This window comes from Epinephelus lanceolatus, unplaced genomic scaffold (genome assembly GCF_041903045.1).
Source record: "Epinephelus lanceolatus isolate andai-2023 unplaced genomic scaffold, ASM4190304v1 scaffold41, whole genome shotgun sequence".
Taxonomy (NCBI): Eukaryota; Metazoa; Chordata; class Actinopteri; order Perciformes; family Serranidae; genus Epinephelus; species Epinephelus lanceolatus.
This window is the reverse complement of record NW_027556823.1, coordinates 37972-110060: the sequence shown is the minus strand read 5'-3', so window position 1 is coordinate 110060 and position 72089 is coordinate 37972. Positions and strand designations below refer to the sequence as shown.

General features: G+C 43.7%; 2 protein-coding genes and 1 long non-coding RNA gene across 3 annotated transcripts in view; 1 reads left to right on the top strand and 2 right to left on the bottom strand.

Moving 5' to 3' along the window:
* LOC117263099 (uncharacterized) overlaps positions 1-5690 on the top strand; it is an 8938-nt gene extending 3248 nt beyond the window's left edge. Inside the window, exons 5-8 of the mRNA XM_078166048.1 lie at positions 993-1109; positions 2235-2384; positions 2545-2793; positions 5114-5690. The gene's annotated coding sequence lies outside the window, so the exon portion shown is untranslated. The remainder of the gene's footprint in view (positions 1-992; positions 1110-2234; positions 2385-2544; positions 2794-5113) is intronic.
* Positions 5691-33532: 27842 nt separating this feature from the next.
* LOC144462275 (uncharacterized) lies at positions 33533-36011 on the bottom strand. The gene is made up of 7 exons (XM_078166047.1): positions 35882-36011; positions 35288-35457; positions 34934-35188; positions 34738-34825; positions 34365-34648; positions 34123-34269; positions 33533-33583 (listed from the first exon to the last, which is right to left on the bottom strand). The coding sequence occupies exons 1-7, from the start codon at positions 36009-36011 to the stop codon at positions 33533-33535; spliced, it is 1125 nt and encodes a 374-aa protein (XP_078022173.1).
* A 213-nt stretch (positions 36012-36224) lies between these two features.
* LOC144462276 (uncharacterized) lies at positions 36225-36763 on the bottom strand. Its single transcript, XR_013490610.1, has 3 exons — positions 36629-36763; positions 36477-36531; positions 36225-36357 (listed from the first exon to the last, which is right to left on the bottom strand). It is a non-coding gene; the product is annotated as an uncharacterized LOC144462276 (long non-coding RNA).
* Positions 36764-72089: the final 35326 nt, after the last annotated feature.

Below are 72089 nucleotides of genomic sequence, written 5' to 3'. Positions count from 1 at the left end.
TCTAGCCAACTTTGCATTTTTAATAACTAAAGGGTCTCAAAGGTACAAGTTGGGTGTTTTAGCCTTTAGATGCTGAGAAAGTGGTCTTCAATAATCTCATGAATGCTGGAGTCATAGTGAAGTTACTCCCTGTTGTGTGAGACAAAGGTGTCATGACTGTATCTGAATACACCCATATTTGGCCAAACAGGTCTCAGTCAGTCTCTAGCCAACTTTGCATTTTTAATAACTAAAGGGTCTCAAAGGTACAAGTTGGGTGTTTTAGCCTTTAGATACTGAGAAAGTGGTCTTCAATAATCTCATGAATGCTGGAGTCATGACTGTATCACCATACACCCATATTTGGCCAAACAGGTCTCAGTCATTCTCTAGCCAACTTTGCATTTTTAATAAAGGGTGTCAGAGGTACAAGTTGGGTGTTTTAGCCTTTAGATACTGAGAAGTGGTCTTCAATAATCTCACGAATGCTGGAGTCATGCTTAAGTTACTAAGTGTCTCAAAGTTGGGTGTTTTTGCAATAAAATATGGGGATGTTGTGTGGTCGTGGTGGAAGTAGCTTTAGAAATAACTAAGGGTCTAGAATCTGGTTTGGACATGTAATATAAGTGCTTCCTGGCAAGTTCAGCTCATTTGGAGCTATATTGGCCTGAAACTGTTGGAAAAATTCAAATGTATTGCAGATGAAAAGACTAAGAGGCTTCAAAACACCACAGGACTGGAGTGCAGAATCACTGACAAAACTTTCAGCCTTCTAGCTTGAGAGGAAAAAAACTCCCCTCTGGCGGGGGAGTACATTTGGAGAAGTAATTATCTCACAATAGTGTTTTCTGTGTATATACATTTCATTATAATCACTATATACTGTCCTTACCATAGCCCTCCAAGGCAAACTGTGATTTGTGAATTTGGTCTATACAAGTTTGATTTGATTTGTGCTATGTATATCATTGCTTTGGAAATTAAAGTCCTTTCTTTATTGAAATACCTCACAGGAAGTGGATGGTGCTTTGTTTCAAGCAAAGCAGGCCCACTACATGCAAAGGCTGAGAGAGTTGAGGGCAACAAACCCAAGGCCACCAATGGTGTCCAGGCTGGACCTTGACCTTAAGGTCAGTGACAATTTATAATGTACACAGTGTGCCAAGTGCACTTGATTCTGTTCATGTGCTATAAGAGTACAGGTGTAAGTACTACTGCACCTAGGTGAGGCACCCTTTCTCTGTGGCCCCTCCTGAGGTTTCTTCCATTTCTGTTCCTTGTTAAGGGTTTTTATTTTGGGGGGGAAGGTAGAGGTCACCCTCTATGTACAGATTGTACATGCCTCCGAGGCAATCTTTCAGTTTGAGCTATCCAAATAAAGTTTGATTGGAGGTCGACACCAGTGACTTGACTTACTTGTTGCAGTGGCCCAGGTTGGTGTATGACTTATATGTTGTTAAAATGGTTCTCTTCGTTCTCTAGTTGGCCAACTGCATTGAAGAAGGCTGGGTATAAACCAACATCAGTCAAGAATATGCTCACCAACGCAAAGACCTTCCTCTCCCACGTAGAGCTCTTTCACTGAAAAGAAAACCGCCTGACAGCCACCCAGATTGGCCAAAGACTGCATCAAGAGACTGCAGTTGGACTTTCTGGGGGAGGTGGTGGTTCATAGGCAGTGGGTCAAGAGGAATAAGAGCCGTAAGTGAAGTAATAAGTAGTTGAAGTTTTAAGGTAAATGCCTAATGGTTTGGGAAAAAAGCCTAGTAAATTTGGAAGCTGAAATTGGATGGGTGATGGTTTTTGAAGGAACACTGCTAAATCTGGAAGCTGAAATTGGAAGTCTTACAAGTCTTTTCATTAAACAATTCCCCAGTTTGCGATCAATAAAGTAAATCTATCTATCTTTCAAGGCAGCTTATTTCATTTACAAAAAACAAAACAAACTGAAAAATCTTCCTATGAATGTCTGCTCAATGTTTGTCATGTGTAGTGCCTTTCTCGTCCTTGCGACCATTCAAAGCGCTGTCCAACTCTAGTCAGCATTAACCCCATTCACACACATTCATGCATGTACCAATGGCTATGCCACCAGGAGCAATTGGGGATTCAGTATCTTGCTCAAGGATGCTTCGACGCGTGGACTGCATGCCCGGGAATCAAGCCACCATCTTTCCAGTTGGTGGATGACCACTCTGCCTCCTGAGCCACAGCTGCCCCTAATGAAAGACTAATCATTTTTTTCTTTTCCACAGTAAATGCAGGAAAAGGTACAATGGGTCACCGTAGAGCTCCTGCAGGGTTACCTTGCCATCGTCACTGGACACTGGCCAGTGGTGTACTGCAGCCTGACAAAGAAAGAGGTCTAGGAGGGAGAAGAAAAGGAGGGCTTTTACATGGTGTGGGTGAGTTAAACATGATGGCCTGTGGCAAGGAAATTGAGTTGACCACAACTAGACTTGGTTATGTCTTTGAAGATGTTTCACCTCTCATACAAGTTTTATCATCATCATATATGATCACCATCACCAAGTCAAGTTGCATTATTTTTTATGTGTATTTTAGATCGAGAGTCACAAGACCCAGGCCACATATGGGCACGCCCAGATGGTACTTGATTCTTCTGAGCATCGGTGGCTATGAGGATTCATCAGAGTCCTCGATTGAGTCTACCCAAAAGTGCCTCTTGTTTTCCATAATATGGAGGGAAAAGAGCACCGGAAGATGGGCCTTCTGCTGAATGCAGCGTGGAGCAACGCAGGCCTCACCAGTAGTGTGACATTCAACCAGATCCACTCCAGCGTGAGCAGTCAGGTGAGCAGCACCTTTCACCCTAACCCACCACCCTCCACCATCAATCAGGGTTAAGTGTTAGCATAACCTTACTCATGTCTAAGGAACATTACTAAATCCAGGAGCTGAAAGTGGAAGTGTAATGTTTTTTGAGGGAACCAGAAGTCTTTGAAAGACTTATAACCAAGTCCATTTGCGTTCGATTGAATTTCCCTAAATCTTTGAAAGAATTCTTAACAAGAACAGTTGCATTCGATTGAATTTCCCTGAGGTTCCTTTGTGTCGGTCCATGCTGCCTTCAACACCAGGCCCAGCCTCCGGTGCACTTTTCCCTCATTGTTGGGAAATATCACAGGTATTTTTGAATATGCACGCTAAAGGAGTCTGATGAATCTCCGGAGCCATCCATGCTCAGTAGAATTGAGCACCATCTGGGTGTGCTTCGTCTTAGTCTTATGACTCTCGATCTAAAAAATAGCTTAACAATAGCATAGCATAATTTGAGTGGTGTTGATGACGATCATAATAATAATAATAATAATAACTTGTATTTATATAGCGCCTTTCAAAATACCCAAGGCGCTTTACATGAGAATTAGCAGGGGTTTGGGGTGGGGTTAAAGGAACACATTAAGGGAGAGAGGGAAGGAAACACTAAACAGACAAAGGAAAGGCTGAGCGACAGACTGAGCTAAGACTGATGGGGAAAGGCCATGGCGAAGAGGTGGGTTTTGAGGAATGATTTAAAGGTGTCCAGGGTTGGGGCATTGTGGATATTGGGAGGGAGAGAGTTCCAGAGGGTTGGTGCAGCCACACTGAAGGCTCTGTCCCCAAAGCTTTTAAGTCTGGTGCGAGGGATGGACAACAGGCCCATGTCCGAGGACCGCAGGTTTCGGGATGGAGTGTGTTGGTGGAGAAGGTCGGACATGTAGTTTGGGGTGAGTGCATGGAGGCATTTGTAAGTGAGGAGGAGAAGTTTATAAGAAATACGGTATTTGACCGGGAGCCAGTGGAGATGGATGAGGTTAGGGGTGATGTGCTGCCAGGTCTTGATGTAAGTGAGAACCCTGGCTGCTGAGTTTTGCACAAACTGAAGCCTGTCCAGGGTTTTACTGGGAACCCCGACAGGACTCTATGACAGTAGTCCAGACGGGAAAAGATGAAAGTGTGAATCAGGGTTTCAGCAACAGAGTCAGAGAGTGAGGGCCAGAGACGGGAGATGTTCCTGAGGTGGTAGAAGGCAGACCTGGTGATGGATTTGACATGAGACTGGTAGGAGAGGGTGGAGTCCATGATGATGCCCAGGTTGCGTATTTCGTGGGATGGAGTAATTGAGCAGCCGTCAATGTGGAGAAGGAGATCCCCAATCTTCCAGAGCACTGGATATGGGGCCACGACCATGAGCTCTGTTTTGGGGACAAACTGAGATCGGTTGGCTAGATAGGACTGAAACCATGTAAGGGCTGTACCGGTGATGCCAAGGTAATGGGATAGGCATTTGAGGAGGACTGTGTGGGAAACAGTGTCAAAAGCTGCAGAGAGGTTGAGGAGAATGAGGATACTGATTTTGCCAGAGTCTGCAGCGATGAGAAGGTCACTAGCTATTTTGATGAGGGCGATCTCTGTGCTGTGGTGTGCTCTGTAGGCTCATTGCAGGGGTTCGTAGAGCTCATGGTCAGACAGATATTGGTGAAGCTGGGCAGCCACTGCTTTTTCCAGAACCTTGCTGAGGAAAGGCAGGTTGGAGATCGGCTGGAAGTTGCTGAGATCATCAGGGTCCAGACCAGGCTTCTTTAAGATGGGAGTGATGGAAGCAGTTTTGAAACTGGGGGGAACAACACCAGATGCTAGGGAGGAGTTGATTATGTCAGTGATGAAAGGGCAGAGGGCAGGGAGGCTGGCCTTCACCAATGGAGTTGGCATGGGGTCCAGCAAACATGTGGAAGCCTTGGCCTTTGATATCAGACCCGAAACTTGTCATCATATATGATGATGACGATGAAACTTGTATGAGAATCAAAGACTTATAACCAAGTCCAGTTGCGTTCAACTGATTTCCTTGAGATAACTATGAACTGGATGACGGAGAATATTCATAGGCTTGCTTTTGGAAGGAACATTACTAAATCTTTAAGCTGTAGCCTAATTGAAAGCGTAATGGTTCTGGAAGGAACACTACTAAATCTGAAAGATGAAATTGGAAGTGTCATGTCAGATCCACCCTAGGTGGCTTTTTAATGCTAAAAAATGAAACAAACATAAAATTTTGACGACTAATGTTCACCCTCTGTTTGTCATCTGTATGTGACAGTGAATTTATAATCCATTTCCTCCATCCAAGGCACGGAGACAGCTGTCCAAGGATGAGTTTGGTTGGGTTGTGGCCGCCATGTGCCATGACGTGGCGACGGCAGAAAAATATGACTGTGCTCTTCCGTTCATTAAGGAGGCCGTGGAGGTTTGCAGCCTGAGGATGAAAGCCCTCATGGAGGAAACGGAGGACCCGCATCCTGCCTCCACCTCAGACTCTGGGGGTGAGGAACCAATGTATGCTGACAGCACGGACTCTGTGTCTGAGCTCTCTGAAGGAGAGAAGGAGTTAATGAAGACGAAAAGGCGGCTTTTCGGAGCAGCAGGGAGGGAAGAAAAGCAAAGGAAAGAAGGACAAGGGTCAGAAGGATGAGGAGACGTGCCCAAGCCTTTGAATCAGACACCGACCCTGAGCGCCTGATGATCATGACGGATGCAGCGGAAAAGCAGGAATCAGAAATGGAACAATTTGACTCAAATGAAGAGGAGGGGCAGCGTGCACACGGACCAAGGGAGGCGAAATTGTCCAGGTTCCCAGGCATTAGACAACTGAGGGTTAGCCTTAAGAAAATTGAGGATTTGTAGTTCATGTAGTTAAGCATTGCTGAGTGGAGTTATATATTTTACATCTGTAGATATTGTACTTATGTATATTTTATATCTGTAGATATTTTATATCTGAATACATTATCTATTATTTTATATCTGTATATATTTATTTATTTTATATATTTTGTTGTGCCTGTGCTGCAGGGGCTGTAAGATATGTGGAACTGGGACATTAACACATGCTGCCTCACCTCCTGGAGGTGAAAGGTCAAACTATATAGAAACTTAGTAATGATGTCATCAGAACTTCTCATCTTCTCTGCACGTTAGAGGTTGTCAGTTGGGAGCAAAACACCCACAGAAAATAGTAACAATATGATGCCTGGAAATGTGGACTACAGTCAGACAACTGAAATTACAGTTAAATGAAACAGCTGCAAAGAGTTTTTGTTTTTTTAAAGAAAAGTTTTAATTTCCATCACATTGTAGGAGCAGTGACAGTACAAAAGGTCTCGCATTGTATAAATAGAAAAATAGATTAAGATTATGATCAAATTAAAAAAAAATCAAATAAAACGCTTGTCGCTCATAGTATTTTAGCAAACAACTGTGTTCAAACATGTCCTTGTTCACACAGGTCACAAACATTATGACGGATAAATTAGGGGTCCACCATGTTGCTGTTAAGTGATGAGCTGGAGTCAGCTTTGTTATGACAAACTAAGGCACTAATGCCAGACCCATCACTCACTGTAACTGTCAGCCTGTGTTTGACGTTTTGAAATTGATTCAGTCTCTCGGCTTCTGTGTAGTTCTGGATGGTTTGGTGATGTCATCGGTCTTTCTTGTAGATGGGAATACACATGAGTTTTGCCTTCTCCTGGATGATGATGGTCACTTAGAGCAGTATCATCACTTGACTTCACACAGCAGAGGGTTGACGCTGCGGTGAGAAAAAGAGAGAAAGTTTACAACACAGAAGAAGAAGACGACTGATTTTGCCTAATCTGAGGCTGGACTGTCACACACAGAGGAGTCATTAACCACAACAAAACATGTGTAACACATCTATCGTTTGTGCTGGGATGTAAGAGCACCACTTCTTTCCCTCTTTCACTATGATGCACATTACATGGAACACAGAGGGGAGATCTCAGTGTTAGCCTGAAATAAAATTAGTTATAAAAATCCTGTCTTGAGGCTACTGTCCATGTGATCACTGTCGGACAAAACTCATAACTCTGTATTTATAGATAATTTTCATCTTTTAGTACAAAGGGTAAAACAAAGGACAAATACAAAACACTGAACAATTACACATATTCAAGGTCCGGTATTCAAGGTCAAGGTGATCAGTATCCAAAAGACAAAATATTATACACAACACGTGGATGTCTTGAACATTTGGCTGTCAAACACAGAACATTCAATTTCGAGTTCTTGTCCATACTTGGGAGTTCTACACGTTACTTTGGACTGTGGAGGAAAGTATTGTCACTTACACAGGAGGTGTTTCTCCCGTTGGCCATACTGAAGAGCCCTCCACCTGTCATAGAAGACTGTGTCAGTAGGAAAGCCAGCATCCGCCCTCTGCTTCTTGGTTGGTGGCTGGCCAGTCAGATTAAGTGGAAAGGCCTGTAGGAAAGCTGCAAGGTCCTGTTCAGCTCCAGTCTCCCCATCGTCTGCATCTTCTCTTCCTCGCTTCGGCGCCCGGTCGCTCCTCTCCTCACCTGAATCCTCAGAAGAGGAGCTGTAAGATTGAACACGTCAAAGGTTAAACACTGACAAACACCTGCACCAACAGACAGAGTGGTTGACTGACGTGCGTTTCAGATGATGGCACATACTGTCTGAGGTTCCTGAGCAGGGTGCAGGTGTCCACGACGTTATCTATGGTCTTCATGCAATAGTGCACATTGGCCATGGGTGTGGTATGGGCCATGTAATAAGCCACGCCAGCTTTCTGCTCCTCCGTGAACTGGGAAGCCACCTGAGTTTCCACAACCCTCCTGATTTCCTGGCTGGTCACATTCGGGAGTTTGTAGCTGCAATGCAGAAGACATCTCAGTTGACTCTCACTTACAAATCTGAATTCTGAACTGTTCACTCAATGTGCAAATCAGGATGTCAATTTTGTCCCATTCTCTCTCTCTCCACAGTGCATATAGCAAGGTCATTGCTGGCACTCTTAACGGGCCTACCACTTGAGGCCAGAAAAAAATATCCCATCATCATCAACATTGACGTTGATGTAATCAGGGCAGATCGGCGGAGCCTCTTGCGCCTTCATCACATGAATTGTGAGGGCAACTGGTTGGTAGTCATTGAAGTCCGATGGAGTTGACTTTTTCGGGACAGGAACAAGGCAGGACGTCTTCCACAGCACCGGGACTCTCTCCAGACTCAGGCTCAGGTTTTAGAGATGTTGGAGAACAGGAGACAGCTGGCTAGCACAGGTCTTCAGGATCCTGGGGCTGATACCATCAGGTCCTGCGGCCTTCCGTTGGTGGAGTCTCTCCAGCTGTCTCCTGACCTGGCCTGTAGTCACAGTCATGCTGGGGTGGGTGCTGGTGTCAATAGTGGAGGAGACGGGGGGGGGGGGTTATAAACAGTGTGGGTGAGTAGGGGGCTGGAAGGCTGTGAGCTAAACCTGTTAGAGAAGCCATTCAGCTCGTTGGCTCTCTCCAGACCGCCTGATGGTTGGTTGCCCTTTACTTTACCTCCAGTGATCTGTTTCATCCCAGTCCACACATCCCTCACATTGTTCTGCTGGAGTTTGGCCTCCAGCTTCCAACTCCCTGAGTTCATGCTGCACTCTCCTCAGCTCCTCTCTGTCACCAGACCTGAAGGCCCTCTTCTTCTTGTTGAGGAGTGCTTTCAGGTCACTGGTAATCAATGGCTTGTTGTTGGAGAAGCAGTGAACAGTCCGGGTTGGTGTGGTGGTGTGTTCACAGAACCTGATGTATTCTGTGATGCAGTCCGTCATGTCGTCGATGTCCTCCCCGTGTGGCTCACAGAGTACATCCCAGTCTATTGTCTCAAAGCAGTCCTGCAGTGCCCCAGCAGCCTCCTGAGTCCACATCCTTACTGTCCTTGTGTGAATATACATAAATAACATAAATAAAAAATTTTCAAGCAGCCTCCCATGAATGCCCAGCATGTCTTTCTTTGCCACACACAGGACTTTCTGGCAGTCATCAAGACTCCTCTGATCCCGAATGAAGCGGTCATACCTAGAATAAAATACAAGACAACAGTGAGCAGGAGAGTTACACATGTGTCTGTATCACATAATCTTGAAATAGCAGCAGTTAAACAGAATCCATGAAAAAGGAAAGAAATAGCAGGCAGATTAACAACTGATCGGACTTTACAGGTAACCCTGCTGAGAGACATTGCCACGGGTTTCCTGAAGGCCGCGAGGAGGTCAGTCCGCCTGACACCTCAGGCCTGTGTTAGTGACACTTTATAACACCTGGCTGACCAGATAATGGACATGGAGCAGAAACATCCAGACTCCCTGCTTATTGTTCTGGTGGATTTCAACAGAGCAAACCTCAGCCATGACCTGCCTAAATATAGACAGCATGTTAAGTGTCCCACCAGGGACACAAACACTCTAGACCACTGCTATTCAACATTAAAGAATGCCTATCGTGGGGCGGTGTTTAGCTCAGTTGGTAGAGCGCCCGCCCCATGTGCAGAGGCTATAGTCCTCTCTGCAGGCGACCCCGGTTCGAGTCCCGCGCCGGGCAGTCATTTCCTGTGTGTCGCTCCCCCCTCTCTGCTTCCTGTTTCCTGTCTCTCTCTCAGCTGTCCTATACATTAAAGGCTAAAAAGCCCCCAAAAAAAATTAAAAAAAAAAAAAAAAAAGAACGCCTATCGCTCTGTCCCCCATGCAGCCTTGGGGCACTCTGATCACTGCATGGTTCATCTTCTACCAACTTACAGGCAGAAGTTAAAATCTGCTACACCTGTAGTAAAGACTGTCAGGAGATGGACCACCGATGCAAAGCTGGAACTACAGGCCTGCTTTGACTGCACAGATTGGAATGTTTTTGAGGCTGCAGCTTCCGACCTGGATGAACTCACTGACACTGTGACATCGTACACTATCTTTTGTGAGGACACATGTGTGCAGACTAAAGCCTTCTGCACATACAAAAACAATAAACCCTGGTTCACTTCAAAACTCAAGCAGCTTCGCCAGGTCAAGGAGGAGGCCTACAGAAGTGGGGACAGAGTCCTGTACAACCAGGCCAGAAACACACTGACAAAGGAGGTCAGAGGAGCAAAGAGGCATTACAAACAGGTTTTCAGCCAACAACCCTGCATCAGTGTGGAGAGGTCTGCAGGGTGTCACCAACTACAGGAGACCCCCCCTCCCCCCCCACACTGCAGAGAGTCCTCAACTGGCCAACGACGAGCTGAATGAGTTCTACTGCAGGTTTGAGAAATCATTCACACCCATCACCACATCGCCCCTGAGTGGCAGCAGTTGCAGCAGCTCCTGCTCAATTTGAGTTTCTTTCACTTTTTTTAGCAGTTTTTAGCGACTAATCTTAATTTCTTTTTGAGTGTTTGTTTTCTGTTACAACGGTGCACCTATGGATACCAAAGCTGCTGTGTTTGCTCCGGTCTTTTTTTTGTTTTTTACACTTTCTGTGACCGGAGGGCCCCATGCCCAGCCACGGCCCTATTGTTTACAGTTGGGATCAGCTGTTAGCTGTGAGTTGAAGAAGAGGAGATGGGGGACCCGTGCCAGAATTCAACGCCGTAGGAAGAGTCGCTTCTGACCCATCCTTCCGTCCGTCGTTATGGGGAATGTGAGATCTCTTCCCAACAAGATGGACAGGTTAACGGAGCTGACCCGGCACCTGAGGGAATATCGGGAGTGCAGCATCATGGTGTTTACGGAGACATGGCTGAACTCACTAACACCGGACACGATCGTTTCTCTGGAGGGATTTAATTTGCGGCGCACAGACAGGACACGGGAGAGCGGTAAGAAGAAAGGAGGGGGGCTGGCTGTGATTGTCAACGATAGATGGTGTAACCCCAGGCACATCACTGTCAAAGAGCCACTGTGCTGTAAGGACATTGAGCTGTTACTTGAGTTAGCATGAGACCGTACTATCTGCCCAGGGAATTTTCACATGTTCTGGTGGTAGCAGTGTACATTCCCCCCTCTGCTAATGGTGACGCAGCCTGTGATGTCCTGCACTCAGCTGTGAGCAGGCTGCAGACACAGCACCCACAGGCCCTCCTCCTCATCTCTGGGGACTTCAACCATGCCTCTCCTTCCTCCACTCTGCCCAAATTTACCCAGTATGTCACCTGCCACACCAGAGACAATAAAACACTGGACTTATTTTATGCCAACACCAAGGAGGCATATTCATCATCACCTCTCCCTCCCCTGGGGAGATCAGACCACAGCATGGTTCATCTCCTGCCTGTGTATAAACCCTTAGTGCACAGGCAACCAGCTGTGACCCGCACAGTCAGAAGATGGTCTGAGGAGACTGAAGAGGCTAAAGACTAAAGACTGTTTCGAGACGACTGTGTGGGAGGAACTCTGTGATCCTCATGGGGAGGACATCGACAGCCTCACACACTGCATCACGGACTACATTAACTTATGTGTGGAGAACACTGTACCCACCAGGACTGTACGGTGCTTCTCCAACAACAAACCCTGTATTAACCCCAACATAAAGACTCTACTTAAGGAGAAGAAGAGGGTCTTTAAGTCGGGCAACAAAGAGGAGCTGAAGACTGTACAGAGGGAGCTGAGGAGGAAGATCGGAGAGGGGAAGAACCACTTCAGGAAGAAGATGGAGGACCAGCTGCAGCAGAACAACATCAGCAGAGTCTGGAGAGGCCTCAAAACAATCTCCGTGCACAAAGAACCAGACTCCCAGCTATCCACCCATCCCCCAGCCCAGCCATTCCTGCTGCAGCTCCCCTCGTCGACACCTCCAGGACTTCACCCCTCCCCTTCCCCCTCCTTGCCTCCTCCAACACTCAGCTCACAGCCACCCCCCACTGTTTCTGCATCTCCTGCCCCATCCACACCTCTACCTTCTCCCACACCTCCTCCTCTCACACCTCCAAATATACAGCCCCCTGGCTCCAGTCTGTCCCTCTCCACAGACCAGGTAAGAAAAGAGCTCAGGAAGATAAAGGCGAGAAAGGCTGCGGGTCCAGACAGCATCAGTTCCAGGCTCCTCAAGTCCTGTGCAGACCAGCTGTGCAGGATCGTGGAGCACGTCTTCAACCTGAGCCTGAAGCTGAGGAGAGTTCCACAACTGTGGAAAACATCCTGTGTGGTACCGGTGCTAAAGGCGCTGCACCCAAAGGACCTCAACAGCTACAGGCCAGTAGCGCTGAAATCGCATCTGATGAAGACACTGGAGCGGCTGGTCCTCGTCCATCTCCGCCCCCTGGTGGAACCATTGATGGACCCACTACAGTTTGCCTACCAGCCTGGCTTCGGGGTGGTTGACGCCGTCATCTTCCTCCAACATAGAGCTCTTTCTCACCTGGAGAAGCCTGGAAGCACTGTGAGGATCATGTTCTTTGATTTCTCCAGTGCTTTCAACACCATCCAGCCTGTGCTTCTGAGGGACAAGCTGGAGCTCACAGGAGTTGATCATCACCTGTAGTGTAATGTACTGATTTACTGAAGACATATACTGTACCTTTTAGTTGACTTTTAAAAGATACGTGTTGAAGAAGTGTACTCTGTGCATTGACAAATTACACACTGGTTTATTATTTCATGTATTCCTATGACACACACGCTCACTGAGCATTTAAGCATTGTGGTGGAGAAGTACCTAGGCATCATTTCTAAAAATAGCATGAGGATGGGCTCAGAAACACTGGTGGAAAATTAGGGGAATTACTTGTCCTGAGAATGACCCTAGTAAGAGGAGGCGGTCTTAGATTGTCTAGGAAAAACATTACTCAGCAGAAATATGACACCATTATGGTGGTAGGATGAAAGGAGAAAAAGTGACTCAGCAGAGGTGGGATATCGTTACGATCAGAGCCAAGTGGGAAGGATTAAGAAAGAGATGACTCAGCAGAAAATCTTTACAATAAAAACAAGTGCGCAAACAAAGAAATTTCAGTCTTGCTCCGGAGCTGACTCATTGGGTTGTGATGTGTTTGTTGCCTGCGAGCACATTAAACTCAGTTGCATCTGATTCTACGTGTCTCCAGTGATTTTTTTTGACCTCTGAGTATTTGAGTTTTTGATATCTAATGGAAGACAAAGAAAGTCCGTTTGAGAGGAAAAGAGCGAGGTCGCGAGCTAACTGGCCCAGCTCCCGACCATTTGAATTATTTTGCTTCTACACACCTCACATCCTGGATTACAGACTACCTCACCAACCATCCACAGTATGTGAGGTCAAAGGACTGTGTCTCAGACATGGTGGTCTGCAGCACAGGGGCTCCACAGGGAACAGTTTTGGCTCCTTTCCTGTTTACCCTGTACACTGCAGACTTCAGACACAGTTCAGCCACCTGCCATCTCCAGAAGTTTTCTGACAACTCTGCCATTGTCGGCCTCATCTCAGAGGACAATGACAGGGAGTACAGAGAACTGACCAAGGACTTTGTGGACTGGTGCCAGCGGAACCACCTCCAAATCAACGCGAGAAAAACCAAGGAGCTGGTGGTGGATTTCCGCAGGCGCAGCCCCTCCCTCCATCCAGGGAATGGACATTGAGAGAGTGGACTCTTATAAGTACCTGGGTGTTCACCCAAACAATAAACTGGACTGGACTGTAAACACTGATGCTCTCTACAAAAAAGGCCAGAGCAGACTCTATGCTTAGAAGACTGAGGTCCTTTGGAGTGCAGGGAGCTCTCCTCAAGACCTTCTTCGATACTGTGGTGGCATCAGCCATCTTTTTCGGAGTGGTTTGCTGGAGCAGCAGCATTTCCATCGCTGACAGGAAGAGACTGGACAAGCTGATAAAGAGGGCCAGCTCTGTCCTGAGTTGCCCCCTTGACTCAGTGCAGGTGGTGGGAGAGAGGAGGATGATAGCAAAGCTATCATCAATGATGGAGAACGACTCCCACCCCATGCAGGACACTGTTACCACACTGAGCAGCTCCATCAGCGACAGACTCCTTCACCCCAAGTGTGTGAAGGAGAGGTACCGCAGGTCCTTCCTTCCTGCTGCTGTCAGACTGTTCAACCAGCACTGCTCTCAGTAGGCCACTCATACACTCAGACTCAATAATAAACTGTTATGTCCAATAGATACCCAATTTAACATGCAGATTTTTAAATTATCCATTGTGTACTGTTGCCATTGTCTTGCCGTTGTTTTTTTTTCTCACTGTATGTTGATCTATGTCACTGTTGTTGGTTTTTTTTCCTGTTCATATTGTATATACTGTAATATTTATTTATTACTATTGTATCCTCTTGCTGCTGCAATAAGCGGAATTTCCCCACTGTGGGACGAATAAAGGATATTCTATTCTATGCTATTCACCTGCTCTGACCCTGACACCAGACAACCATCACCACCCCCTGCTCCACCCTCACCCCTCCCCACTCACCCCCCACCATCAATGAGGATCTGTGAAGGGTATGTGTACCAGCTCTTCAGGAGACAGAAGACCAGGAAGGCCCCAGGTCCAGACGGCGTCTCACCCTCCTGTCTGAAAGTCTGCGCTGACCAGCTGTCCCCCATCTTCACACGGATCACTGGAGATGTGTGAAGTCCCCTCCTGCTTCAGACACTTAACAATAATCCCGGTCCCAAAGAAACCCTCCATCTCAGGACTGAATGACTACAGACCCGTCGCCCTGACGTCTGTAGTCATGAAAACATCTGAGAGACTGGTGTTGACTCACCTGAAGGACATCACAGGACCCCTGTTGGACCCCCCGCAGTTTGCAGACTGCAAACAGGTCAGTGGAGCATGCAGTCAACATGGGACTGCACTACATCCTCCAACACCTCGACTCCCCAGGGACCTATGCAAGGATCCTGTTGGTGGACTTCAGCTCAGCGTTCAACACCATCATTCCAAAAGTCCTCCACACCAAACTGACCCAGCTCACAGTTCCAGCCTCCACCTGTGAGTGGATCACAAACTTCCTGACAGACAGGAGGCAGCAGGTGAGGCTGGGGAAAATCACATCACAACTTTCAGACTTCTAGCTTGAGAGGAAAAAAGTTTTTCTGGTTGGACCAAGAAAGATCCAGGCCCTTAGACCTATACACCTTTAGACCATCTGTAGGTATTGGTGCTGGATTGGCCTGTGAAGTGAATCCTTGGGGCTACATCCACCAAAGTTTATACATATTATCTAGGCCCCCCAAGGACCATGTCCTGTGAATTGCAGTTGCAGATTTTTTTTTTAATGTATACAGTGAAAGGATGGTCTCCAGTGACCTTTGACACTGACTGAGGCCTTCCCAGAGCAGTTGCTCTTTTGACATGATTTGGTCACCAAAGCAGGTGGAGGCCTGAAACTTGAACTAGGAGAAATAACTTAGAAATAAATTAGGGCCTTGAACTTCTAGAACCTGGTTTAGAAATGTTTAGTCAGTGATTCTGCACTATTGGTCAGATCCAACATTACAGTATAGACCCAACATTTCTTTATTAGACCCTATTTCTTTGCTGATCTGTTCTGTACACGTGCCACTCATTGCACGTCTGTCCATCCTGGGAGAGGGATCCCTCCTCTGCGGCTCTTCCTGAGGTTTCTTCCAGCTTTTTCCCCTGCTAAAAGGGTTTTTTGGGGGCAAGTTTTTCCTCACTCGAACTGAGGGTCTAAGGACAGAGGGTGTCGTCTCTGTGCCGATTGTAAAGCCCTCCAAGGCAAACTGTGATTTGTGAATGTGGGCTACACAAATAAAATTTGATTTGATTTGATTTGGTATTTCCAACAGGTTTTTTCCACAAAAGGGTCTAATATGGAGATGTTGGGTTTATACTGCAGATGTTGGTTGTTTGACCCAACATCCCCACATTTTATTGCAGTCATGACACCTCTGTTTCACACAACAGGAAGTAACTTAAGCATGACTCCAGCATTCGTGAGATTACTGAAGACCACTTTCTCAGTACCTAAAGGCTAAAACACCCAACTTTTACCTTTGAGACCCTTTATTTATTAAATATACAAAGTTGGCTAGAGAATGACTGAGACCTACTTGGCCAAATATGGGTGTATGGAGATACAGTCATGACCTCTTTGTCTCACACAACAGGGAATAACTTAAGTATGACTCCAGCATTCATGAGATTATTGAAGACCACTTTCTCAGTATCTAAAGGCTAAAACACCCAACTTTTACATTTGAGACCCTTTATTAAAAATGCAAAGTTGGCTAGAGAATGACTGAGACCTATATGTCCAAATATGGGTGTATGGAGATACAGTCATGACCCCTCTATTTCACACAACAGGAAGTGACTTAAAGATGACTCCAGCATTCATGAGATTGTTGGAGACCACTTTCTCAGTATCTGAAGGCTAAAAAACCCAGCTTTTACCTTTGAGACCCTTTATTAAAAATACAAAGTTTGGGGGGTCACGTGATGGCGGTGAGCTGAGCAGACTCTTGTGCCAGAGCTCTGTGCCACTCTGTGCCAATTTTCTCATTATCCTGACAACAACCGGCAATTTTTCTTATGAACATAACAGGCTATGTCCTTGGTATACCTTTGGCCACAGTCTTTTGACAATATGGGAAGAACCAGAGGAAACAAAGACAAAAAAGACGTCCCGACTGAGCCCGGCGGCGACACACAAGATGGCGACCAGGCTGAACTTGAAACCGCAGATGGGCTTGACCCTGCCCTTGCTTAAGCTCTGAGCATAATGACCCGCAACATTATTCAAGTTATTGATGATAAACTCAGCCCTCTGACCGAGACCATCTACAAGAATGCCATGGAGATCCAGGCTGCTAGCAAGCATCTAGATGAAGCAGAGGCTAGGCTATTAACAGTTGAAAACTCTGCCGCGACACAAGAGCCGAGGATTGTGGAGCTGGAAAAGCAGGTCAGCGCCCTCACGGAGAGTCTGGACATGGCCGAGAACTATAGCCAGCGCCTAAACATTCGTCGTCGGCCTGCTGGAGGATATGGAGACTGGGCAGCCGGTGGAATTTTTCGAATCATGGCTACCTCGCATCCTAAAGATGACCACAAAAGCCGGCCGCATAAAGCTGGAGAGAGCCCACCGCACCCTCGCACCAAAGCCGGATCCAAACAGGAGCCCCAGGTCACTGCTGCTATGATTTCACGCATTCAGAGACATTCAGGGTTATGGAAGCAGCGCGCCGGGTGAGCCAGGATGGTGGCTTAATCTACAGTGGAGCCAGGGTCTCTTTTTACAGCGATTTCTCCTCGACGGTGATAAAGAAACGCAAAGCATACAATGCGGTGAAACAGTGGCTGCAAGAGCGAGGGATGCCATATGCTATGCTGTTCCCAGCTACTCTACAGGTGACACACGGGAGCTCCAAAAAGAGGTTTTCCACGCCGGAGGAGGTACGCGCTTTCATTGAATCCTTGCCCAGATGACAACTTTGCGGAGCACGGAGCTTCGTTTGTCTGGTTTGGGACACTTCTGTAACAGCCATGGTTTTTCTACTTATGCTGGTAGGTCATGAACACCCTGAACATTCTGAACATTTTCTAACCGAGTAGCACGGCTGCTCATAACGTGAGTATTACGTTTCCACCTTATTTCGATCACTCCCACAGGGAGGACTCTTTTAGTTTTCTTGGCACGCTATTCATCAGCTGTCAGTTCACTCTTGATGAGTTTGAAAGGTGCTTGTATGGTGAACAGTCCCTGTTTATTTGGGGAAAGACCCTCAGTTTGTTTTTCTCTGTCGTACATTTGTTATGTTTGTTCAGTGTAGTTCATGTGTTCAGCTCAGGACATGACATGTCAATAAGTTATATGTGGGCTATCAGTGTGGCGTTTTCTGTCCCTGCTAAGTGTAACTGTCCTGTGTATTTGATAATAGTATCTTACGGCCATGTCTAATTTATATAATATCAAGTTCTGCTCTTGGAACATCCGTGGCCTCCAAAAACCCACCAAGAGGATGTGTTAGGGCAGTTCAATATTAGGACCCAAAAGCAGACACCACCAGAAGACTGAACAGTCTAGACAGTTTATTTTTGGACAAAAAAGGAAAGTTGGTTGAAGGCTTGGCTGGAGTGGACAGGCTGAGGAGGTTGGGTTCGGCGGAGCAGGGCAGGCGGTGGAGTTGAAGGAGGAGAAACCAAATTGGCTGCTGAAGACAGAAGTGAGGCAGGTCGAGTCTTGTATAGTGGTGGAGCTGGCGTGGAGTTTCTGAGGCACAGAAAAAACAGGTAAACTGGTTGTCCAGGAAAAAAACACCAGAAATACAAATGATCCAAATAGTCTTAGGAAAGGAGACCTAGACGTCTGTACCGCAACGGAAACTGAACGATCTGGCGGAGTCTGAAGGTCTGAACCAAGGTTATATACACTGCAGGGCTTGATTGGAGATTAGGTGCAGGTGAGGAGAACCAGCAGCTGCAGGAGATCAGATGGGCAGGAAGGAGGAGGGAACCCAGAGTCCACGCCCAGCAACACAGACAGACTGAGACAAACATGACACAATAGGGAGGGGAAAAACAGGAAAACACAAGGAAAGGGAGAGGCTACGCCCAAACTCTAACAGGATGGCGGTATTATCATTTTTGAAAAAGAAAGATGTATCTATCGCCTTCCTCCAGGAGACTCACCTTTAGAATATGGATAATGCTAAGTTGCAAAGGAGTTGGGTGGGGCAGGTCTTTGCTACTTCATATTCTTCTTTCAATAGGGGCATAGCCATTTTGATCAGTAAAAATCTGGCATTTAGGTCTGTTGACTGTGTTAAAGACAGCCAGGGCTGGTATATAATTGTTAAAGGAATACTCGCAGGAAAAGAGGTAACATTTATGAATCTATATTGTCCCCCCGACTATTCCCCTGATTTTCTCACCAAAACCTTTGCAGTTTTTATGGAACATGCTTCAGGGACTCTTGTGGGAGGAGATTTTAATTAATCCCTCTCTTGACAAACTCCCATCTGCTATTTCTCCCCCCTCTAAGGAAGCGAAGGTGCTCGCTAATATATGTCATGATATTGAATATTCTGATGTATGGAGGCAGCTTCACCCTACTGATTCAGAGTTCACTTTTTTTCAGTGCCACATAAAAGCTATACCAGAATTGATTACATCTTCATCCCCTCATCAAAAATGTCTCTTACTTTATCATGTTCCATAGGCAACATCGTGTTATCAGACCATGCCCCTCTTTATTTGGTATATTCTCTCGCTGAGGACAGGGCATTGTCACGGCGCTGGAGATTTCAACCTCATCTCCTCAAAGACGACAAGTTTATGTCTTACTTTACTTCAGAATTTAAGATTTTTTACTCTGTCAACTCACCATCCACAGATAATCCCTCTGTTCTCTGGGAGACATGTAAAATATACTCCCGTGGACTGATTATGTCTTTTGTCGCATCCAAAAGATGTGAGAAGAATGAACAGCGTAAATGTCTTGAATCCCGACTAGCTGAATTGGAGAAAAATCACACATCTAGCCCGAGTCCTGATTTACTCAAGGAACTGTTATCTGCATGTGCCGCATTGAATACTTTTCTGATTCAGGACTCTGAGCAGTCCCTTAAATTTGCCAGGCAGAAACTATATGAGTTTGAGGACAAACCTGGAAAATACCTTCCCAGTCTTGTCAAAAAGAGGGCAGATTCTCAAAATATAGTCTCTATTACTGACCCTAATGGTGTTAGATCGTTTGATACTAGAACCATTAATAAACACTTTGCATCATTTTATTCCAACCTATATAGTTCTGAACAGCCTGACAATGCCCTAACCCTTATGCGTCAGTTTTTTGCAGATTTGAGACTCCCCAAAGCTATGGATGATCAAAAATTACAACTAAATGCCCCAATTACTAGAGAGGAAGTGCTACTTGCTTTGAAATCTATGCCGTCCGGTAAGGCCCCGGGCCAGATGGATTTGGATGTGAGTTTTATAAGGAGTTTAGTGATATTCTCTTAGACCCTTTGTTGTCTATGCTCAATCATTCGTTTGAAAATGGGATCCTACCTCAGTACCTCAGGGAGCTGCGCCTCATACAGGCCAATAGCCCTACTCAACTCTGACCAAAAACTACTCTCCAAAATTCTGGCCTCACGTTTAGAGAAGGTGCTGCCCCATATTGTCAAGGAGGATCAAACCGGTTTTGTCAAGGGCCGGAACTCCTGTGATAATCTGAGGAGGCTCCTTAACATCATCCAACTAACCCAGAGCCGTCTGGACCCGGCCCTCGTGCTGTCTCTCGACGCTGAGAAGGCATTCGACCGGGTTGAGTGGTCGTATTTGTTCTATGCTTTGGAAGAATTTGGCCTAGGCGATAACTTTGTGAATTGGATTAGGGTTCTGTATAATACTCCAACGGCGGCGGTTCTGACTAACGGGCTGAGATCCGACAATTTCCCCCTCCACCACGGGAATAGACAGGGCAACCCCTCAGCCCCTTGTTATTTGATATTGCTATTGAGCCACTGCCCCAAGCAGTAAGGCAAAACAGTTTAATTTCTGGTATTTTCGTTGGTGACAGGGAACACAAAATCACCTTATACGCTGATGACATTTTGATACATCTATCGCAACCCCAAACTTCTGTTGCCTACTTGCTTAAGGTCATTTCGTCGTTCACCGTCTTTTCGGGATATAAAATTAACATTGCAAAATCCGAAGCTATGCCCCTGGGATCGTTAACTTGTGTTCCAGATATGACTGAGCCCTTTCCGTTCCGCTGGTCTTCCGCCAGTTTCATTTACTTAGGAGTGCATGTAACACCTACTTTAGGTCAGATGTTTAAGTCCAACTTCCACCCCCTCTTGGATGCTATAAGGGCTGACTTAGACCGCTGGGCCCCTCTCCCTCTTTCCTGGCTAGGTAGGGTGGCTCTCATAAAAATGGATGTCCTGCCCAGACTGCTGTATCCACTGCAGATGATCCTTATATTATTGTCAAACAAGGTTATTAAGGTGCTTGAAGGCTGGCTAACCTCCTTCATTTGGAGCAAGAGGAGGCCCCATCTCAAGATGACAAAACTTCAAATGGCAGGTTGTGATGGAGGGCTGGATGTACCAAATCTTAGATTTTACCAACTGGCTTCACACCTGCGGGTGATTACAAGCTGGCACAACTATGATCCAGCCTCTATTTGGCATGATATTGAGTCCTCTCAGTCAAAGTGTCCCTTGGTAAATCTATTGTTTATGAATAACCCTGAATCTGTCAAAAAACTCTGCTCTAACCCTATTACTCTCAGTACCATCAGAGCCTGGAGATCCATTCACTCTATAGAAAGCCGAGCTCAGTTGACATCTCCTCTCACTCCCATTCTTGACAACCCGGACTTCCTGCCAGGCTGTAAGGACCAGGGCTTTAAAGTATGGAGCACCCAAGGGCTGAAGAAAATAGGTGATCTATTTAATGGCCAGATTTTACTATCCTTTCAGCAGCTGCAACAACAAATTGGTTTATTTAATCAAGGTGACTTTTACAGATATTTACAAATTAGAGATTTCATAATTAAAAACACCACCTTAATGACTAATAACACCACTTCATGTGTTGAGAAGGCCCTGTCTCTACAGATTAGTAAGAAATGCATTACTGTTTTTTACAGAGCCCTAAACTCTAATTCTCCTCATACCTCACAAGCCACCAAGCAAGCTTGGGAGAAAGATCTTGGCATTGCCATAGATGATGCTGACTAGCGGGAAGTCTGGTCTCAGGCCATGAAAATCTCTGTGTGCAATCGCACCAAATCCATACAGTTCAGAATTGTACATCGCAAACATATAACACTTGTTGTCAAGAACAAAATGGACGCTAATAATTCCCCGCTTTGCTGGAAATGCAATTCTGAGACTGGTGATTACTTTCACTGCCTCTGGTCATGTGTGAAGTTACAAATGTACTGGTCTAGTATTGTGAATGAACTAACTGCAATCTTTGGTGTCTCAATACGGATGGACCCTATGTGCCTGATACTTGGTCTCCCGGATGATCAGATCACTGACAGTAAACACAGGAGACTTTTCAATATACTAACTTTTGCTGCTAGAAAGAACATCGTTATGGACTGCATTCCTAGTGAATACATCACATGTATGTTTCACTCCAAAATAGATGCTTTCCATAGGGTCTGGAACCCTTACTTGCAGCATATTGGGCCCACGCTGTCATCCTGCTTGCGTGTGTTTTGAAAAAATGCAATAAAAATATTTTTCAAAAAAAAAAAAACAATACAAAGTTGGCTAGAGAATGACTGTGACCTGTTTGGCCAAATACGGCCCTCATGGGCAGATGAAAAGACTGAGAGGGTTCAAACCACCACAGGACTGGCCCATATGAAGTGCAGAATCACTGACAAAACTTTCAGAGAAAGAAAGTTTCTCTGGTTGAATCAAGAAAGATCCAGACCCTTAGACCTATACACCCTTAGACCATCTGTAGGTGTTGGTGCTGTATTGGCTTGTTAAGTGAATCCTTGGGGCTACATCCACCAAAGTTTATACACATTATGTACACCCCCTCCCCCCCGGACCATGTCCTGTCGATTTCAGCTTTCTATGTACCAGGGGGAAAATGCTAGAGGCCTCATGAATCAGCCAGTGTATTTTTAGGTTAAGGGAAGAAGTTGCAGCAGCTGGTTTTTTGTTAATGTATGTACTGAGAGGATGGTCTCCAATGACCTTTGACCTTGACTGAAGCCTTCCCAGACCAGTTGCTCTTTTGACCTCATTTGGCCACCAAGGCAGATGGAGACCTGAACCTTGAACGAGGAGATCCCTGAGATGTGTAAAATCATGTTATCCAGGAAGCATGTTGATTGCTACTAATAGACTGGAAGTATCTTTAGAAATAACTTAGGGCCTCCAACTTCTAGAACCTGGCTTGGACATGTGATATAAGTGTTTCCTGACAGGTTCAGCTTATTTGGAGTGTGATGGAATTTTGCATTCTTTGTAGTAACATCTAGAAAATCTTACACTCTTATATAGTTTGATCTTGTACTTTCTGTAGTAAGTCTGTAGCCTGAACTGTGTACTGCTGGAATGGCCAAAAGGATGGTCTGGTAAACTCTGCTGTTATGACCCCACTGTTTATAACCCCCTAAGTAGAGAGGAGATTATACCTAGATGTAAAATCCTGAAAGGGGTTTACAATCTCTTTTGTATTACACCAAATTGTTTTCTAATCTGTTAAGGAAGTTCTGTGTTTCTTCATCAAAGGGCCAGAGGCATGTCAAACAGTATAAGAACGGGGTGAAACATTTGGTCAGGGGGCACAACTCTGAACTGCTTACTGCCATGTGGTTCTGTTTGATGTTCCCTCTCAATAGAGAATAAACACTTGGTGCATGCTACCTTTCCAGTCTTATTTTTTGACTCTCTACAGGCAGATCGAGAAATTCAACAAGGAGGAAATTTCCGCAACAGGAGCTATATTGGCCCCTTTATGTGCCTAAAACTGTTGAAAAAATTCAAATGGAATGACCCCTCATGGGCAGATGAAAAGACTGAGAGGGTTCAAACCACCACAGGACTGGCCCACGTGGAGTGCAAAATCACTGACAAAACTTTCAGACTTCTAGCTTGAGAGGAAAAAAAGTTTCTCTGGTTGGACCAAGAAAGATTCAGGCCCTTAGACCATCTGTAGATGTTGGTGCTGGATTGTCTTGTTAAGCAAATCCTTGGGGCTACATCCACCAAAGTTTATACACATTATCTAGGCCCACCAAGGACCATGTCCTGTGAATTGCAATTGCAGATTTTTTTTAATATATACAATGAAAGGATGATCTCCAATGACCTTTGACACTGACTGAGGCCTTCCCAGACCAGTTGCTCTTTTGACCTCATTTGGTCACCAAAGCAGGTGGAGGCCTGAAACTTGAACTAGGAGAAATAACTTAGAAATAAATTAGGGCCTCTAACTTCTAGAAACTGGTTTAGAAATGTTTAGTCAGTGATTCTGCACTATTGGTCAGATCTAACATTACAGTATAGACCATTTATTTATTAAAAGTACAAAGGTGGCTCGAGAATTACTTTGACCTGTTTGGCCAAATATGGACCTCATTGGCAGATGGAAAGACTGAGAGGGTTCAAACCACCACAGGACTGGCCCACATGGAGTGCAGAATAACTGACAAAACTTTCAGCCTGAGATCCCTGAGATGTTTAGCTAAATCCTGTAAAGATTTAAATGCTAGGATTAACTAGCACTGCTCTTGGTAGACCACTCATACACTCGGACTCAATAATAAACTGTTATGTGCAATAGATACTCAAACATGCAGATTTTTTAAATTATCCATTATGCGCCGTTGCCGTTGTCTTGCCGTTGTTTCTGTATGTCACTGTATGTCGCTGTTGTTGGTTTTTTTGTCTTTTTCCTGTTTATATTGTATATACTGTTATATTTATGTATTATTCTCCTATCCTCTTGATGCTGCAATAACCGGAATTTCCCCACTGTGGGACGAATAAAGGCTATTCTATTCTATTCTATTCTATTCTATTCTATTCTACTCTATTACCGGACTTATGAACTACGGTAAAATAAATTCCACTATTTTTCAAGTTGAGCAGTTCTATTGAACACATCAAATTCAAGGAACTCTGTATGGTGACTGAACATTTTAATGTTGCATAAGTTTTGAACAGTTTCTATTTCCTCCTGCCTTCTCCTTTCTTCCCGTCATTCTTGAAATTTCCTTCTCTTCAAAGGCATCTTCCAGGTTTGTGCTGCTCCACTTGATCCTTCTCCACTTTCCCTCTCACTCTTCTCCAGATGCTCCTCTTTTATCTTTCTCTTTTGCACTTCTTTAACTTTACTCCTCGTCATCACCACAGGCTCATCTTGAATCTTTGTTTCTCTCTTCTTTCCCTTTTCACTCTTACCCTCCATGTTCTCCAAAGTCTTCTCTTGAATCTTTGTTTCTCTCTTCTTTCCTCTTTCACTCTTACCCTCCATCTTCTCCAAAGTCTTCTCTTGAATCTTTGTTTCTCTATTCTTTCCCTTTTCACTCTTACCCTCCATGTTCTCTAAAGTCTTCTCTTGAATCTTTGTTTCTCTCTTCTTTCCTCTTTCACTCTTACCATCCATGTTCTCCAAAGTCTTCTCTTGAATCTTTGTTTCTCTCTTCTTTCCTCTTTCACTCTTACCCTCCATCTTCTCCAAAGTCTTCTCTTGAATCTTTGTTTCTCTCTTCTTTCCTCTTTCACTCTTACCCTCCATCTTCTCCAAAGTCTTCTCTTGAATCTTTGTTTCTCTCTTCTTTCCTCTTTCACTCTTACCCTCCATCTTCTCCAAAGTCTTCTCTTGAATCTTTGTTTCTCTATTCTTTCCCTTTTCACTCTTACCCTCCATGTTCTCTAAAGTCTTCTCTTGAATCTTTGTTTCTCTCTTCTTTCCTCTTTCACTCTTACCATCCATGTTCTCCAAAGTCTTCTCTTGAATCTTTGTTTCTCTCTTCTTTCCTCTTTCACTCTTACCCTCCATCTTCTCCAAAGTCTTCTCTTGAATCTTTGTTTCTCTCTTCTTTCCTCTTTCACTCTTACCCTCCATCTTCTCTAAAGTCTTCTCTTGAATCTTTGTTTCTCTCTTCTTTCCCTTTTCACTCTTACCCTCCATGTTCTCCAAAGTCTTCTCTTGAATCTTTGTTTCTCTCGTCTTTCCCTTTTCACTCTTACTCTCCATCTTCTCCAAAGTCTTCTCTTGAATCTTTGTTTCTCTCTTCTTTCCCTTTTCACTCTCACTCTCCATCTTCTCCAAAGTCTCTTCCTGAATCTTTTCCTTTGTCTTTTGTCCTTCTCTACCATCACTGTGGATCTTTTCCTCTGCCTTTTGTCCTTCTTCACCATCACTGTCCATCTTCTCCAAAGTCTCTTCCTGTGTCTCTTTCTCTGTCTTTTGTCCTTTTATCTTATCTTCTGTCTTATTTCTGTCTTCACCTTCAATCTTTGACATCTCCAAATTGCCCTCATCCACTTCACCTTCTTTTTCTTGTCCTTCATAATCTCCCGGTCTTTCTTCAGGCAGGCTCTTGTGCAATGTTGTGTCTCCCACTGAGACTTCATTCTCCAACAGCCACTCTTTGGACACAGTTTCCCCCATGGATCCTTTATGTTAAGTAAATAATGATTGGTTACTATTGAAAACTGTACCAGTATTATCCTTTGCATTGTACTATGTATTTACCTGAGGGAATCATCTGTCCAACTGTGGATCCAGCCTGGTGTTTAATGTTGTCACCTTAAAAGTGTATAATAAATACATAAATGTATGATAACATGCAACTTTTCTTGTCCAGGTTCTATTACTTCACTTTGTCATATTTTCCCATAATTACCAGATATTGGCATGATGACTTCAAAGAAAGATGACTGGTGGAAAATCATCTTATTCACCATATTGACTCGGTCACACACAGTTTTTCTTGAGTGAGTTGACAAAATTTTTGCTGTTTCTGGGCTTACAAAAGCCTGCTGCATCTAAAAAAAAAAAAAAAAGAAATAAGGTGTGAAAATATATTCTAGATCATGTAGTTCGTCTAGCTCGGATGTTCAGGTGTGTTTTTGTGCAGTGCTCTTACACCGGGACGGACTTTGACTGCCACCTTGTCATTCTGTGGGAAAAGGTCAAAGCATGTTGTAAACACTTTAGAAAGCCACTAATTATTAACAAAAAGCGAGCAGATCTACTTCACAGTCAAAAGTTATCATTTTGATTTGTTGGCCTCATAGAAACAGATTTTATCACCTACACACAATGGCAAAGATCCAACATTTATGTAAGAGTCCCTTTATTGTAAAGAATGGACCTGATGTCTAAACAAGTCTGTTTACTGTAAAATACTTTTTCTGACATGAGTAACAGCTTTTCTTGTTTGTGTTATATGTGGTATATGGTGGTATGTTGACATTATACTTACTACAGGTGTCTTGAGAATGACAGGACTCAGTGAAACCAGGGCTGTATTCAGTTTTAGGTCTGGAGATTGGCTCATCAATGCATGTGTATCCTGTTAATTTAACAATATGAATTAAAGAACAAATGAAAGACAAGTGTGGGTTTTAAAAGCCAAGTTTCAAGTTTTTATTTTGCTGCTTGACTGTTTGATGTACTTGCCACTTCGCTTACCTCATTCTGCAACAACCCTTCTTCACCACTTTCCCCCATATTTCCTTTTGACAGGGCTTCCCCTTCTTTCTCAGGCAGATTTGGACTCTCTCCTCTCGTACACTCCTCTTCTGATTCCTTTTCTATTACTCTCAGTGCACGGACCCTTGAACCAACCCGCTCAACTTTAGACAAGCTCCTCAGCTGGTTTTATGAAAGAAAAAGATAATTTGTTCATTTGGACTGAAAGCTTTTAGTATTTTCAAAAGCCTTCCCAGACCAGTTACTCTTTTGACCCCATTTGGCAGCTGAAGCAGATGGAGGTCTGAAATTTGAACTATGTACCAGGGGACGAGGCCAGAGGCCCCACGTAGCATCCAGTATATTCTTAGGCTGAAGGGGCATCGATGCATAAGTTGGGCGTTTCTTCATTTCTATCATGATAATATGGTCTTCAGTTGTCTTTGGGCCTCTCAGGTTATATTGTTTTCATTTCCTGTTTAGTGAGACAGACTATGTCATAGGTACTTGTGTTTACTAACACCTCAGCTTCACAATAAAAATGACTGAGTTGATAAACCTCTTTTTGATTGAACAGAACTTAGTATTACATTATATTAATCTGTCTGTTGGTATAATTTAGAAAATACAGTATAAGACTTGTCTCACTTCTTAGGCCTCAGTCAGTCGGCTGGTCACCTGCGGTGATTCTAGGCCTCTTTAACGGCATAGTATCATGTAACTGAATATAATAGATATATAAATACATTTATTTATATATTGATCTTTACAACATCTTACTGCTTCAGGATCCAAATGAGGACACAGGAGCAACAGATCAAGTCTTTGACAACAGGCCTCAAATTAAATAGATGCACCGCCCCTGAGTGGCAGCAGTTGCAGCAGCTCCTGCTCAATTTGAATTTCTTTCACTTTAGTAGTTTTTTAGTGACTAATCTTAATTTCTTTTTGTGTGTTCGTTTTCTGTTACAACGGTGCACCTATGGATACCAAAGTTGCTGTGTTTGCTACACTTTCCGTGACCGGAGGGCCCCATGCCCAGCCACGGCCCTATTGTTTACAGTCAGGATCAGCTGTTAACCCTCCGTAACACAGCGGTGCTGCCCCAGGATAGACCCAACGTTCCCTGTGAGTTGAAGAACAGGAGACGGGGGACCCGTGCCAGAATTCAACGCCGTAGGAAGAGTCGCTTCTGACCCGTCCTTCCGTCCATCATTATGGGGAATGTGAGATCTCTTCCCAACAAGATGGACGAGTTAATGGTGCTGACCCGGCACCAGAGGGAATATCGGGAGTGCAGCATCATGACGTTTATGGAGACATGGCTGAACTCATTAACACCGGACACGACCGATTCTCTGGAGGGATTTAATTTGCGGCACGCGGACAGGACACGGGAGAGCGGTAAGAAGAAAGACGGGGGCTGGCTGTGATTGACTTTTGGGCATGTTGGGGATGATCTTTAAGCCCCAGTCCCAGCCCGAGCCCCCCCCCCCCACTGGACTAAACTTACCACGTTTTTGTATATAGTTTGTTGTACATAGTTTTTTGTTATTTACACTCAGGTGTTTTATACTGTTAAAAGTTATTTACATTCAGCGTTTTTTTGCACTGTTAATTGCACTCAGGTGATTTGTACTTTTAATAGTTTTTTACTTTCAGTTTTTGTTGCACTGTTTGTTTACACTCACTTATTCGGCTTGCGGTTTGCACTGTATACAGTTAACATTGTTGTCTTGCACTGATTGTTGTGTTTCCATTTGCAAATAAACCATTGCAGGAACATTTACTGCAAAGACAAACTCTCTGTTGTTGATTTAATCCTCTACATTCTACACCCTCCTCTCATAAAAAGTGTCTATACTAAATGTTTAACAGATGTGGTTAGAGAGATCTCACTGATCAATAAATGATTAAACCTTGATTAATGTATCAGAGAGCAGAGAGTGTATTTTTTAGCTTTTACACCACTAATTTTTGTAGGAAAAAAACAGCCATTTCTGCATCTCTTTTTGGTGGTTTGGTGGTTTATTGTATAACCATTACAACCATCAGTCTTCACTACTACATCATAAAAAGAAACCCTCATAACCACTATCTTATTAAAATTGTTAACTATTCATTTCACTAAAACACACGTCAATAGATTAAATTTGACACAACTAAAATTTTGGACTAAAGTCATCAAATTTCAGAGTAAGAGACATTTAAGATGCACACCAACAGTTGTTATTCAAGTGTTTATTATTCAAAACAACAACAAAACAAAATCAGTAGATGATGAACATAACAAAAGGCAAACAAGCTCAAATACTTTGTACTGTAGTTATTCACATTGTTCAAATGTTATTAAAGTGATGCATTAGAGCAGCACGTGCTGCCACACCTGTATCTACCCCATCTAGCATCAGTGCATCAGGCTGGTTAAAGTGAACAGGATCAGCCCATTCCTCTCTAAAGTCCTCCCCGTGGCTCTCACACAGATTATGGAGGACACAGCATGTGACAACCATAGACTTGACTGTGTCTAAGTTGCAGTCATTTCTTTTGAGCAGACATCACCATCTTCCCTTCAGTCGCCCAAAAGCATTCTCTACCACCACCCTAGCTCTACTGAGCTTGACGTTGTAGTTGGTCTGCTCGTCAGTTAGGTGGCCATTGTCCATGAAAGGTTTCATGAGCCAGCTCGTCTGAGGATACACAGCATCGCCCAAGATGTAGTAGCCCATGTCATGGCCCTCAATGACGCGATGCTGTCCTGCGAAGATCCTGTCAGCCATATTCCAGAGTCCGGATCTACGAAGAACTCTGGCGTCATGCATGCTTCCTGGCAGCCCAGTGAACACATTCCAAAAAAGTCCTTTCCCATCCACCACTGCCTGCAGGACAATAGAGTACCAACCTTTCCTGTTGAAGTATTCAGTGTGGTACTCCTGCGGTGCCAAGATTGGAATGTGAGAACCGTCTATGGCTCCAACACATTGTGGCACCCCCCACCTGTTTTCAAAATAGTTCGCCATTTCCCGAAGTGTGTCCACATTTGGAAACTGGATGGCTTCCGGCCACAGTATATCCTCCACAGCAGAACAGAAGGCCTTCAAACACTTGCAGGCAGTCGAACGGCTTACCCCAAACAGGTGCGCAACACTCCTATAGTCTGCATTTGTTGCAAGTTTCCAGGCTGCTATGGCAACCCTTTGCCGGAGGGGAACACACAGGCGATAATTTGTGTCCTGCTTCTCCATCGCTGGTTGCACCCGCTGACAGAGATACGTGAAAGTTTCCTTCGACATGCGGAAATTCTGCACCCACTGCTCATCAGAGAAAGTCGCCACAACTACTTTCCACCATTCCTCACTTCTCTTGAGGGTCCAAACAATGGGAGCAGTACGCTGTTCATGTTGTAGAAGAATCTGTAACACAATAAATTGCAGTAACGTTAACTCTCATTTTATCAAAACACTGTTGGTAACCAAAGTGAAATGAACATGATATGAAGCCTTAATGAAATGCTGCAGGACAAAGTGATATATTACAAAACTGTTTTCACATTAACAAAAAACACGACCATAGAGTACAGTAGAAGAGTAGTAGAGTAGCAGAAGAATTGTAAAGTAGAGTACAGTATAGAAGAACAGTAGAGTACAGTATAACACTAACTGTAGACAGAGTAAAAGAACAGTGGAGTACTTTACTATTCTTCTATTGTACAGTATTGTACTGTAGAGTGCAGTAGAGTAAATACACAGTGGAGTAGGGTACACTACAATACAATAGAGTAGAAGAACAACAGACTAATAAAATAATAAAGTGGAGTAATAGAAAAGTAGAGTACATCAGACTAGTAAAATAGAGTAAAGTAGAATACAGTACAGTGCAACAGAGTAAAGCAGAGCAGTGTAACGTTAGTAGTTTGTGTCATTAAAAGTAATGTTAGCTTACCCTTCGTCTGATGAGTCTGCGACGCCGAAGTCCATCCTCTGTTAAGAAAACGTCCAACAAAGCAATTCTTCTGACTATTCGTTGTCTCATTTCCTCTCTGACCATTTCAGCCCTGTCGAATTCTTCTTCGAGACGTCTTCTCATCTCGTTCATAGCTTCCACCTCCATGTAAACGAAGAGACACGCCAGCAAACCAGCAACCACCTCAGCTCCTTCCATGCTGATAATCGTCTTTCTTTTTCTGCTATCTTGTTCTTACTTCTGCCTCGTACTTCTGCTTCTTCTTCTTTGTTGTTGTTCTTCTTCTGTTTCTTTGCCACCGCGTCGCTCCGGTCAAAATGGTCACGCAACGATTATGTCACATCCAGAGCCCGGAAAATTTACAGGAACCTTCCTCCCACTCCACTGTCTGTGGAGACACACGCAGTTGAGAGGGCCGAGCGAGAGGACGTTCCTGTAGTAGTTCCTGCCCCCAAAAAGTACCAGGAACTTCTTTGGTGGAAACAGGCCTTATACCTTCTCCCACACCTCCTCTTCTCACACCTTCAAACATACAGCCCTCTGGCTCCAATCTGTCCCTCTCCACAGACCAGGTGAGAAAAGAGCTCAGGCAGATAAAGGTGAGAAAGGCTGCGGGTCCGGACAGCATCAGTTCCAGGCTCCTCAAATCCTGTGCAGACCAGCTGTGCCGGGTCGTGGAGCACGTCTTCAACCTGAGCCTGAAGCTGAGGAGAGTTCCACAACTGTGGAAAACATCCTGTGGTACCAGCCGCACCCGAAGGACCTCAACAGCTACAGGCCAGTGGTGCTGACATCGCACCTGATGAAGACACTGGAGCGGCTGGTCCTCGTCCATCTCCGCCCCCTGGTGGAACCATCAATGGACCCGCTACAGTTCGCTCACCAGCCTGGCATCTTCCTCCAACATAGAGCTCTTTCTCACCTGTGAGGATCATGTTCTTCGATTTCTCCAGTGCTTTCAACACCATCCAGCCTGTGCTTCTGAGGGACAAGCTGGAGCTCACAGGAGTCAATCGTCATCTCACATCCTGGATTACAGACTGTCTCACCAACCGCCCACAGTATGTGAGGTCAAAGGACTGTGTCTCAGACATGGTGGTCTGCAGCACAGGGGCTCCACAGGGAACAGTTTTGGCTCCTTTCCTGTTTACCCTGTACACTGCAGACTTCAGACACAGTTCAGCCACCTGCCATCTCCAGAAGTTTTCTGACAACTCTGCCATCGTCGGCCTCATCTAAGAGGACAATAACAGGGAGTACAGAGAACTGACCAAGGACTTTGTGGACTGGTGCCTGTCAGACTGTTCAACCAGCACTGCTCTCAGTCGACCACACATCCACATCCATACGGGCTGAATAAAAATAGTTATGTGCAATAGCTATTCAAACATGCAGAGTTTTAATTATCCACTGTGTTACAGTTGTCATTGTCTTGTCATTTTCTTGCTGTTGTTTTATTAACATATGTCGCTGTATGTCATTGTTGTTTTTTTCTGTTTATACTTTATATATTGTATACATACTTATTTTTCTTCTATCCTCTTTGCTGCTGCAACAACTGAAAATTTCCCCTCTGCGGGACGAATACAGGGATATCTTATCTTATCTTAAAACCCAACAACTCTTCTCAAGACTCCAAACTTTGGAATCAAGCTTACCTTCTCCAAAATGTCATGCTCCTCCCGCCTCTTCTTTCGTTTTTCACTCTTACTCTCCATCTTCTCCAAAGTCTTCTCTTGAATCTTTGTTTCTCTCTTCTTTCCTTTTTCACTCTTACTCTCCATCTTCTCCAAAGTCTTCTCTTGAATCTTTGTTTCTCTCTTCTTTCCCTTTTCACTCTTACTCTCCATCTTCTCCAAAGTCTCTTCCTGTCTCTTTTCGTCTGTCTTTTGTCCTTCTCCACCATCACTGTGGATCTTTTCCTCTGCCTTTTGTCCTTCTTCACCATCACTGTCCATCTTCTCCAAAGTCTCTTCCTGTGTCTCTTTCTCTGTCTTTTGTCCTTCTTTAAGCTTATCTTCTGTCTTATTTCTGTCTTCACCTTCAATCTTTGACATCTCCAAATAGCCCTCATCCACTTCACCTTCTTTTTCTTGTCCTTCATAATCTCCCGGTCTTTCTTCAGGCAGGCTCTTGTGCAATGTTGTGTCTCCCACTGAGACTTCATTCTCCAACAGCCACTCTTTGGACACAGTTTCCCCCATGGATCCTTTATGTTAAGTAAATAATGATTGGTTACTATTGAAAACTGTACTAGTATTCATCCTGTGCACTGTACTATGTATTTACCTGAGAGAATCATCTGTCCAACTGTGGATCCAGCCTGGTGTTTAATGTTGTCGCCTTAAAAGTGTATAAATACATAAATGTATGATAACATGCAACTTTTCTTGTCCAGGCTCTATTACTTCACTTTGTCATATTTTCCCATAATTACCAGATATTGGCATGATGACTTCAAAGAAAGATGACTGGTGGAAAATCATCTTATTCACCATATTGACTCGGTCACACACAGTTTTTCTTGAGTGAGTTGACAAAATTTTTGCTGTTTCTGGGCTTACAAAAGCCTGCTGCATCTAAAAAAAGAAAAAGAAATAAGGTGTGAAAATATATTCTAGATCATGTAGTTCGTCTAGCTCAGATGTTCAGGTGTGTTTTAGTGCAGCGCTCTTACACCAGGACGGACTTTGACTGCCACCTTGTCATTCTGTGGGAATAGGTCAAAGCATGTTGTAAACACTTTAGAAAGCCACTAATTATTAACAAAAAGCGAGCAGATCTACTTCACAGTCAAAAGTTATCATTTTGATTTGTTGGCCTCATAGAAACAGATTTTATCTGTCTAAACAAGTCTGTTTACTGTAAAATACTTTTTCTGACATGAGTAACAGCTTTTCTTGTTTTTGTTATATGTGGTATATGGTGGTATGTTGACATTATACTTACTACAGGTGTCTTGAGAATGACAGGACTCAGTGAAACCAGGGCTGTATTCAGTTTTAGGTCTGGAGATTGGCACATCAATGCTCGTGTATCCTGTTAATTTAGCAATATGAATTAAAGAACAAATGAAATAGACAAGTGTGGGTTTTAAAAGCCAAGATTCAAGTTTTTATTTTGCTAATGTGGTAAAACTTTAGCTTTTTGTGATATGATTATTGCTTGTTTGCTTGTTTTTTTTAAAAAGTCAAAAGAATATTAAAAGCTTTGTACTATGTGGAAGTACTGAAAACTGTCAAAACTCACCATTTTTTGGTTCAAAGGCACAGATGCCCTTTTCTCACGCAGCTGGTAAATCCTTTTTGGCACATATTCCTCATCACGATCTGGTACTGTTTCAGTTAGTGTGGTTTTCATATCACCTGTATCATCCTCATCAGATGAGCTCACCATCTTTTTTTTAGGAAAAATAAAATATATTAAGCTCATTTTAGAACGATGTATTTTAATTTGTGTGTGGAAACACTGCAGCTAGTCACATGTCTCACCTGCTGGTCTGACGGCACAAGGGTCTTGTTGCTGTACAGCTGGTTAAGCCTTTTTCTCACACGCTTCTCTTGGCCCAATGGTTCCTGCTCCTCCTCTTCAAACCCTTGATTGTCTTCATTTTGCGCAGGTTCGTTGTCCTCCCTTTCATCCTCCGAAGAAGCAATGGTCATGGTGTTGTCTTTCTTGTGTTTCTCTCTGCGTTTCCTTGTCTTTGCAGCATATGTAGAAATTGCCATCATTGACAATCCTCTACTCTGGAGTGTGACCTCTGCTGGGTCCTCCGCTGTGCAAAGAAATGGATAAAATGAATACAAGTTGATGGATACTACAAGAAAAAATAGGTTTGGCATTGATTTAGATTGTTTAAAAAACCTTGATAAAATCTTTTGGCTGTGTTTGCATCATGGCACATAAAAGTCGCCACTTTCTGGTAGGTTTTATGGCCCAACTGCCGCTTGGCCTGGAGGAATGAATGTAAAAAAGAAATACACACAAGTGTAAAATTCATTAACTTTTCACCACACTTAATTGTTTTTAAGATACAAAAAAACATGAGAAGTTATCTCACATAAGTGGCAACAGAGGAGCGCAGCATGTTGAAAGTTGGGGCTGTCCCCAAGCCCATCCCCTCCCAGGCCTCCTTGAAATATTCAGACAGCTTCAGCAGGATGCCTCCACTGGTTGTGTGAAAGAAGGTAGAAGCCTCTTTGCCTCCTTCAATTCTGTTTCGAAGCAGGTTGTAACGCTGCAACCAGGAATACTCGCTTGGCTTGAGGGGTACAGCTGCTTCACCAAAGTACCTTTGAGTCTTGTGCTGTCCAACCTAATAATTCAGGAATTTTGACTTTTCACTCTGACCAACTGATATAACGATGTGTATGTCTCGTGTCCTTTCAGTTTTTGTAATAATGTTTGCACTTACACGGATGATGCGGGCACCCTGCTTAGTCTTTTCTGCTGCCTTGACCTCCTTTGTGGTCATGTTGATCACAACACCCTTTCGGTGGCCTGTTGTTGCAATAATATATCCACCCAGCAGTCCAAAAAACTCTTTCAGACATGCTCGGTCCTCTGGATGCTTCTCAAGGTCAACTGTAAAAGCAGAGGAAGGACATTGTATGCATTCACTTGCAATGATGATGTTCTTTACCTAAGTACCACACGTTGGCCACACAAAAGCAGCAGAGACCAGCCCATATATAAAAACCCAGTTTGTAGATGCTAATCCCTGTAATGTAAAATCTGCAGAACGGTATCTTCACCCAAAGTTTGAGTCTGGAGAAGCCCCATAACATTAAATAAACCTTATTTTTACAAATCTGAAACTTATGCTGAGCAATGATCCATACCCAGTACTGCAGTGATCTTCTTTGGAGCCTCATCTATAAACCATGCATGTTTCTGTGCCTTGACCAGTCTCTCTGAAATTTTGAATATCATTTATTATATGCATGTTCCCTGCTTTTAACGATGTAATGTTAATGTTTGGAGGTGGGGTTATGAATGTTAAACATACCAGATTTACTTCGCCTCACACTGAGCTGGTGCCCGACCACATCCCGGCCAATATCTCTGATCCGGGCCCTCAGCTCTACCAAGATGGCGTTGATATTTTTTGTTCCGAGTCTGACAGATGGTGGTGCCATGTTTGAAATATATTTCATAAAGGCCACAGCATCCATCAGATAACATCTCTGGGTTGTTGGTTTGAAGCCTTTTTCTTGAAGGACTGCAACAAAACTTGAAGACAAAAATACAAATACAGTCATGTCCTCTACCCTTCGACGCACTGATGCTTCTTACAGTGTAGTACTTACCCACGGATTCTAGCATGGTTACTCAGGAAAAGAAGGTCAACATTTGGGATTGCTGAGTCTGCCATGTACTCTAGAAAATCGACAACATGTTTGGCTCGCTGCTTGGCATTTTCAGAAGTTTTTCTACCAGGGTTGGCACCTTCTGTGTGGCCCCTAAATTCCTCGACCAATCTTACTGAAGAAAGAATAAAAAGCAAATCAAATATTTTTGCATGGATCTGCACATTAACACAACATCCCCTATCTTTCAAGTTCAATACTAGTACAGTGACTATGATATGAGGGTATCTTCACCATAGCAAGGGGCTTTGCTGGGGGACAATGGTGCACGTCTGCGATGTTTTGCTGCCTGAAAAAAGCACATGAAGCAGATTTTCTTAATCAAGAGTTACTGAAAAAAATGGTCATATTTAAGAAGTACACCAGAGGAATAACTCAACACTCACAGTTGCACGCATTGTTGAAGAATGTAGCTGCTTGAGCTCATCGTTCCTCATCTGGAGCAGGTTCTTCGCCACCTTTAGTTCAGCAGAGAGAAGCTGGCAGTTCCTGCACCCAGGATCAGGGGCCCTCAGGACAGAACGCCTTCTTCTTCGCTTGGCCTGTTGGTCAACTGTTCCTGTGTAGCAGGAAGCCTGGCTGGTTGAGGGAAAAGGATCCAGCATAGCTGGTGCTTCTGGGTCACAAGAAGCCTGGCTGGTTGAGGGAGAAGGATCCAGCATAGCTGGTGTTTCTGGGTCACAAGAAGCCTGGCTGGGAGAACAACACATGGGGACCGAAAGAGGTGGCACAATGGCAGAAGCTGCAGCATGAGGAGCAGCTTGTGGTTTGGCCTCTATCACCCTCCTGACACCCTCTTCGATTGCTGCATCATCCACCTCGTCAAGATGTGAGACCATTGGTGGTGTGGGGTTCGAAGTACGTAGGAGGACCAGTTCTCTCGCAATGTATCTGTCCTTCGCTTTCTGGATGTACAGTTTAACCATTGGGTTCTGCAAAAAAAGCAGAATGTACAATTAGTAAATCATTTCATTCTGTCTGAAAAAGTTACATTATTGATATCTCATTACCTTTAGCATCATGCATGTATTTAACCAGCAATATTCTTTCTGTGGGATGTGTAGCACTAAATAAATACAGCATTTCCGAATCCATATCAACCACACAAGGATCAAATAAAGACCACAGACCCACCACAGAGCAAGGAAGAACAAGAAGCACAACAAGGACCAAAGTTGCTGGGCTTAAGATCTCAACCTGACTCAACAACACACATAAATCACACAGAGGGACTACCTTCAGGCTGTGGATCCTTTGCAGATGCTTGTCGAGTCGGTTAATATATTTAGACTGGCAGAAACGCACTGGGCAGTCCAGATTTGTGCGAAAACTGGAGAAGCAAGAAGAGTCTTTGATTTAGTTGGAGAAAAAATGTTTGTAGAAAGAAAATATGCAGACATTTCTTTGTAACATGTGTGACCACTTAACACTTAAAAATGTTAAAAAAAACATATGACACTTGCTAATACAGATTATTCATGACCTGCCTTACATCTATTTTTGAGAGACTTTTGCAAAATCAGTTGTAACCTCATACATCACAGACCAATATTTACATTTGCATTACGTTATTTGTTACTGAAAAAAAGCGCTTTTAGTATAGTGATTTTTTTAAAAGCAACAACTCACTATATAACAGTGATTAACAATATTGTTTTGGACCCTATTTCAATGATAGTGAAAAAAGAACCATAAGAAGCCTCTTTAAGAGCATCCTTAAGAGGAAACAGGACACTTACTGTCGATGAGAAAACTTGCTCAGAAGACTCAACTCTGTTTTGTTGACCACCTTTTCTGTGCTTCTCAGGTGCTGGACTATATCAGCATACCATTTCCTACAAATGGGACACTTGCGCTTACACCTCTCATACTGCTTGCTTGGAGGGCTGCAGTCAGAAGATTCCTGTTGCTGTGGTCCTGCTGTCTGAGGCTCCTCAACAGGTTCCTGTACATGGACACAAAAATATTGCTCATAAAAGCCCAACAGTAGAGAATTATTACTTTATTATTACTTTAATTATCTGGGTGTAAGTTTATGCTTTTTTTTACTTTACAAAATAATATTTCCCACATTCCTGGGTAAATTAGTAAATTTAGCTTCTTTTTTCCTTGTTTATCTCATGTAAACAATGAATCGATCCATAATGTCATGATTTGGTCTTTTCGATCTTTTGTTTAATGAATGAAGTTTTTTATTCCTGCATTTGGGTCCTGCTCCATTGTGTTTCCTTAATCGGACATGACCAGTGTTGGGCACATTACTTTAAAAAAGTAATTAGTTATAGTTACTAGTTACTTCTCCCAAAAAGTAACTAAGTTAGTAACTGAATTACTCTACTATAAAAGTAACCAGTTACCAGGGAAAGTAACTATTGCATTACTCTTTCTTTTTTTTCAAAGTTTAAATATGTCTAAGAATTTGGCTGCGTCGTTCGCCGAAGATTCATGAGTGAGTCACAGAACAGTTCCACTCCTGGCTGGCACGCTCGCTGCTGAGCTCAACTGAACTAAGAAAGGAATGAATCAGTTCATGAAGTGCAAAAACAGCTAAAATGCCATACCCAAATTAAAATGATTGTAACTTCTGAACTGCTCTGGCTACATGTACGCATGAGGTCTTGCTAGAAAGAAAACTCTCTGTAGTTTCTTGTGCAACTGATACTGAAACTGCAACAGAAACACTCTAGGTGACACAGAGACAGAGTAATGGCCCTCTGAAGTCAGTAAAAATGTCAAATTTTGGGCCGCCTAAAATCAAAAATGTTTTTCAGGATGAATAACTGTCTGTGGTTTCATCTGAGGGGATAAATGACAGTATGGGGCTGTAGGCACAGTATAAGTGAACACATGTTTCAAATTCGAAGAAGATAGCACAAAGTGTGACCATTCTACAGTGTTTTTCCATGAAGAGATCCAGGCTGAGCTCCAAATGGACACATGGTAACCAAATGATATTCTGAGACAATAAAGGTGTTTTTTATTTACATTTTGACGTATTTCATCAGTTGTTGTTATCACAAACCATATACCAATGTCCATAACTGCTCTGCGTTACTGCGCATAGGCGAGACTGAATGGCCACACCGTTACGCTCAGGTATACACTGCTCTGGCGGGGGGTCAATTAGCACATTCCATACGTCATTCGAAAGGTTGAAACCTCCTCTAGAAGATGGAGATGACAAATCTAAACTCTTCATGACAGTCTAGCAATGAAATGCAGTTGAACAAAAGCACCCCAAATTCGAGAAGAGAAGTTAAACAGGAAAACAAGGATTCAAGGATTCTTTATTGTCATACCAGACATGTTCACATGGCATGATACGAAAAAACTGTTCTCAGGTCCCGGTAGTGAGCAATAAATAAACTACGCTAAAATGTAAAAAATATATAAAATATAAATAGAGCAAGAGCAATAAAATAAAAACAGGAAATAGCAATACTACAGTAGTTCCGGGCAGCCTAATAAGAGAGACATTATTGTGCAAATGGAGACATTATTGTGCAAAGTCCAAGGTGCTGTACGCAGGTGAAAATGTGTCCATGGCATGAGACAAGTGACACTGTGCAAAAGGTCCGTGGGGTTGTACAAGGTGACAGGTGTGCAGTGCAAGTTCTGAGATATTGTGCAGTTTATTGTGCAGGAGGCAACAGTCCTACAGTGCTCCACCAGAGCTCAACAGTCTCACAGCCTCTGGAAAGAAGCTGTTCCTCAGTCTGGTGGTACGGCACCTGATGCTCTGCAGCCTCCTGCCTGAGGGGAGGGGGACAAACAATGTGCTTGCGGGGTGGGTGGGGTCTTTCCAGATGCTGGAGGCCCTTTTCCTGCATCTGTCCGTGTATACGTATATCCAGAATGGGGGGTAAGCCGCCTCCCACAGTCCTCTGTGCAGCATTCACAACCCTCTGCAGAGCCTTCTTCTCCGCCACAGAGCAGTTGCTGTACCACACAGTAATGCAAGAGGACATGACGCTCTCCACCACGCACCTGTAGAAGGCCCTCAGGACTGAATGGCCAAGTCCAGCATGCCTCAGTCTCCTGAGGAAGTACAGGCACTGGTGTGCCTTCTTGACCAGGGCTGAGGTGTTGTTGCTCCAGGTGAGGTCCTTGGTGAGGTTTACACCTGGGTACCTGAAGCTGTCGATGGCTTCCACAGGTGCTCCTCCGATGTTCGGGGGTGGAGGTGGGGGGGGGGGGGGGGGGTTATGTGTCTGCTCCTCCTGTCCGCGATCATCTCCTTCGTCTTCAAGGAAATGGAGGTCGTAAGTCGCGAAAAACTGCGAAAACTTTCTCATAAGGAATGAATGGGAGGAGGTCAAAAAACAAACAAATCATTGGACTTTTTGTACTGCCTACTGCTGTCTACTGCTCCGGCATACTTTCACCTAGAGACTCCATTTAAACTTTAAACAGTAGACACAAGTCTTGTGTATTAGTGTATTATTCCACGTTTCGATAGGTCATATAGTTTTTGATCAATCACTGTTCAATGACCATGATCATTTTTGGAGAAATTTTGAGATTATAATGGGTGTGTATTGCGCGGAATGTTCATGTCAGAGTGCCTGACATCATCGGTCAGAGTGGGAGAGAGCCCGAAAACATTCCAGTTTTTTTTTCTTTCCACACTCCTCCCGGCCGCAATTTACACTCTACACACATGATTTTTTCCAAACTTGTAGACAAACTTGTTCTGTCTCTCACAATCTGCTCAAAATATCTGAGAGACATACAGAATTTGAATTGGCAGCCTCTAAGTGCGGCCACATCTGTCTCTGCTCCTCATTGACTCCAATACAAAGATTTTCTGAGAGAAGCAGAACGGACCCCTGTTTTAAACTCGCAAGTGTCTCCAAAACATTTACTGTAGAAACACCAAAATCATACCAAATTGTTCAGGGAGTCCTTACGGCGATGATGGTCTGGTTTTTTTCTGATGGGAGCTACCGTTTTGTCAGAGTAAGCCTAAATGTGAGACCAGTGTTCAGCTTTTTCGGCTCTTTCAGCCTTGTGCTTTTCAGCTTTTCAAGTCTTCAACTTTTTCAGAAATTCAGCTTTTTCAAAAAATAATTTAACATTGACGCTTATGGGAAAATTTTCAAATCCTCTTCAAAACTCATCACCTTTCAACCTCCTCTTGTCCCTCATACTTTGAGCTAGAGACACCATTCAAACTTTAAACAAGTCACAAGACCTTGAACTATTGGACTTGTATTCAGTTTTTAAAAATCTTGAACCGTTTTGAAAAAATCACAGTTTTAGTTTTAAGGATTTTTAGCTCGTCTTTTGAGTTTATAATGGGTGTGTATTGCATCAGCTAGTATGGGTGATATCATCACTAGAGTGGAGAGCAGCTGTAAACTCATAAAGAAATGTTCTCTTCAACTCGCTCATATGGCCACAATTTTCACTGTACATACACAATTTATACCACAAAACGTAGGAAAATTTGTCCTGCTCACAGAAATGTTGACATGGAATCTGTCACACATACACATTTTTGCTGAGCGGCTCCAAAGCGAAGGGAGCGCCGATTTTTTTCTCATTCACTCCCATGTAATCTGAGAGGAGAAATTTCTGGAAACACCTTAGGTGCAACACATTTGTAACTCGCTCTGGTGACCCCATTTTGGACTCGAGAAACATAAAATACGACACGTGCGTTCACAAGAAGTGGCTGTCTCTCACAAACTCACAGAAACATGATGTGTGTGTGTGTGCGTGTCTACATCTTACATGCAGACATAACAGTCACGCAATTTGACCCATTCTCACACCACACGCCACACTGGACATTTCTCACGCTTATATTTCCCCATTCAATACTCTATATTTTTTTCATCATAATAAACTTTGGTCCTCGCGGCTTGCCGTAGTTCGAGTAACTCTGATTGACTGACCGAGATAACCAATTCCAGACCAATCCATCAGTCCTTTGTGCCTAAATCTAACCAACCACGGAAGGCACCACGCAATATAAACCAATCAGAAGCAACATAAGGCGGGTCTTGGCGTCTCTAACTATCTTTCACACACAACAGCGCCGACATTCAAAACCCACTCGACGTTCTCCTGCTTGGTACTTCCTCAGTCAAATGCTGATGCAGAACGAGTTTTGTCTGAACAAAATCAAAACCCGAAACAGTTTGGCTCTTAAGGGAACTCTATCATCCATCATGACAGTGAAGATGGCGAGCCTTGAGCCACAATGTTTTAAGAGGGAGCCCCCTGCCTCTGTCATCAAGGCATCAAAATCTGCGACAAACACCTCCAACATGAGACATGTCCCCAGCTAAATGATGGAGAGTTGGTTGAAATGAAATATTGACAAACAAATGTATTTTGTCAAAATTCTTGTTACAATTTTCATTTCTAATTTCTGGTTAATTAAGACTAGCATTAGGAGGCCACAGTGAAGGGAGAGCCGCTGGTATGGAAGTTTTTCTGTGCCATCTGAGTTTGAATATGAATTTGACCCGGCCCTCAATATTATTATTATTAATACACACACACAGATGTAGAGCACATCTTGAGCTGAGTAGAATTAATTAATATTGATCAGAGCAGTGTTGAAACGGCATTATGGACCAAAACACTGCAGGTGCCCACAATATGCGTTTAATATATTAATAATAATAATATTGAGGGCCGGGTCCGGGGATCGAACCGCCGACCTTATGGTCAGTGGACAACTTGCTCTACCTTTTGAGTACGGTATGGCTTTTTTTTTTTTTCCTACAGACTGGTACGTCTGAATGCGTGTGTGTCTGTTGCACTGAGAGCGGGCGCATGCGTGTGCGCCTGTATCTAATCACTCTCTCCCGCTGTTGTTAGGCAAACAAAAATGACAGATATCCGTCATCTGATTTGACAGTTGATACAAGAGGACTCCTATTTATGCTGCTATTTATGCCGGTGTCTGTGTCATCAGGTTGTGAATGATGAATCGAGACAGGGATCGATTGCTTCTCCCTGGTTACCCGGATGTGAGTCTGGTTCTTTTGACACTGAATCTTTTGAAGTTGAATTTTTTGAGATGTTGAATTCTTTTTACACTGAATTTTATTTAGAAACTAAATTTTTTTACACTGAATTTTTTTTAAATGTTGAATTTTTTTACATGTCGAATTTTGAAAAACTGAATATTTTGAGACTGATTTTTTTTACACTGAATTTACATTGAAAAAAATCAGAGGCAAAAAAAAATTCAGTGCTAGAAATTTGATGGTTTTTAAAATTCAAAGTCTGATTTTGATGCTGAAAAAATTCAATCTTAGAAATTCATATTCAAACTCAGACGGGCACAGAAAAACTTCCATACGCTGGCATGGAGGTGAGGAAATCAGTCTTAAGGTATAAATCGACGTTAAAACAGGCCAAATCGATGTTAAAAAAGGCCACAGGTCGCCGGCCAAACGCGTCCTGTTACTAGAGTCTCACTCTTGTCATTTTCTGAAACTTGGCAGCCCTGCAGATATCCAACATTTCAGTATTTTTGGATTTTACCTGATTGCTGGTTGCTGCCACACCTCTGTCCATGATTCCTCCTCAACTTTTGCTCTCTTTACACATGGAGGATATGGGTCTGCTCTGATTGGCTGAAAAGTTAATGACTGCACTGATTGGCTGCTCCAGTGTGTCGTGGATTTTCTTCACTTTTCTGAACTGGCCTCAAAGTTTCTGCATCATCCTGCATTGTGTTCTGCTAAATCCAAACAGGTTTTGAAAGATTTCAGCTCTTCTGCAGGTAAGAGTCAATTTCTGGTTGATAGCCCACTTTCTGTTTCCTTTTCCTGTTACATTGCTGTAATGCTGCACAATTACACCACACTTTTACACTTTTTCTTGCTAAAATGTTGTTCAGGTGTGGATTTGTGGCCCACTTGATCTCTTTTGTAGATAAAGTTTTACTTTAGTTTGAAATCTCTGAGCTATGATTGGCGGAGGTGGAGGTAAAAGTTCCGCAAGTGAATCTGTCCATTTTGTCTGTATAGTAATAACTGAGGACCCACTTTTGCAGTAAAAGATTAAAACTTGTAAAAAGTCTGATACAATGTATTCTGCTATTAAGTAGCACACTACTGTAATATTATAGAGCTGTGGCAATTATGAACCCAACTTACTGTAAAGCTGTCTCTCCATATTTAACAGGGGTCAAATAGATCTCATTTGACATAATCAATAAAAAATGTATTACATCATTTACAGAATATGCTTTGGAATATTTTATATACTTTGTGTATTTATTACCACTCCCCCTGGGATATTGTGGACTTTTGGTGATTGTTGTAGCTTAAAATGCCTGATTTTGTGGAACTTTTTCAAAAAAATGTGTTGAAAGTTGTGATATTTGTAGGCTTTATTTCCTTTACATCACAGGAGAAAGGGTATTTTAAACAATCTCACATTCTTGTAATCAACACCATATGACATGAAAATTATATTGTGTATGTATGGGGTCTGGGGGCTAAGAGGATATATTTCACTCTCTCACTCTCTCTCTCAGCCAAACTGGTGTGAGGAGGTCTAATATGTTGTAATAGACCAGTTTTCTTGCACCATGGTGGTCATGTATGTCCCCATATACAGTCCTGCCCTAACTGTAACCCTTATGATTTACAGTGAAACCCAGGCAGTGCAACCTGAATCTGCAGCCGACCTATCCAAGTACGTCATTATGCTTGTGCATCAACATTGCTGCCTCCCAGGATATTTCACCGTGCTATGGACTGTTGCCATGATGATATTATGCGCTCTTACCCCAGAACAAGTTTATTCTCTAAAAATAACATCTGACAATGGTGTCTATTATGGAGCTAGAGATAGAAATGTGTCTCTTAACTGTCAGTTCACCCTTGATTCTGAGGATGTGGAAAATTTGGACATAGAGTGGAACATTGTGCCACCAATCAGGCAGGGAGATGAAATACGTATACTCCGGTATAGTCAAAGTACCATTCATAATAATTTATATGCCCCTTTAAAGAACAGGATCTACTTTACATCTCCTGAGCCCCAAGACGGTGATGCTTCTCTAAGCATCACTGACCTTAGGCGTAAAGATTCTGGAACATACCAATGTAAGGTGAGAAACCTAGCAAGAGAACAGATTAAATACATTTTTCTGATTGTAATGGAGAGGCCAGACAAGCCGGTATGTTACATGGATGGTGAAGCTGTGTTAGATACAAATATAACGCTCAGATGCAGATCCTCACAAGGCACTCCACCGCTTAAATACAGATGGAAAAAGCGAAGCGGAAACCGGATGCTGCCTCCGGACGCTTTTGTTGATGCTCGAAGAGGGGACTTATACTTGGATCAGATCACAGAGAGGGACTCTGGAACATACCGCTGTACCGTCCGGAACCGTGTGGGTATGGAAGACTGTGAGCTTATACTCAAAATCACATCTCCATCAACAGTGATTGACAGACATGGACCTATAGCAGGAACTACAGCTGAAATTACAGCAGGAGTGGGTATGGAAGACTGTGAGCCTGTACTCAATATCACATCTCCATCAACAGTGATTGACGGACATGGACCTACAGCAGGAACTACAGCAGGAGCTATTGTTGCTGTGATTGTGGTCATCACTGTAACACTCACCCCAGTCATTTACTACCGCCTCAGAAAAAGGCATGGAAGGTTAAGGAGGAATCCATGGGCTCAGAGAAACTCATGCATCTGTCGGCCCATAAGAATAGAACAGGTGAGGAATGTTCAACTAAGGAAATCTGCATGTGTAAGAGTGTTTTGGTCTTTTGTGCCAACAGAATATTCTTTCATACTGCGCTCATCATTGCAGCTCAGGTGTGAGGAAGAAGACAACCTGTATGAGGTAATGAAGACTATCAACCCTGTGAGTAGCTGTCAGATATTCATGTCTCTGTTTTATGATTAACTCCATGCTGTTTAGCATGCTGTATATCACTGTAACCTCTGGAGTCATCTAGTCATTAAGGAGCAAAACCAGTAGTTAGTATACATTTCATAGTGTGGCAGCTGGAAACCTTTGAATGTAATTCTGTTGAATAACAGGACCATCTTAGCATTTAAAGTGTGAGTAAAACCCCAACATCTATCTATCTGTCCCTTGAATAAAAAAATCTCATGATTTGTCTCCAGGTGCTGTCCTGCTCTGCAGAGGACAATGAGAAGAATGCATCTATTGAGGAGGGTCTGACAGCCTGTGTTGAAGCCAAGGCGAGGAGTATTAAGCTTGGTTTAGTGATGTGTACAGACAGTATAGTTATTTTTTAGAGGATTTCTGTCCATGACCTCTAAATCACAAAATCTCCTCTTTAGGATTTGTGCTCCTCACAGATAGAAAAATCAGAGGACAATGGATCCATGGAAAACAGAGATCAGGTTGATACTGAAGGACCGGTGAGTGGAAGTAAACTAGTTTAATTTTATGTGCATGAAATCAAGTCATGTGAGCCAATATCAGCCTGTTCCCCATCTTAAGGAGCCATGTTCCTTGCACACAGAAGATGAGATTGATGTTGAAGGACAGGTGAGTGGAGGTAAACTGGTTTAATTTTATGTGCATGAAATCAAGTCATACATGAGCCAATATCTGTCTGTTCCCCATCTTAAGGAGCCATGTTCCTTGCACACAGAAGATGAGATTGATGTTGAAGGACAGGTGAGTGGAAGTAAACTGGTTTAACTCTGTGTGCATAAAATCAAGTCATACATGAACCAATATCTGTCTGTTCCCCATCTTAAGGAGCCATGTTCCTTGTACACAGAAGATGAGATTGATGTTGAAGGACAGGTGAGTGGAAGTAAACTGGTTTAATTCTGTGTGCATGAAATCAAGTCATAAATGAACCAATATCTGCCTGTCCCCCATCTTAAGGAGCCATGTTCCTTGTACACAGAAAATGAGAAAAATGCATCCCACGTGGAGGTCACGACAACAGCATTGTGAAACAAAGGTGAGCAGTATGACGAAGGTTTTAGTGCTGTTTACTACATTACAGATATATTGGAAAACCACATCTTTTTGCATCCTTTCAGGAGCCTTGTTCTTCAGAGGAAGAAAGGTCCAAGGATGAAGTTCTGTGTTCAAGGTTAACATGAATATTAGACTGGTTTATATGTGAACATTTACCTCAAAATAGTTCAGATTAGGTCACAAAGGAGAACAGGATGTCCAGGAGCCACATCCATTAGGACACAGTGAAGTTCCTAAATAGGTTTTTGATAATTTCATGTTTGTTCAGAGTTTGTCTCAGCCTCTTTACTCAAACTTATGTGAAATGTGTGGACCTGGCCCTAATTGATTAAAGAGGAGGACAGGAAATCCAAGTGCCACGTTGTTGAGAACAGAATAAACGTTCTTGAAAACATCAAAGTGTTTTAGCCTTTAGATACTGAGAAAGTGGTCTTCAACAATCTCATGAATGCTGGAGTCATGACTGTATCTCCATACACCCATATTTGGCCAAACAGGTCTCAGTCATTCTCTAGCCAACTTTGTATTTTTAATAAAGGGTCTCAAAGGTACAAGTTGGGTGTTTTAGCCTTTAGATACTGAGAAAGTGGTCTTCAATAATCTCATGAATGCTGGAGTCATAGTGAAGTTACTCCCTGTTGAGTGGAACAGAGCTGTCATGACTGTATCTCCATACACCCATATTTGGTCAAACAGGTCTCAGTCATTCTCTCGCCAACTTTGTATTTTTAATAAATAAAGGGTCTCAGAGGTAAAAGTTGGGTGTTTTAGCCTTTTGGTACTGAGAAAGTGGTCTTCAATAATCTCATGAATGCTGGAGTCATACTGAAGTTACTCCCTGTTGAGTGGAACAGAGCTGTCATGACTGTATCTCCATACATCCATATTTGGCCAAACAGGTCTCAGTCATTCTCTAGCCAACTTTGCATTTTTAATAAAGGGTCTCAAAGGTACAATTTGGGTGTTTTAGCCTTTAGATACTGAGAAAGTGGTCTTCAATAATCTCATGAATGCTGGAGTCATACTGAAGTTACTCCCTGTTGTGTAAGACAAAGAGGTCATGACTGTATCTCCATACACCCATATTTGGCCAAACAGGTCTCAGTCATTCTCTAGCCAACTCTATATTTTTAATAAATAAAGGGTCTCAGAGGTACAAGTTGGGTGTTTTAGCCTTTAGGTACTGACAAAGTGGTCTTCAATAATCTCACGAATGCTGGAGTCATGCTTAAGTTTCTTCTTGTTGTGTGGAACAGAGGTGTCATGACTGCAATACAATGTGGGGATGTTTGGTCCAACAACCAACATCTGCAGTATAAACCCAACATCTCCATATTAGACCCTTTTGTGGAAAAAAACCTGTAGGAAATACCAAATCAAATCAAATCAAATTTTATTTGTATAGCCCACATTCACAAACCACAGTTTGCCTCGTAGGGCTTTACAATTTGTACAGAGACGACACCCTCTGTCCTTAGACCCTCAGTTCGAGTGAGGAAAAACTTGCCCCCATAAAACCCTTTTAGCAGGGGAAAAAAGGTGGAAGAAACCTCAGGAAGAGCCACAGAGGAGGGATCCCTCTCCCAGGACGGACAGATGTGTAATGAGTGGCGCGTGTACAGAACAGATCAGCAAAACAAAGGGGTCATGACTGTATCTCCATACACCCATATTTGGCCAAACAGGTCTCAGTCATTCTCTAGCCAACTTAGCATTTTTAATAAAGGATGTCAAAGTACAAGTTGGGTGTTTTAGCCTTTAGATTCTGAGAAGATGGTCTTCAATAATCTCATGAATGCTGGAGTCATGACTGTATCACCATACACCCATATTTGGCCAAACAGGTCTCAGTCATTCTCTAGCCAACTTAGCATTTTTAATAAAGGGTCTCAAAGTACAAGTTGGGTGTTTTAGCCTTTAGATTCTGAGAAGATGGTCTTCAATAATCTCATGAATGCTGGAGTCATACTTAAGTTACTTCATGTTGTGTGGAACAGAGCTGCCATGACTGTATCTGAATACATCCATATTTGGCCAAACAGGTCTCAGTCATTCTCTAGCCAACTTTGCAGTTTTAATAAAGGGTCTCAAAGTACAAGTTGGGTGTTTTAGCCTTTAGATACTGAGAAAGTGGTCTTCAATGATCTCATCAATGCTGGAGTCATACTGAAGTTACTCCCTGTTATGTGAGACAAAGAGTTCATGACTGTATCTCCATACACCCATATTTGGCCAAACAAGTCTCAGTCATTCTCTAGCCAATTTTGCATTTTTAATAAAGGGTCTCAAAGGTACAAGTTGGGTGTTTTAGCCTTTAGGTACTGAGAAAGTGGTCTTCAGCAATCTCATGACTGCTGGAGTCTTGACTGTATGTCCATACACCCATATTTGGCCAAAGAGGTCTCAGTAATTCTCTCGCCAATTTTGCATTTTTAATAAAGGGTCTCAAAGTACAAGTTGGGTGTTTTAGCCTTTAGATACGGAGAAAGTGGTCTTCAATAATCTCATGAATGCTGGAGTCATACTTAAGTTACTTCATGTTGTGTGGAACAGAGCTATCATGACTGTATCTCCATACACCCATATTTGGTCAAACAGGTCTCAGTCATTCTCTAGCCAACTTTGCAGTTTTAATAAAGGGTCTCAAAGTACAAGTTGGGTGTTTTAGCCTTTAGATACTGAGAAAGTGGTTTTCAACAATCTCATGAATGCTGGAGTCATGACTGTATCTGCATACACCCATATTTGGCCAAACAGGTCTCAGTCATTCTCTAGCCAACTTTGTATTTTTAATAAAGGGTCTCAAAGGTAAAAGTTGGGTGTTTTAGCCTTTAGGTACTGAGAAAGTGGTCTTCAACAATCTCATGAATGCTGGAGTCATGACTGTATCTCCATACACCCATATTTGGCCAAACAGGTCTCATTCATTCTCTAGCCAACTTTGCATTTTTAATAAAGGGTCTGAAAGGTACAAGTTGGGTTTTTTAGCCTTTAGATACTGAGAAAGTGGTTTTCAACAATCTCATGAATGCTGGAGTCATGACTGTATCTCCATACACCCATATTTGGCCAAACAGGTCTCAGTCATTCTCTAGCCAACTTTGCATTTTTAATAAAGAGTCTCAAAGTACAGGTTGGGTGTTTTAGCCTTTAGATATGGAGAAAGTGGTCTTCAATAATCTCATGAATGCTGGAGTCATACTTAAGTTGCTTCATGTTGTGTGGAACAGAGCTATCATGACTGTATCTCCATACACCCATATTTGGTCAAACAGGTCTCAGTCATTCTCCAGCCAACTTTGTATTTTTAATAAATAAAGGGTCTCAAAGGTAAAAGTTGGGTGTTTTAGCCTTTAGATACTGAGAAAGTGGTCTTCAACAATCTCATGAATGTTGGAGTCATGACTCCATACACGAATATTTGGCCAAACAGGTCTCAGTCATTCTCTAGCCAACTTTGCATTTTTAATAAAGGGTCTCAAAGGTACAAGTTGGGTGTTTTAGCCTTTAGGTACTGAGAAAGTGGTTTTCAACAATCTCATGAATGCTGGAGTCATGACTGTATCTGAATACACCCATATTTGGCCAAACAGGTCTCAGTCATTCTCTCGCCAACTTTGCATTTTTAATAAAGGGTCTCAAAGTACAAGTTGGGTGTTTTAGTCTTTAGATACGGAGAAAGTGGTCTTCAATAATCTCATGAATGCTGGAGTCATGACTGTATCTCCATACACCCATATTTGATCAAACAGGTCTCAGTCATTCTCTAGCCAACTTTGCATTTTTAATAAATAAAGGGTCTCAGAGGTAAAAGTTGGGTGTTTTAGCCTTTAGGTACTGAGAAAGTGGTCTTCAATAATCTCACGAATGCTGGAGTCATACTTAAATTACTTCCTATTGTGTGAGACAAAGCTGTCATGACTGTATTTCCATACACCCATATTTGGCGAAACAGGTCTCAGTCATTCTCTAGCCAACTTTGCATTTTTAATATAGGGTCTCAAAGTACAAGTTGGGTGTTTTAGCCTTCAGATATTGAGAAAGTGCTCATCAATAATCTCAAGAATGCTGGAGTCATACTGAAGTTACTTCCTATTGTGTGAGACAAAGCTGTCATGACTGTATTTCCATACACCCATATTTGGCGAAACAGGTCTCAGTCATTCTCTAGCCAACTTTGCATTTTTAATAAAGGGTCTCAGACGTAAAGGTTGGGTGTTTTAGCCTTTAGATACTGAGAAGTTGTCTACAATAATCTCATGAATGCTAGAGTCATGCTTAAGTTACTTCCTGTTGTGTGAAACAGAGGTGTCATGACTGCAATAAAATGTGGGGATGCTGGGTCCAACAACCAACATCTGCAGTATAAACCCAACATCTCCATATTAGACCCTTTTGTGGAAAAAACCTGTAGGAAATACCAAATCAAATCAAATCAAATTTTATTTGTGTAGCCCACATTCACAAATCACAGTTTGCCTCGGAGGGCTTTACAATCTACACAGAGATGACACCCTCTGTCCTTAGACCCTCAGTTTGAGTGAGGAAAAACTTGCCCCCATAAAACCCTTTTAGCAGGGGAAAAAAGGTGGAAGAAACCTCAGGAAGAGCCGCAGAGGAGGGATCCCTCTCCCAGGATGGACAGACATGCAATGAGTGGCACGTGTACGGAACAGATCAGCAAAGAAATAGGGTCTAATAAAGCAATGTTGGGTCTATACTGTAATGTTGGATCTGACCAAAAGTACAGAATCACTGACTAAACATTTCTAAACCAGGTTCTAGAAGTTGGAGGCCCTAATTTATTTCTAAGTTATTTCTCCTAGTTCAAGTTTCAGGCCTCCACCTGCTTTGGTGACCAAATCATGTCAAAAGAGCAACTGGTCTGGGAAGGCCTCAGTCAGTGTCAAAGGTCATTGGGGATCATCCTTTCACTGTATACATTAAAAAAAAAAATCTGCAACTGCAATTCACAGGACATGGTCCTTGGGGGGCCTAGATAATGTGTATAAACTTTGGTGGATGTAGCCCCAAGGATTCACTTCACAGGCCAATCCAGCACAACACCTACAGATGGTCTAAAGGTGTATAGGTCTAAGGGTCTGGATCTTTCTTGGTCCAACCAGAAAAACTTTTTTCCTCTCAAGCTAGAAGTCTGAAAGTTTTGTCAGTGATTTTGCACTCCACGTGGGCCAGTCCTGTGGTGGTTTGAACCCTCTCAGTCTTTTCATCTGCCCATGAGGGGTCGCTCCATTTGAATTTTTTCTACAGTTTTAGGCACATAACTTGGCCAATATAGCTCCAAATGAGCTGAACATGTCAGGAAGCACTTATATTACATGTCCAAACCAGGTTCTAGAAGTTGGAGGCCCTAAGTTATTTCTAAAGATACTTCCAGTGTATTAGTAGCAATCAACATGCTTCCTGGATAGCATGATTTTACACATCTCAGGGATCTCCTAGTTCAAGGTTCAGGCCTCCATCTGCTTTGGTGACCAAATGAGGTCAAAAGAGCAACTGGTCTGGGGAGGCCTCAGTCAAGGTCAAAGGTCATTGGAGACCATCCTCTCAGTATATACATTAAAAAAAATCAACCTCTGCAACTCTGTCCCTTTAACCTAAAACTACACTGGCTGATTCACGAGCCCCCCAGCTCGTTGGTCCTGATACATAGAAAGCTGAAATTCACAGGACATTGTCCTTGGTGGGCCTAATGTGTATAAACTTTTTTCCTCTCACGTTGGTGTAGAGAGAGAAATGCACACATCTTTGGGGACTTCCAGTGCTTACTGTCCAGGTGGTGGATGTGATTTTCCCCAGCCTCACCTGCTGCCTCCTGTCTGTCAGGAAGTTTGTGATCCACTCACAGGTGGAGGCTGGAACTGTGAGCTGGGTCAGTTTGGTGTGGAGGACTTTTGGAATGATGGTGTTGAACGCTGAGCTGAAGTCCACCAACAGGATCCTTGCATAGGTCCCTGGGGAGTCGAGGTGTTGGAGGATGTAGTGCAGTCCCATGTTGACTGCATGCTCCACTGACCTGTTTGCAGTCTGCAAACTGCGGGGGGTCCAACAGGGGTCCTGTGATGTCCTTCAGGTGAGTCAACACCAGTCTCTCAGATGTTTTCATGACTACAGACGTCAGGGCGACAGGTCTGTAGTCATTCAGTCCTGAGATGGAGGGTTTCTTTGGGACCGGGATTATTGTTAAGTGTCTGAAGCAGGAGGGGACTTCACACATCTCCAGTGATCCGTGTGAAGATGGGGGACAGCTGGTCAGCGCAGACTTTCAGACAGGAGGGTGAGACGCCGTCTGGACCTGGGGCCTTCCTGGTCTTCTGTCTCCTGAAGAGCTGGTACACATACCCTTCACAGATCCTCATTGATGGTGGGGGGTGAGTGGGGAGGGGTGAGTAGAGCAGGGAGTGCTGATGGTGGGGGGTGAGTGGGGAGGGGTGAGGGTGGAGCAGGGGGTGGTGATGGTTGTCTGGTGTCAGGGTCAGAGCAGGTGAATAGCATAGAATAGAATATCCTTTATTCGTCCCACAGTGGGGAAATTCCGCTTATTGCAGCAGCAAGAGGATACAATAGTAATAAATAAATATTACAGTATATACAATATGAACAGGAAAAAAAAACAACAACAGTGACATAGAGCGACATACAGTGAGAAAAAAACAATTGCAAGACAATGGCAACAGTACACAATGGATAATTTAAAAATCTGCATGTTAAATTGGGTATCTATTGGACATAACAGTTTATTATTGAGTCTGAGTGTATGAGTGGCCTACTGAGAGCAGTGCTGGTTGAACAGTCTGACAGCAGCAGGAAGGAAGGACCTGCGGTACTTCTCCTTCACACACTTGGGATGAAGGAGTCTGTCGCTGATGGAGCTGCTCAGTGTGGTAACAGTGTCCTGCATGGGGTGGGAGTCGTTCTCCATCATTGATGATAGCTTTGCTATCATCCTCCTCTCTCCCACCACCTGCACTGAGTCAAGGGGGCAACTCAGGACAGAGCCGGCCCTCTTTATCAGCTTGTCCAGTCTCTTCCTGTCAGCGATGGAAATGCTGCTGCTCCAGCAAACCACTACGAAAAAGATGGCTGATGCCACCACAGTATCGAAGACGGTCTTGAGGAGAGCTCCCTGCACTCCAAAGGACCTCAGTCTTCTAAGCATATAGAGTCTGCTCTGGCCTTTTTTGTAGAGAGCATCAGTGTTTACAGTCCAGTCCAGTTTATTGTTTGGGTGAACACCCAGGTACTTATAAGAGTCCACTCTCTTAATGTCAATTCCCTGGATGTTCACCGGTGTCGGAAGGAAGTGGCTGCGCCTGTGGAAATCCACCACCAGCTCCTTGGTTTTTCCCGCGTTGATTTGGAGGTGGTTCCGCTGGCACCAGTCCACAAAGTCCTTGGTCAGTTCTCTGTACTCCCTGTCATTGTCCTCTGAGATGAGTCCGACGATGGCAGAGTTGTCAGAAAACTTCTGGAGATGGCAGGTGGCTGAACTGTGTCTGAAGTCTGCAGTGTACAGGGTAAACAGGAAAGGAGCCAAAACTGTTCCCTGTGGAGCCCCTGTGCTGCAGACCACCATGTCTGAGCGGAGATGGACGAGGACCAGCCACTCCAGTGTCTTCATCAGATGCAATTTCAGCGCCACTGGCCTGTAGCTGTTGAGGTCCTTCGGGTGCAGCAACTTTAGCACTGGTACCACACAGGATGTTTTCCACAGTTGTGGAACTCTCCTCAGCTTCAGGCTCAGGTCGATCCTGCACAGCTGGTCTGCACAGGACTTGAGGAGCTTGGAACTGATGCCGTCTGGACCCGCAGCCTTTCTCGCCTTTATCTTCCTGAGCTCTTTTCTTACCTGGTCTGTAGAGAGGGACAGATTGGAGCCAGGGGGCTGTATATTTGGAGGTGTGAGAGGAGGAGGTGTGGGAGAAGGTAGAGATGTGGATGGGGCAGGAGATGCAGAAACAGTGGGGGGTAGCTGTGAGCTGAGTGTTGGAGGAGGCAAGGAGGGGGAAGGGGAGGGGTGAAGTCATGGAGGTGTCGACGAGGGGAGCTGCAGCAGGAATGGCTGGGCTGGGGGATGGGTGGATGGCTGGGAGTCTGGTTCTTTGTGCCCGGATATTGTTTTGAGGCCTCTCCAGACCCTGCTGATGTTGTTCTGCTGCAGCTGGTCCTCCATCTTCTTCCTGAAGTGGTTCTTCCCCTCTCCGATCTTCCTCCTCAGATCCCTCTGTACAGTCTTCAGCTCCTCTTTGTCGCCCGACTTAAAGACCCTCTTCTTCTCCTTAAGTAGAGCCTTTATATCGGGGTTAATACAGGGTTTGTTGTTGGAGAAGCACCGTACAGTCCTGGTGGGTACAGTGTTCTCCACACAGAAGTTTATGTAGTCCGTGATGCAGTGTGTGAGGCTGTCGATGTCCTCCCCATGAGGATCACAGAGTTCCTCCCACACAGTCGTCTCGAAACAGTCTTTAGTCTTTAGCCTCTTCAGTCTCCTCAGACCATCTTCTGACTGTGCGGGTCACAGCTGGTTGCCTGTGCACTAAGGGTTTATACATAGGCAGGAGATGAACCATGCTGTGGTCTGATCTCCCCAGGGGAGGGAGAGGTGATGATGAATATGCCTCCTTGGTGTTGGCATAAAATAAGTCCAGTGTTTTATTGTCTCTGGTGTGGCAGGTGACATACTGGGTAAATTTGGGCAGAGTGGAGGGAGGAGAGGCATGGTTGAAGTCCCCAGAGATGAGGAGGAGGGCCTGTGGGTGCTGTGTCTGCAGCCTGCTCACAGCTGAGTGCAGGACATCACAGGCTGCGTCACCATTAGCAGAGGGGGGAATGTACACTGCTGCCACCAGAACATGTGAAAATTCCCTGGGTAGATAGTACGGTCTCATGCTAACTCAAGTAACAGCTCAATGTCCTTACAGCAAAGTTGCTCTTTGACAGTGATGTGCCCGGGTTACACCATCTATCGTTGACAATCACAGCCAGCCCCCCTCCTTTCTTCTTATCGCTCTCCCGTGTCCTGTCCGTGCACCGCAAATTAAATCCCTCCAGAGAAACGATCGTGTCCGGTGTTAGTGAGTTCAGCCATGTCTCCGTAAACACCATGATGCTGCACTCACGATATTCCCTCAGGTGCCGGGTCAGCGCCGTTAACTCGCCCATCTTTTTGGGAAGAGATCTCACATTCCCCATAACGATGGACGGAAGGACGGGTCAGAAGCGACTCTTCCTACAGCGTTGAATTCCGGCACGGGTCCCTCTTCTCCTCTTCTTCAACTCACAGGGAACGTCGGGTCTATCCTGGGGCAGCACCGCTGTGTTACGGAGGGCTAACAGCTGATCCCGACTGTAAACAATAGGGCCGTGGCTGGGCATGGGGCCCTCCGGTCACGGAAAGTGTAGCAAACACAGCAACTTTGGTATCCATAGGTGCACCGTTGTAACAGAAAACAAACACACAAAAAGAAATTAAGATTAGTTGCTAAAAACTGCTAAAAAAAGTGAAAGAAACTCAAATTGAGCAGGAGCTGCTGCAACTGCTGCCACTCAGGGGCGACGCGGTGATGGGTGTGAATGATTTCTCAAACCTGCAGTAGAACTCATTCAGCTCGTCGGCCAGTTGAGGACTCTCTGCAGTGTGTGTGTGTGGGGGGGGGGGGTCTCCTGTAGTTGGTGACACCCTGCAGACCTCTCCACACTCATGCAGGGTTGTTGGCTGAAAACCTGTTTGTAATGCGTCTTTGCTCCTCTGACCTCCTTTGTCAGTGTGTTTCTGGCCTGGTTGTACAGAACTCTGTCCCCACTTCTGTAGGCCTCCTCCTTGACCCAGCGAAGCTGCTTGAGTTTTGAAGTGAACCAGGGTTTATTGTTTTTGTATGTGCAGAAGGCTTTAGTCTGCACACACGTGTCCTCACAAAAGATAGTGTACGATGTCCCAGTGTCAGTGAGTTCATCCAGGTCGGAAGCTGCAGCCTCAAAAACATTCCAATCTGTGCAGTCAAAGCAGGCCTGTAGTTCCAGCTTTGCATCGGTGGTCCATCTCCTGACAGTCTTTACTACAGGTGTAGCAGATTTTAACTTCTGCCTGTAAGTTGGTAGAAGATGAACCATGCAGTGATCAGAGCGCCCCAAGGCTGCATGGGGGACAGAGCAATAGGCGTTCTTTTTTTTTTTTTGGGGGGGGGTGGGGGGCTTTTAGCCTTTAATGTATAGGACAGCTGAGAGAGAGACAGGAAACGGGAGGCAGAGAGAGACACGCAGGGAATGACTGCCCGGCGCGGGACTCGAACTGGGGTCGCCTGCAGAGAGGACTATAGCCTCTGCACATGGGGCGCTCTACCGACTGAGCTAAACACCGCCCCACGATAGGCGTTCCTTAATGTTGAATAGCAGTGGTCTAGAGTGTTTGTGTCCCTGGTGGGACACTTAACATGCTGTCTATATTTAGGCAGGTCATGGCTGAGGTTTGCTCTGTTGAAATCCACCAGAACAATAAGCAGGGAGTCTGGATGTTTCTGCTCCATGTCCATTATCTGGTCAGCCAGGTGTTATAAAGCGTCACTAACACAGGCCTGAGGTGTCAGGCGGACTGACCTCCTCGCGGCCTTCAGGAAACCCGTGGCAATGTCTCTCAGCAGGGTTACCTGTAAAGTCCGATCAGTTGTTAATCTGCCTGCTATTTCTTTCCTTTTTCATGGATTCTGTTTAACTGCTGCTATTTCAAGATTATGTGATACAGACACATGTGTAACTCTCCTGCTCACTGTTGTCTTGTGTTTTATTCTAGGTATGACCGCTTCATTTGGGATCAGAGGAGCCTTGATGACTGCCAGAAAGTCCTGTGTGTGGCAAAGAAAGACATGCTGGGCATTCATGGGAGGCTGCTTGAAAATTTTTTATTTATGTTATTTATGTATATTCACACAAGGACAGTAAGGATGTGGACTCAGGAGGCTGCTGGGGCACTGCAGGACTGCTTTGAGACAATAGACTGGGATGTACTCTGTGAGCCACACGGGGAGGACATCGACGACATGACGGACTGCATCACAGAATACATCAGGTTCTGTGAACACACCACCACACCAACCCGGACTGTTCACTGCTTCTCCAACAACAAGCCATTGATTACCAGTGACCTGAAAGCACTCCTCAACAAGAAGAAGAGGGCCTTCAGGTCTGGTGACAGAGAGGAGCTGAGGAGAGTGCAGCATGAACTCAGGGAGATGCTGAGGGGTGTAAAGACAGCTACAGGAGGAAGCTGGAGGCCAAACTCCAGCAGAACAATGTGAGGGATGTGTGGACTGGGATGAAACAGATCACTGGATGTAAAGTGAAGGGCAGCCAACCATCAGGCGGTCTGGAGAGAGCCAACGAGCTGAATGGCTTCTCTAACAGGTTTAGCTCGCAGCCTTCCAGCCCCCTACTCACCCACACTGTTTACACCCCTCCCCCTCTCCTCCCTGTGTTGAGCTCTCCTGTGCAGCACTCTTTTCCTGTTTTTATAGTTTTTATATTTTATATTCTGTATATTTGATATTTTTTTATATTCTGTATATATTAGAATTTATTTTATATTGTATTTATTTTATTCTATTTTATTTTATTTATTTTATTTTATGTTATTTTATTTTATTCTATTTAAACTACCTGCACTTTTATGTTTATACTTCTGCTGCTGTAACAAGACAATTTCCCAGTTTTTGGGATCAATTAAGTAAATCTATTCTATTCTATTCTATGTGGCTCCAGAGGAGAAGACGCTGTTTCACTGTTACTGCAACACCATCATCATCCTCAGTTATGTCCAAACACCCGATGCAGTGGAAGGAATGGCAGTAAGTGTGTTTTCCTGACGCTTTGCAGGAGTGTTTCATAGCCTGCAGTACAGTATAACATGTAGTCAGTATTGAGGTCTGCATGCTGAAACCAAAAGCAACCATGCAGGTTCCCACGTTTGCCCTCAGTATGGAGGAGGCAGCAGTAAGTACTTTAATAGGCTGAAATCGCTCGTTGTGAATTGCAGTATTATTAACGACACAGATATTAACTTGGCTCATGTCTTGTCTTTGCAGATGCTGGAGGGCTACTATCAATGGATCTGCCCTGATTACATCAACGTCAATGTTGATGATGATGGGATATTTTTTTCTGGCCTCAAGTGGTAGGCCCGTTAAGAGTGCCAGCAATGACCTTGCTATATGCACTGTGGAGAGAGAGAGAATGGGACAAAATTGACATCCTGATTTGCACATTGAGTGAACAGTTCAGAATTCAGATTTGTAAGTGAGAGTCAACTGAGATGTCTTCTGCATTGCAGCTACAAACTCCCGAATGTGACCAGCCAGGAAATCAGGAGGGTTGTGGAAACTCAGGTGGCTTCCCAGTTCACGGAGGAGCAGAAAGCTGGCGTGGCTTATTACATGGCCCATACCACACCCATGGCCAATGTGCACTGTTGCATGAAGACCATAGATAACGTCGTGGACACCTGCACCCTGCTCAGGAACCTCAGACAGTATGTGCCATCATCTGAAACGCACGTCAGTCAACCACTCTGTCTGTTGGTGCAGGTGTTTGTCAGTGTTTAACCTTTGACGTGTTCAATCTTACAGCTCCTCTTCTGAGGATTCAGGTGAGGAGAGGAGCGACCGGGCGCCGAAGCGAGGAAGAGAAGATGCAGACGATGGGGAGACTGGAGCTGAACAGGACCTTGCAGCTTTCCTACAGGCCTTTCCACTTAATCTGACTGGCCAGCCACCAACCAAGAAGCAGAGGGCGGATGCTGGCTTTCCTACTGACACAGTCTTCTATGACAGGTGGAGGGCTCTTCAGTATGGCCAACGGGAGAAACACCTCCTGTGTAAGTGACAATACTTTCCTCCACAATCCAAAGTAACGCGTAGAACTCCCAAGTATGGACAAGAACTCGAAATTGAATGTTCTGTGTTTGACAGCCAAATGTTCAAGACATCCACGTGTTGTGTATAATATTTTGTCTTTTGGATACTGATCACCTTGACCTTGAATACCGGACCTTGAATATGTGTAATTGTTCAGTGTTTTGTATTTGTCCTTTGTTTTACCCTTTGTACTAAAAGATGAAAATTATCTATAAATACAGAGTTATGAGTTTTGTCCGACAGTGATCACATGGACAGTAGCCTCAAGACAGGATTTTTATAACTAATTTTATTTCAGGCTAACACTGAGATCTCCCCTCTGTGTTCCATGTAATGTGCATCATAGTGAAAGAGGGAAAGAAGTGGTGCTCTTACATCCCAGCACAAACGATAGATGTGTTACACATGTTTTGTTGTGGTTAATGACTCCTCTGTGTGTGACAGTCCAGCCTCAGATTAGGCAAAATCAGTCGTCTTCTTCTTCTGTGTTGTAAACTTTCTCTCTTTTTCTCACCGCAGCGTCAACCCTCTGCTGTGTGAAGTCAAGTGATGATACTGCTCTAAGTGACCATCATCATCCAGGAGAAGGCAAAACTCATGTGTATTCCCATCTACAAGAAAGACCGATGACATCACCAAACCATCCAGAACTACACAGAAGCCGAGAGACTGAATCAATTTCAAAACGTCAAACACAGGCTGACAGTTACAGTGAGTGATGGGTCTGGCATTAGTGCCTTAGTTTGTCATAACAAAGCTGACTCCAGCCCATCACTTAACAGCAACATGGTGGACCCCTAATTTATCCGTCATAATGTTTGTGACCTGTGTGAACAAGGACATGTTTGAACACAGTTGTTTGCTAAAATACTATGAGCGACAAGCGTTTTATTTGATTTTTTTTTAATTTGATCATAATCTTAATCTATTTTTCTATTTATACAATGCGAGACCTTTTGTACTGTCACTGCTCCTACAATGTGATGGAAATTAAAACTTTTCTTTAAAAAAACAAAAACTCTTTGCAGCTGTTTCATTTAACTGTAATTTCAGTTGTCTGACTGTAGTCCACATTTCCAGGCATCATATTGTTACTATTTTCTGTGGGTGTTTTGCTCCCAACTGACAACCTCTAACGTGCAGAGAAGATGAGAAGTTCTGATGACATCATTACTAAGTTTCTATATAGTTTGACCTTTCACCTCCAGGAAGTGAGGCAGCATGTGTTAATGTCCCAGTTCCACATATCTTACAGCCCCTGCAGCACAGGCACAACAAAATATATAAAATAAATAAATATATACAGATATAAAATAATAGATAATGTATACAGATATAAAATATCTACAGATATAAAATATACATAAGTACAATATCTACAGATATAAAATATATAACTCCACTCAGCAATGCTTAACTACATGAACTACAAATCCTCAATTTTCTTAAGGCTAACCCTCAGTTGTCTAATGCCTGGCAACCTGGACAATTTCGCCTCCCTTGGTCCGTGTGCACGCTGCCCCTCCTCTTCATTTGAGTCAAATTGTTCCATTTCTGATCCCTGCTTTTCCGCTGCATCCGTCATGATCATCAGGCGCTCAGGGTCGGTGTCTGATTCAAAGGCTTGGGCACGTCTCCTCATCCTTCTGACCCTTGTCCTTCTTTCCTTTGCTTTTCTTCCCTCCCTGCTGCTCCAAAAAGCCGCCTTCTCATCTTCATTAACTCCTTCTCTCCTTCAGAGAGCTCAGACACAGAGTCCGTGCTGTCAGCATACATTGGTTCCTCACCCCCAGAGTCTGAGGTGGAGGCAGGATGCGGGTCCTCCGTTTCCTCCATGAAGGCTTTTATCCTCAGGCTGCAAACCTCCATGGCCTCCTTAATGAACGGAAGAGCACAGTCATATTTTTCTGCCGTCGCCACGTCATGGCACATGGCGGCCACAACCCGACCAAACTCATCCTTGGACAGCTGTCTCCGTGCCTTGGAAGGAGGAAATGGATTATAAATTCACTGTCACATACAGATGACAAACAGAGGGTGAACATTAGTCGTCAAAATTTTATGTTTGTTTCATTTTTTAGCATTAAAAAGCCACCTAGGGTGGATCTGACATGACACTTCCAATTTCATCTTTCAGATTTAGTAGTGTTCCTTCCAGAACCATTACGCTTTCAATTAGGCTAAAGCTTAAAGATTTAGTAATGTTCCTTCCAAAAGCAAGCCTGTGAATATTCTCCGTCATCCAGTTCATAGTTATCTCAAGGAAATCAATTGAACGCAACTGGACTTGGTTATAAGTCTTTGATTCTCATACAAGTTTCATCGTCATCATCATATATGATGACAAGTTTCGGGTCTGATATCAAAGGCCAAGGCTTCCACATGTTTGCTGGACCCCATGCCAACTCCATTGGTGAAGGCCAGCCTCCCTGCCCTCTGCCCTTTCATCACTGACATAATCAACTCCTCCCTAGCATCTGGTGTTGTTCCCCCCAGTTTCAAAACTGCTTCCATCACTCCCATCTTAAAGAAGCCTGGTCTGGACCCTGATGATCTCAGCAACTTCCAGCCGATCTCCAACCTGCCTTTCCTCAGCAAGGTTCTGGAAAAAGCAGTGGCTGCCCAGCTTCACCAATATCTGTCTGACCATGAGCTCTACGAACCCCTGCAATGAGCCTACAGAGCACACCACAGCACAGAGATCGCCCTCATCAAGATAACTAGTGACCTTCTCATCGCTGCAGACTCTGGCAAAATCAGTATCCTCATTCTCCTCAACCTCTCCGCAGCTTTTGACACTGTTTCCCACACAGTCCTCCTCAAATGCCTATCCCATTACCTTGGCATCACCGGTACAGCCCTTACATGGTTTCAGTCCTATCTAGCCAACCGATATCAGTTTGTCCCCAAAACAGAGCTCATGGTCGTGGCCCCATATCCAGTGCTCTGGAAGATTGTCTCATGTCAAATCCATCACCAGGTCTGCCTTCTACCACCCCAGGAACATCTCCCGTCTCTGGCCCTCACTCTCTGACTCTGTTGCTGAAACCCTGATTCACGCTTTCATCGTTTCCCGTCTGGACTACTGTCATAGAGTCCTGTCGGGGTTCCCAGTAAAACCCTGGACAGGCTTCAGTTTGTGCAAAACTCAGCAGCCAGGGTTCTCACTTACATCAAGACCTGGCAGCACATCACCCCTAACCTCATCCATCTCCACTGGCTCCCGGTCAAATACCGTATTTCTTATAAACTTCTCCTCCTCACTTACAAATGCCTCCATGCACTCACCCCAAACTACATGTCCGACCTTCTCCACCAACACACTCCATCCCGGAACCTGCGGTCCTCGGACATGGGCCTGTTGTCCATCCCTCGCACCAGACTTAAAAGCTTCGGGGACAGAGCCTTCAGTGTGGCTGCACCAACCCTCTGGAACTCCCTCCCTCCCAATATCCACAATGCCCCAACCCTGGACACCTTTAAATCATTCCTCAAAACCCACCTCTTCGCCATGGCCTTTCCTCATCAGTCTCAGCTCAGTCTGTCGCTCAGCCTTTCCTTTGTCTGTTTAGTGTTTCCTTCCCTCTCCCCCTTAATCTGTTCCTTTAACCCCACCCCAAACCCCTGCTAATTCTCATGTAAAGCGCCTTGGGTATTTTGAAAGGCGCTATATAAATACAAGTTATTATTATTATTATTATTATGATCGTCATCAACACCACTCAAATTATGCTATCCTATTGTTAAGCTATTTTTTAGATCGAGAGTCATAAGACTAAGACGAAGCACACCCAGATGGTGCTCAATTCTACTGAGCATGGATGGCTCCGGAGATTCATCAGACTCCTTTAGCGTGTATATTCAAAAATACCTGTGATATTTCCCAACAATGAGGGAAAAGTGCACCGGAGGCTGGGCCTGGTGTTGAAGGCAGCATGGACCGACACAAAGGAACCTCAGGGAAATTCAATCGAATGCAACTGTTCTTGTTAAGAATTCTTTCAAAGATTTAGGGAAATTCAATCGAACGCAAATGGACTTGGTTATAAGTCTTTCAAAGACTTCTGGTTCCCTCAAAAAACATTACACTTCCACTTTCAGCTCCTGGATTTAGTAATGTTCCTTAGACATGAGTAAGGTTATGCTAACACTTAACCCTGATTGATGGTGGAGGGTGGTGGGTTAGGGTGAAAGGTGCTGCTCACCTGACTGCTCACACTGGAGTGGATCTGGTTGAATGTCAGGCCTGCGTTGCTCCACGCTGCATTCAGCAGAAGGCCCAGCTTCCGGTGCTCTTTTCCCTCCATATTATCGAAAACAAGAGGCACTTTTGGGTAGACTCAATCGAGGACTCTGATGAATCCTCACAGTCACCGATGCTCAGAAGAATCAAGTATTGATTGTACCTTTTCCTGCATTTGCTCTGGAAAAGAAAAAAATGATTAGTCTTTCATTAGGGGCAGCTGTGACTCAGGAGGCAGAATGGTCATCCACCAACTGCAAAGATGGTGGCTTGATTCCAGGGCCCCTGCAGTCCACGTGTCGAAGCATCCTTGAGCAACCCCAATTGCTCCTGGTGGCATAGCCATCAGTACATGCATGAATGTGTGTGAATGGGGTTAATGCTGACTACAGTTGGACAGCGCTTTGAATGGTTGCAAGGACGAGAAAGGCGCTATCTAAATCTGTCCATTTTTGTATGGCCCACGAAAGCAAGAAAGGAGCCTCCTCTTCTACCTTTGTCATACTTTGGGATCTCCTAAAGCTCTTGAGACTCTTAATGGGTGTTTTGGGACAACAATTAAAGTTGTGCATTAGCTTGACTGATATCAAATTTCAAAATGCAAACTCACAAATTACAGTTTGCCTCAGAGGGCTTTACAATCTGTCCTTCACCAAAAGAGAAACCCATCCGTAACAAAGCAAAGGATAAGGAGGATACTTACTCAGCAGAGCAGGGGTCTTCGTCGCTGCCACCATGATGAATTTTTGCTCCTCCGAGGCACTGACCAGTTTCCCTGGACATACACATGACAAACACTGAGCAGACATTAATAGGAAGATTTTTCAGTTTGTTTTGTTTTTTGTCAATGAAATAAGCTGCCCTGAAAGATAGATAGATTTACTTTATTGATCGCAAACTGGGGAAATGTTTAATGAAAAGACTTCCAATTTCAGCTTCCAGATTTAGCAGTGTTCCTTCAAAAGCCATCACCCTTCCAATTTCAGCTTCCAAATTTACTAGGCTTTCTTCCCAAACCATTAGGCATTTACCTTAAAACTTCAACTACTTATTACGTCACTTACGGCTCTTATTCCTCTTGACCCACTGCCTATGAACCACCACCTCCCCCAGAAAGTCCGACTGCAGTCTCTTGATGCAGTCTTTGGCCAATCTGGGTGGCTGTCAGGTGGTTTTCTTTTCAGTGAAAGAGCTCTACGTGGGAGAGGAAGGTCTTCGCGTTGGTGAGCATATTCTTGACTGATGTTGGTTTATACCCAGCCTTCTTCAATGCAGTTGGCCAACTAGAGAACAAAGAGAACCATTTTAGCAACATATGAGTCATACACCAACCTGGGCCACTGCAACAAGTAAGTCAAGTCACTGGCGTCAACCTCCAATCAAACTTTATTTGGATAGCTCAAACTGAAAGATTGCCTCGGAGGCATGTACAATCTGTACATAGAGAGTGACCTCTATCTTCCCCCCCAAAATAAAAACCCTTAACAAGAACCAGAAATGGAAGAAACCTCAGGAGGGGCCACACAGAATGGGTGCCTCACCTAGGTGCAGTAGTACTTACACCTGTACTCTTATAGCACATGAACAGAATCAAGTGCACTTGGCACACTGTGTACATTATAAATTGTCACTGACCTTAAGGTCAAGGTCCAGCCTGGACACCATTGGTGGCCTTGGGTTTGTTGCCCTCAACTCTCTCAGCCTCTGCACGTAGTGGGCCTGCTTTGCTTGAAACAAAGCACCATCCACTTCCTGTGAGGTATTTCAATAAAGAAAGGTCTTTAATTTCCAAAGCAATGATATACATAGCACAAATCAAATCAAACTTGTATAGACCAAATTCACAAATCACAGCCTCGGAGGGCAAAGGACATGGTAAGGACAGTATATAGTGATTATAATGAAATGTATATACACAGAAAACACTATTGTGAGATAAGTCTGTGGATATTCTCATTTATCCAGGTCAATTCCATTCTGGCAACAATTAAATCGTAGGCAACTGGACTTTGCTCGCCTAGAAGACGTTTCGCCTCTTATCCAAGCGGCTTCATCAGTTCTCAACGCATTGGTCTGACTAGTCCTCACTAGTCTGACAAACAGTGGAGTAAGACTCAGGTTTTTAACCTCTGTGGAGGTGTACACCCACCACCCTCATAAGACAATAGTTCGTTAGTGGAGTTTCACTGGACCATTGTTTGGGTCAGGTGAGTCACACTAGTGAACGACAGTCGTTAGGAGTGAGTGGGGCCACTGGTGAGCAACAGTCGTTAGGCATGATGTGTGGTTACCAGTGAACGACTGTCGTTGTGTGTCTTTGAGCCACTTGAGGTTAGTTTCAGGCAGTCTTTGTTGTTCAATCTCAGGGTTAGGGAATCTCAATCTCAGGGCCACCTCCCCTCAAACAGGGGAGGTGGCCTGAGACACCACCTATCCCCCATTTACAATGCGGCCCTTGCTGCTGTACCTAAGAAATTGAACAACAAAGACTGCCTGAAACTAACCTCAAGTGGCTCAAAGACACACAGCGACAGTTGTTCACTGGTAGCCACACATCATGCCTAACGACTGTTGCTCACCAGTGGCCCCACTCACTCCTAACGACTGTCGTTCACTAGTGTGACTCACCTGACCCAAACAATGGTCCAGTGAAACTCCACTAACGAACTATTGTCTTATGAGGGTGGTGGGTGTACACCTCCACAGAGGTTAAAAACCTGAGTCTTACTCCACTGTTTGTCAGACTAGTGAGGACTAGTCAGACTGATGCGTTGAGAACTGATGAAGCCGCTTGGATAAGAGGCGAAACGTCTTCTAGACAAAATCAAAGTCCAGTTGCCTACGATTTAATTGTTGCCAGTATTGTGAGATAACTACTTCTCCAAATGTACTCCCCCGCCAGAGAAACTTTTTTTCCTCTCAAGCTAGAAGGCTGAAAGTTTTGTCAGTGATTCTGCACTCCAGTCCTGTGGTGATTTAAAGCCTCTCAGTCTTTTCATCTGCAATACATTTGAATTTTTCCAACAGTTTCAGGCCAATATAGCTCCAAATGAGTTGAACTTGCCAGGAAGCACTTATGTTACATGTCCAACCCAGATTCTAGACCCTTAGTTATTTCTAAAGATACTTCCACCACGACCACACAACATCCCCATATTTTATTGCAAAAACACCAAACTTTGAGACACTTTATTTATTAAAAATGCAAAGTTGGCTAGAGAATGACTGAGACCTGTTTGGCCAAATATGGGTGTATGGAGATACAGTCATGACCTCTTTGTCTTACACAACAGGGAGTAACTTCACTATGACTCCAGCATTCATGAGATTATTGAAGACCACTTTCTCAGTATCTAAAGGCTAAAACACCCAACTTGTACCTCTGAGACCCTTTATTTATTAAAAATACAAAGTTGGCTAAAGAATGACTGAGACCTATTGGGCCAAATATGGTTGTATGGTGATACAGTCATGACTCCAGCATTCATGAGATTATTGAAGACCACTTTCTCAGTATCTAAAGGCTAAAACACCCAACTTGTATCTTTGAGACCCTTTATTAAAAATGCAAAGTTGGCTAGAGACTGACTGAGACCTGTTTGGCCAAATATGGGTGTATGGAGATACAGTCATGACACCTTTGTCTCACACAACAGGAAGTAACTTAGTATGACTCCCAACATTCATGAGATTATTGAAGACCACTTTCTCAGTATCTAAAGGCTAAAACACCCAAGACCCACCCAAGACTTTAAACAAACATGAATTCTTCCTCAAAAACTTTTATTCAAGAACATTTATTCTGTCGTCAAGGACGTGGCACTTGGATATCCTGTCATCCTGACTGAGTCTTTAATCAATTTCGGACAGGTCCATACATTTCAAATAACTTTGAGTAAAGATGTTGAGACAAACTCCGAACAAACATGAAATCATCAAAATCATATTTAGGAACTTTACTGTGTCCTAATGGATGTGGCTCCTGGACATCCTGTTCTCCTTTGTGACCTAATCTAAACTATTTTGAGGCAAATGTTCACATATAAACCGGTCTTATATTTATGTTAACGAACACAGAACTTTAAGGGATTCTTCATCCTTGGACCTTTCTTCCTCTGAAGAACATGGCTCCTAAAAGGATGCAAAAAGATGTTGTTTTCCAATATATCTGTAATGTAGTAAACAGCACTAAAACCTTTGTCATACTGCTCACCTTTGTTTCACAGTGCTGTCATGATCTCCTTGTGGGATGCATTTTTCACATTTTCTATGTGCAACGAACATGGCTCCTTAAGATGGGGCACAGGCAGATATTGGTTAATGTATGACTTGATTTTATGCACACAAAGTCAAACCAGTTTACTTCCACTCACCTGTCCTTCAGCACCAACCTCATCTCTGTTACCCATGGATCCATTGTCCTCTGATTTTTCTATCTGAAATTTTGTGATTTAGAGGTCATCGACAGAAATCCTTTAGAAAATAACTATACTGTTTGTACACATCACTAAGCCAAGGTTAATACACCTCACCTTAGCTTCAACACAGGCTGTCAGACCCTCCTCAATAGATGCATTCTTCTCATTGTCCTCTGCAGAGCAGGACAGCACCTGGAGACAAATCATGAGATTTTTTTTATGCAAGGGACAGATAGATGTTGGGTTTTTACTCACACTTTAAATGCTAAGATGGTCCTGTTATTCAACAGAATTACATTCAAAGGTTTCCAGCTGCCACACTATGAAATGTATACTAACTACTAGTTTTGCTCCTTAATGACTAGATGACTCCAGAGGTTACAGTGATATACAGCATGCTAAACAGCATGGAGTCAATCATAAAACAGAGACATGAATATCTGACAGCTACTCACAGGGCTGATAGTCTTCATTACCTTATACGGGTTGTCTTCTTCCTCACACCTGAGCTGCAATGATGAGCACAGTATGAAAGAATATTCTATCTGTTAGCACAAATGACCAAAACACTCTTACATGTGCACATTTCTTTAGTTGAACCTTCCTCACCTGTTCTAAGCTGGTGGGCCAATAGTTGCATGAGTTTGTCTGAGCCCATGGATTCCTCCTTAACTTTCCATGCCTTTTTCTGCGGCGGTAGTAAATGACTGGGGTGAGTGTTACAGTGATGACCACAATCACAGCAACAATAGCTCCTGCTATAATTCCTGCTATAGGTCCATGTCCGTCAATCACTGTTGATGGAGATGTGATATTGAGTATAGGCTCACAGTCTTCCATACCCACTCCTGCTGTAATTTCAGCTGTAGTTCCTGCTGTAGGTCCACGTCCGTCAATCACTGTTGATGGAGATGTGATATTGAGTATAGGCTCACAGTCTTCCATACCCACTCCTGCTGTAATTTCAGCTGTAGTTCCTGTGTTAGGTCCACGTCCGTCAATCACTGTTGATGAAAATGTGATATTGAGTACAGGCTCACAGTCTTCCATACCCACTCCTGCTGTAATTTCAGCTGTAGTTCCTGCTATAGGTCCATGTCCGTCAGTCACTGTTGATGGAGATGTGATTTTGAGTATAAGCTCACAGTCTTCCATACCCACAAGGTTCTGGACGGTACAGCGGTATGTTCCAGAGTCCCTCTCTGTGATCTTATCCAAGTATAAGTCCCCTTCTGGAGCATCAACAAAGGCATCTGGATCCAGCATCCGGTTTACGCTGAGCTTTGCCCATCTGTATTTAAGCGGTGGAGTGCCTTGTGAGGATCTGCATCTGAGCCTTATATTTGTATCTAACACAGCTTCATCATCCATGTAACATACTGGTTTGTCTGGCCTCTCCATTACAGTCAGAAGAATGTCTTTAATCTGTTCTCTTGCTAGGTTTCTCACCTTACATTGGTATGTTCCAGAATCTGTAAGCTTAAGGTCAGTGATGCTTAGAGAAGCATCACCGTCTTGGGGCTCAGGAGATGTAAAGTAGATCCTGTTCTTTAAAGGGGCATATAAATTATTATGAATGATACTTTGAGTATACCAGAGTATAAGTTTGTCATCTTCCTGCCTGTTTGGTGGCACAATGTTCCACTCTATGTCCAAATCTTCCACATCCTCAGAATCAAGGGTGAACTGACAGTTAAGAGACACACTTCGATCTCTAGTTCCATAATAGTGATTATTGTCAGATGTTATTTTTAGAGAATACGCTGGTTCTGGGGTAAGAGCGCATAATACCATCATGGCAACAGTCCTTAACCCGGTGAAATATCCTGGGAGGCAGCAATGTTGATGCACAAGCATAATGACGTACTTGGATAGGTCAGCTGCAGATTCAGGTTGCACTGCCTGGGTTTCACTGTAAATCATAAGGGTTACAGTTAGGGCAGGACTGTATATGGGAACATACATATTAGACCTCGGCACACCAGTTTGGCTGAGAGAGAGAGAGTGAGAGAGTGAAAGGTATCCTCTTAGCCCCCAGACCCCATACATACACAATATTATTTTCATGTCATATGGTGTTGATTACAAGAATATGAGATTGTTTAAAATACCCTTTCTCCTGTGATGTAAAGGAAATAAAGCCTACAAATATCACAACTTTCAACACATTTTTTTGAAAAAGTTCCACAAAATCAGGCATTTTAAGCTACAACAATCACCAAAAGTCCACAGTATCCCAGGGGGAGTGGTAATAAATACACAAAGTATCTAAAATATTCCAAAGCATATTCTGTAAATGATGTAATACATTTTTTATTGATTATGTCAAATGAGAGCTATTTGACCCCTGTTAAATATGGAGAGACAGCTTTACAGTAAGTTGGGTTCATAATTGCCACAGCTCTATAATATTACAGTAGTGTGCTACTTAATAGCAGAATACATTGTATCAGACTTTTTACAAGTTTTAATCTTTTACTGCAAAAGTGGGTCCTCAGTTATTACTATACAGACAAAATGGACAGATTCACTCACGGAACTTTTACCTCCACCTCCGCCAATCATAGCTCAGAGATTTCAAACTACATTAAAACTTTATCTACAAAAGAGAGCAAAATGGGCCACAAATCCACATCTGAACAACATTTTAGCAAGAAAAAGAGTAAAAGTGTGGTGTAATTGTGCAGCATTACAGCAATGTAACAGGAAAAGGAAACAGAAAGTGGGCTACAAACCAGAAATTGACTCTTACCTGGAGAAGAGCTGAAATCTTTCAAAACCTGTTTGGATTTAGCAGAACACAATGCAGGATGATGCAGAAACCTCAAGGCCAGTTCAGAAAAGTGAATAAAATCCACAACATCACCAACACACTGGAGCAGCCAATCAGTGCAGTCATTAACTTTTCAGCCAATCAGAGCAGACCCATGTCCTCCGTGTGTGAAGGGCAGGAAGACAGTGAGAGACAGAGAGAGAGAGAGGAAGAGAAAAGTTGAGGAGGAATCATGGACAGAGGTGTTGCAGCAACCAGCAATCAGGTAAAATCCAAAACTACTGACATGTTGGATATCTGTGCAGTCTGGGCAATGAATGACTGCTTGTTGTTTTTGTTGCACTTTATTAGTATTCATTAGCATGTTTTACTTAAATAAGCTTAGCTAAAACATGCTTAAAATAGCTTAAATAACATTTTACAACCTGTTACTTGCATTTAAATATACCCAGGCTCCCTCTAAACAGGCTGGGTTTTAAATTGTTGTTTTTATCAGCTGATTTTTCCCTGATAGATCACAG

Bases quoted from the DNA above. Each gene is read 5' to 3' on its own strand.
- LOC144462275 (XM_078166047.1), bottom strand. From the start codon at position 36,011: ATGGCACCACCATCTGTCAGACTCGGAACAAAAAATATCAACGCCATC. The intron at 34,826-34,933 runs GTGAGATAACTT...TCATTCCTCCAG, and splicing joins GCTCCTCTGTTGCCACTTAT to GCCAAGCGGCAGTTGGGCCA. The intron at 34,270-34,364 runs GTGAGACATGTG...CCTAAAAAAAAG, and splicing joins TTGTGCCGTCAGACCAGCAG to ATGGTGAGCTCATCTGATGA.